Source organism: Electrophorus electricus, chromosome 17 (genome assembly GCF_041902795.1).
Source record: "Electrophorus electricus isolate QZ-2024a chromosome 17, ASM4190279v1, whole genome shotgun sequence".
Lineage (NCBI taxonomy): Eukaryota > Metazoa > Chordata > Actinopteri > Gymnotiformes > Gymnotidae > Electrophorus > Electrophorus electricus.
Genome location: NC_137513.1, coordinates 17,030,001 through 17,097,500, shown reverse-complemented (window position 1 = coordinate 17,097,500; position 67,500 = coordinate 17,030,001). Strand labels below are relative to the sequence as shown.

At 42.5% G+C, this 67,500-nt stretch overlaps 4 protein-coding genes across 12 annotated transcripts in view; 2 read left to right on the top strand and 2 right to left on the bottom strand.

Annotated features, from left to right (window-relative positions):
• The window catches only part of clstn2b (calsyntenin 2b), a 72,869-nt gene extending 71,126 nt beyond the window's left edge, over window positions 1-1,743 (top strand). For all 3 annotated transcript variants that reach the window (XM_081699870.1, XM_081699871.1, XM_027028180.3), the window contains one exon: window positions 1-1,743. This exon is cut by the window's left edge and continues 969 nt beyond it. The gene's annotated coding sequence lies outside the window, so the exon portion shown is untranslated.
• Window positions 1,744-6,974: 5,231 nt separating this feature from the next.
• spsb4b (splA/ryanodine receptor domain and SOCS box containing 4b) lies at window positions 6,975-19,416 on the bottom strand. Of its 2 annotated transcripts, none has more exons than XM_027026660.3 (5): window positions 19,094-19,416; window positions 12,480-12,551; window positions 12,108-12,128; window positions 10,025-10,880; window positions 6,975-8,182 (listed from the first exon to the last, which is right to left on the bottom strand). In XM_027026660.3, exons 4-5 carry the CDS (start codon window positions 10,740-10,742, stop codon window positions 8,055-8,057), a joined length of 846 nt encoding a protein of 281 aa, XP_026882461.2. In that variant the 5' UTR covers window positions 10,743-10,880; window positions 12,108-12,128; window positions 12,480-12,551; window positions 19,094-19,416; the 3' UTR covers window positions 6,975-8,054. The 2 variants fall into 2 exon arrangements, with proteins under 2 accessions (XP_026882461.2, XP_026882465.2); XM_027026664.3 differs by lacking the exon at window positions 19,094-19,416 and adding an exon at window positions 12,747-19,072.
• Window positions 19,417-23,943: 4,527 nt separating this feature from the next.
• Window positions 23,944-34,901, bottom strand: LOC113587783 (solute carrier family 25 member 36-A). Its single transcript, XM_027026650.3, has 7 exons — window positions 34,476-34,901; window positions 32,311-32,475; window positions 29,399-29,476; window positions 28,021-28,121; window positions 26,968-27,034; window positions 26,370-26,659; window positions 23,944-25,964 (listed from the first exon to the last, which is right to left on the bottom strand). The coding sequence occupies exons 1-7, from the start codon at window positions 34,514-34,516 to the stop codon at window positions 25,771-25,773; spliced, it is 936 nt and encodes a 311-aa protein (XP_026882451.1). The 5' UTR covers window positions 34,517-34,901; the 3' UTR covers window positions 23,944-25,770.
• Window positions 34,902-41,081: 6,180 nt separating this feature from the next.
• pxylp1 (2-phosphoxylose phosphatase 1) lies at window positions 41,082-51,849 on the top strand. 6 transcript variants are annotated; one of them, XM_035533917.2, is made up of 6 exons: window positions 41,082-41,191; window positions 42,276-42,417; window positions 46,690-46,851; window positions 46,947-47,073; window positions 49,777-49,880; window positions 50,112-51,849. In XM_035533917.2, exons 2-6 carry the CDS (start codon window positions 42,339-42,341, stop codon window positions 51,143-51,145), a joined length of 1,506 nt encoding a protein of 501 aa, XP_035389810.2. In that variant the 5' UTR covers window positions 41,082-41,191; window positions 42,276-42,338; the 3' UTR covers window positions 51,146-51,849. The 6 variants fall into 6 exon arrangements, with proteins under 6 accessions (XP_035389810.2, XP_026882212.3, XP_035389808.2 ...); XM_027026411.3 differs by having other exon boundaries at window positions 49,741-49,880; XM_035533915.2 differs by having other exon boundaries at window positions 41,082-41,196; window positions 49,741-49,880.
• The last annotated feature ends 15,651 nt before the right edge of the window (window positions 51,850-67,500 follow it).

Sequence of the window (67,500 nt, the reverse complement as noted above, 5' to 3'; positions counted from 1 at the left end):
GAGAGCAGGTTCTGAAAGCAGCTGCCCCTGTATAGGGATCATAAAATACCAAGTGCCCAACCTTAAGCCCAAATGCAGTTAAACTGGGTTAGATACCTGTTCATCCATAAAAGTGAAATTCTTAGTGGGACAAAGGAAATTTAGTTCACTCACACACACACACATACACATACACATACACACACACACTCTCTCTCTCTCTCTCTCTCTCTCTCTCTCTCTCTCTCTCTCTCACACACACACACACACACACACACACACACACACACACACACACGTCTGACTTTATTTTCACTGCTTTTGATGTTCACTGGAAAAGCAAAACCACCCTGCAATCTTTCTGAAGACAGTGATGTCAGAGGGACAGCTGTGGACCAAAAATAATGGTCCTAATTACATAAATAATTTCCTGCGATGGATCAAAGTATGACGACTGGCTTTTTAAAGCAACCAACGGTCCCCATTAAGTTTATTAATGATTTTGTCCAGCAGATGGGGCTGTAGCGGTGCTCCTGCGAGCCAGTGAGCCGTGTGCGTTATCCAAAAGCACAACTAAATGTGGGACACGAATGTTTAATGGTAATTAAACATAAATAGTAATAATACATGTTGCGAATACACATTTTTGGGGATCCTTTTTGGATCAGTACAACCTCTTAGTACTCCACATACACTGCTACAGGTTAACACCACAATCCTGGATTTGTGGCAGCACACATTAACTTATGGCCTAATTTAAGGTAGCAATAGCAGTGAAATCTGAATAATGTGATGCTGGGTTTAGCTGAACGCAACCAGAAATGGAATATGTTCTCTAGTCTTTGCCCTCCGAAGTTGATAAAACGGTCACTGGATTATTAGCATGTTTTTGTTGTTTGTTTGTTTGTTTTTATCCCTTTTTCATGTTTGTAATTTCAAGCTGCCTTTTCGAACTTGCTATAAGTGAGAAGCTCCTGCTCTATACGGCACTCGGTGTGAAAACTCAGATATCAGACATTACTCTTTTCGTGAAATTCTGTAGTAAACTCTCTCCCAACTTACACGTAGCAAGTCAACCCACAAAAAAAACCCTAAACGATCATTGTGATGTTCAAATATGTGCTCATTTATGTTGTATTTGTAATGGCATTCGATCAAGATTTAACTGGTTGTCTTCTACGGCTGATGATTTAAAGAATGTGCATAAGGAGATTGTCATTTTTCCTGCGCTGCTGTTTTCTTTGTCTACATTTTTCAGGATCACCTTTTCTGAGATGAGGATAAATCAGCAGCAAAGTAGCTCATTGTTTCTGTGTCCACATTTTTTATGTGCATCTCACGATCTTCTGTGCCAGTGTCTACCACGTTCTCTTGCAAACCGTTACATCCTTTCGCTCGCTCTCTCTTTCTCTCTCTCTCGTTGTATTTTGTGTGTGGCGGGGGGGGGGAGAGAGAGAGAGAGAGAGAGAGAGAGAGAGAGAGAGAGAGAGAGAGAGAGAGAGAGAGAGAGAGAGAGAGAGAGAAAGAGAGAGAGATGCATAATGCATAGAATATACGAAAATGTGGAGGTTCTTCACTGTCCTTGTGAACAAGATGACTGTTACAGACAATCCATGTTATATGTGAAATCCATGAAAGAAAGAGTAAAAAAATATTTTCTTCTTTATGTACTGTATACTCTGTCGAGATTTGTTTCCGTTTGGTGGTCCCTACTGCCGTTTTGTCCATAGGTCAATAAAATTGTTTTAAGGGAAAACAACTTTATTTCCTGCTTCTGTTCCTTTTTTCCATATCTAGGCCTATAAGTAGTACACGCTTGGAAGTATGAAATATAATCTTAACTGTTTATTATGAGAAGCGTCAGAGAAAGCTCGCTGTTGCTTCATTTGGTAAGATGGCGCCATCTAGCGGCATGGTTTCTTTGCGACACTAGTCGATTAGGAATACCGTGATTTGGATGATTTAGATCATAGAAAAAAAAGGTTTAACGTCAGCAAATTACAAAAACATTTTTAAATGCACTAAACATTTTCATTCAGTAAAAAATGTTTTGCAAAAAGTAGCGTAGACTGCACAGAAACCTTAAGCAGTCTATATGTTTTTGCTGTCAAATAATGGACTAATATTTTATTCAGTGTAACCTTTAAGAAAACAAAACTTACCGATAAGGCTTCTGTCATGTGAATCATTCGAGCTCCCAGTCTTTTTAGTGGAAAGATAAACATATTCATTGCTCCTTGTCTAGATTCCAACAAACTACACGGGGCTTTCCAACAGGGCCCGAGAACCGTTCCCCTTATGTTCAAAATTGCCTTTACTTCTCTTATGTGGGTCCTGTAGTTTTATATGTGCAAAAATAATGTTCAAATTTAACCTATTTTTGCCTCTTACGTTTTCCTTTCTTTTGACCTAATTAACAATGAATCACAAAGGACAGAAGCCTTTTTTCCTCCAAGAAAAAAAGTCCTTGGACATGAGAGACAAGTAGAAGGGATGCACAACAATGAAGCCAAAGCATGAAGTACCAAGCGGATCAAACGATGTATTTTAGGGCAATTAAAGATGGTCTAGGATATCCAGATCCCCATTGGTTAGCAGAAACTCTAGACGTTACCATTCTTCCAATCCTAAGTAAGCATGTAAATTCAGTTTAAATATATTTGTCTAGCAACGCGTTTCGTCACAAAGCAGCTTTACAAGAAGGTGAACCCACCCTCCTCTGGTCAGCACCAGATGGCATAATAATAGCACACAGTGAATAAAGTGGCTTGCCTTAAAAATGACTGACAAATATTTGTCAAAGGTACTCAGATTATTCAGTGAGAAGAGCGTCCAGAGTCTGCACAGGAAAGAGCTAAGCACAGCCTATCAGGACAGCTGATGGCAATGGTGAGGGGCTCTTCAGTAAACTCTCCATGGCACACAGGAAGAGTTTTTGATCTCGATCTCTTAAGGAGAGCAGGTGGAACGGGCATGTTAACCAGACCGCGGTGCCTGTTGCATGGCCCCTTGGTTCCCCTAGGCTTCCCAGCTGTGACGGTTCCCCTTGGGGGAATCCCACTGGACCGGCCACGGAGCTAAGTCAAAGAGCCGGCCAGGCTCCCGTAGGCTAGACAGGATCGACCTTACATTCAGCACCTGCTGCCTGCATAAACAAACATCTCCACCGATGAGGTGGCTAAAGTAAAAACACTAGGCTGTGTAAGAAGGAACTATTAGTGATGTGAAGTTCGATTCAGTTGTTTTTTTTAACTCATTCTTTTGAACCGCCTGTTGCAAAGAATCGATCGTTCAGTTCGATCGCCGTTTTCACTCCGTTTGAATTATTCCATATATAATACCTGTTGTGTACGTGCGTAAGCATATATAACAGTATGTTAGATATAGACTACTTTGATTTACAGTTTGTAGGGATGTGTTTAATCATATTCTAAAGCCAAGTTTTTGGTATTCTACAGCCCAAAAGTAAACACCAGATGCTAAAAGTAGCTACACAAATAATTGATTTGTGCAGAGATTCAAAAATTATACAATACGCAAAAGACATTCAGAGCCACAAAGCAAAACAAAAGACCTGAAAAAAACGTGTTTCACCAAACACATACTTAAAAACATGCACAGTTTCAAATAAAATAAAATAATATGAATTATCAAAATAGAACAAATATACTGCAAAAGCAAATGAGAATCAGATCAAACTTAATTTTTCAGAAAGATTACAATCCAGAATTTCATTTGTTTCTATTTGCTGATTTTGCTAATACAAAATTTTGATTCTGCAATCTTTCTTTTGCTTCTGACTTAGGCCACATGTTTTACAGAGTGGGGGTTTGATCTTAGAAGAAGATTTTAAATCTCTAGTGGTCAACTGATTTTGGAGAACAAGTTTCTCTACAACTTAGACACGACCACCCACTACGAAGGCTGGGGGACATAGAAAGCCTTCATGTTAAATATCTATAGAACACTAAGGTCGGGTCATCTAGGCCTCATGCTAATATTAGGAACTTATGATCACGAGGGTTCTTCTCGATGGGGAAAAATGGTGCTTTCAAAAATCCTCCCAAATGTCACTGGATCCTTTGAGTTGCAAAATGGTTAAAAGGTCAAAATAAAATTTTGCATAATAGCTTTTACTACATACCAAAAGCTCTAGCTAACTCAATTAATTAATTAATATATTTTTTTTTTAAGTGAAAAAAATCTAAAATGATATCACAGCTTGCTAGCCTTGTTACTTCAGTACACAGAAGTGTTAGCTTATTTGTAGGAAAATAAATGTGTTAACAACCTAATAGTTCAAATAACTGTGATATTAGGAAGAAAATGTTGATGGGATAAAACACATTTGATTTGGAACATTTTTGCTCACCACAGGGTGCAACAAAGCTGATTTTTGAAAACATATTTTTCACACTGACAAAAAACATTTATGCCCCATGTACCTTATATGAAAAAAAAAACAGTGTAGCCTTAAAAGTAATAAATGATATAATTGAATCTTTAGACAAGAAGCTACACTGTACAGCACTTTTTTATTGACTTATCTAAAGTCTTTGATACTGTTGATCAGGAAATACCGAGGCAAACACTCATCAGTGTAGGATTGGCAAAACAAACTACTTGTTGGTTCAAAAATGACTTATCAAGAAGATCTCAGATTGTGCAGGTAGAAAGTATGACATCCAGATAAATACCTCAGCACAAGTATTTAAGGCTGATATTTGATGATTCCCTCTTTTTTAAGCCCCAGCAAATGGGGAAAAAAAGTACATTTAAATTGGGTTTTTACTTTAGAAACAAGTCTTGTATTTCATTTGAGGCTAGAAAGAGACTTGTTGCTACTGTCTTTATATCTGTGCTACTGTGGTGATGTCATATTTATGAATGCTTCTTTGCTATGCCTACATTCATTAGACACCATGGAGCACTGAGGTTTATTACAAACTGTAAACCCTTACTCACCATTACTCTTTGTATGCTCAGGTTGGGTGGTCAGCATTGTCCACTCAAGAGCTAAAACACTAAAACATACGAAAACTAAAACTAGCTAAGACATATTTTTTATTATCTATAAGGCTATTCTTGGGCTGCTTCCATGTTATTTACACATCTACATCCTTCAGAATATAAGAAAAGGTCGCTGTCTTCGCTCTCATAAGTTTCTCCTGCTCTCTGGCCCAAAAGTCTGTACTGACCTGGGGAAAGGGGCAGTTAAGTACCTACCTCCTGGAATCAGTTATAAAATTGCCTGAAACTCTGGGAGCTGGTCTCCATGAAAGAGTTTAAGACAATTCTTAACGATTTGGAGGCAGGTACATCAGGCTATATGTAATTTCATTGATTTTTAATGCTTCTGTTTGTCTTGAATGTTGATAATGGTGTTGACTTATTGACAATATTTCATGCATCTCTTATGAATATTTAACTTATTTTATTTTTTATTGTTTGTCTTCAATCCACCTGTCTTGGCCAGGATGTTCTTGTAAAAGAGATTTTGTCTCTTTTACAAGAGAGCATGGTGCTGACATCAGGATGAGGACATGACTATCACTGACCTATAATCCTGTTCACCATTATAGTTCAGTTGACTTTAGTGGTCCATGGGTCAACTGATATTGACATGTGATGTGCTCTATAACTAGAAAACAACATTCGATTTGGAAAAACAGTTTTGCAAATACGGCTGAGAGAATATGGGTGAATATGTAATTGTTAACCTTCAAACTGCATATAGTGGTCATTTGTGATAAAATGGCCAATAAGTAACTATGGATCTAATAAAATAGACACACTATATGTTCATATGTTTCTTAGACAGTAGGTGCTTCTGAAAAAATGGCCAGTGATTTTAATTGTGCTTTAAGGTAATGTTAAGACACGCAACATTTAGAGTAGAAAATAGAATTTCAAGCTTCTCAAATGCCTAACTGAATCTATATTTATAGTTTATCCAGGCACACAAACATGCTAGATAAGCACCTATACTGAACTAGCTACAGGGTATCTAAATACAGTTAATGCTACATAACCAGAATTCATTTAAAAGAAACTAAAGCAACTATAAGCAAATATGAAAACGGAAGACTGACAAAGAGTATAGTCTTTTTGAAATTTGAGTCAATTTTAATTATTTTTAATATACTTCTAACTTGCTATTATTTACATTTTTGCTTTTGAATTACAAACATTTTTGCTCAACATTAATTCCACACTCAGAACAATCAAAGCACAGAAGAAACTGAGATGCAGGATATGGACCAAACATAAGCGAATCTAAATTAGATTTTATGATGTTGGGCCGAGTAGTAGTTTGTTTTACAGTCTTATGCTAAATTGACAGGCTGTTAGAAATACAGTAGAATCCTTAAATGCCTTTAGCTAGGTGCTACAGAATATTCGATTACAGAGGGACTTCAGAACCAGTCTACCGTATGATTAAAATAGGGATAGTATGGGGGGGGGGGGGCGATTCGATTACGAGTGCGACATGACTAGATACTAAAGAAATATCCTGATCTGCTGCGCAAAATCGCTGAAAGCTATTAAAATAGTAAACCAAAAAATTATACAGGATGTTTATATGTACAAATTAACTTTGTGAACTTGACCAAAGGGCCACCATCTTTTGATCAACTCATCTAAAGCACTCGGTCAGTTTTTACTCGCCACGCCATCGGTTGAGGTAAGCCATTTCAGCCGACGGGCCTGTGCGCCGTTACACACGGAGGGGATGCGTAGTTGCAGGACACCAGAGCTGCCTTGAGTCAGTCTAACCTCAGAACATGGACAAAGTAGGTACGGTCTCCTTTTTTTAATACTTACGTTTTGAGGGAGAACTGTAACAAATACGTGTATTTGAAAAATTCAACAGAAACGCTGTTCGTTAAACGCGTTCACAGCGTGGCGGTCAAATCTCAAGCGTCGTTACGCCTGTTACTTCTACACTGTAAGGTACTATTGTTTACACGAAATGTATTAAAAAAAAGAAGAAGTCCAGCAACAGGTTTTAATTCTGACTGTAAATTCAATAACAGGCATGTACGTTTCACTGAGGCTGAACTGCAATTGCTCTTACTCAACTCAAAAGGTACTCAAAGTGCAGCACTTGTTTTTAAAAATAAAATGGCCATGTTACAGGAACAAAAGTACTTGTAATGTTACTTTACACCCCTGGTGACAAACTACTTCAAGGAAAATGCCGCATTTTTATGAATAAAACTGAGCAAAAGGAAAAAAGAGATGTTATAACTGCTTCCATTAAGAAGATGGCCAAAATCATAAATTCCACATTACCTAACCGTACCATCTTTTTTCCTCCCCATTTCATGTGCCAAAACCCTCAATTCAACTTTTTTTTCCCCCCAAAACTGGATAAAGAGTAAAATGCATAATGTACAATTACAGCACAACCAACACTAGGAAATATTCTAGTCTACTGCATGAAAGCAAAAGAAACATATTGCAGCACGTACGAGCTGGATGATGGGAGAAAATAGTAGACATTTTTGGTTTGTGTGCGTTTTATTCACATTGAAAAGCTCAGGACAGAACACAGTTGTGTCTGCCTTCCCTGGACTCCCGGGTGGAACAGTGCTTCCTGTGCCAAGCATTGAAGACAGGTACAGGTTAAGTCTTTAAAATACATTATCTGCAAAAACAAGCAAACGTCATCCAGGGTTTTAAAAAAAGGTTTTCAAAAATTAAAGGACACTTTACTGGTGCATTTTACATAGGACTGAATCATAATTAAATACATTTAGTGTTGTGTAAAAAATGACCAGGCTACAGAAAACTATTATTTTTGTGGAAGACGCATTCCTTTCTCTGCATCACACACTCTCACAGGCTGAGTGTCCATATCACCCACGTCAGAATCGTAAGCTACCATCTGCTGTGCTCTTTGGGGGAGACTAAATACCACCACGCGAGCATGCAGAGCGGCTCTCTCCGGTCAGACAGTCCGGTTTCCTGGCGATCCGCTCCCTGCGGAGGGGGTCTGGACGCGGTGGAGCGCTGATGTGTTTCTGAGGTCGCTGGTGCTGTAGGTAGTTTTTGGGTGGGGTGCGAGCCCATCACTGGTACTGCAGGTAGTTTTTGAGGGTCGGTGGGAGGGGCAGAGACTGGATGTGGTGGATGCGATGGCGGCCCAGAGCCTGCCGGGCTGCCCTCCGGCACAGCTCCATCAGCGGGAGGGGCTCGGCTGCAGGGAACAGCACACGCCTGTTACATGACAGCCACAGAGATAGCACAAATATACAGCACCAATAGCATTACAGTACAGGCAAACATATTACACAAACATGGGAAAAAAAAGTAAATGGTTCCACGAACTACGGTCATTTTTACCACCAATCTATTTCATTTATTGCTACATACCATATATTTCTCAACCATCCTCTCAGACTACAGACCATCAATGATAAAGACAGTATCATACCAAAATGTCTCAATTCAGCAGAAAAAAGAATTTAGTGTTCAGGTTTTGAGATATTGGAGCTTCTGAAATATTTTTCCATAAGAAGATCTGAACTTTTGTCCCTTACCCAAATTATATTTTTTTTGGCAAAACTGGGTTTTTGAAACTTGCTGAGATAAGATTGTTGGCTCTTAACAGAACTGAACAGGCCTAGATCCCAAGTTAGAGCCTAGGGACTCACCAGTCATTCTTGCTACCTGATTTCAGTGGCTTCAGAAATTACCAGGATGCATGAATGTCCTGCTCTAACAAAGTAGTAATAGCACAAACTGCAGTCTAAGGGCATTTTCACATTTGTGCTATATACTTGATATATACTTGATTCTGGGCTCATTTGAGGGAATTATGCTCCTTATTGCTGCTTTGCTTTCACACAAGAACTCCATCCGAGCCGTGGATCAATTGCACAATTCCATACGTCACTTTACTTCACGCAGGCTTGCAAAGTGATAGGAAGAAGCTTCATCCGTTTGGTTTTTATTATTTTGCTTGGATACAAACACTCAGGCAGCAAGGAACAGCACTTTTGGGATACATGGAATTTCACAGTGCAAGAGTACCTTCAAACAAGGAGCCCTCTTGTATGAGACGATTTTTGTTGCATTGTACGTACACCGATTTTTTTTCCATGTAAAATATACTCTACAGTGCTCTGCAAACATTTAATTACCTGAGAAAAATGGACTTAAAAAGATTATCTGGATAGTAAGTGTTTATTTAGTCAGAAAACACACAAAACTTAAAAAAAAAAAAAAAAAAAAAAAAAAAAAAAGGATAAGCCCAAGCAGTCACATTACAAAATGAACCAATCACACACACGGAGTCGGGAGTGGACTGCTTTCACACTTGCTGTGGACTGCACTCAAGCCCCAGACCACGAATTTCAGAAGGACTAGAGATCAATGCCCTGAAGAGCTCCTGGGCTGGAAAACTGCTTTCACACTTGACAAGATGTTTCGAAGATGTGAAGCAAGCGGACCTGGTTCTGGGAAACATTTGTAGTGTGAAAACACCCTTACACATCCAAGTTTGCAGGATCAGAAACCTATGTAGTCATTTCTCCACTGCAGTGCTGGCTGGAAACAGCTACTGCCGTGTTGTGTGGCCATGGCATTGCCTTGCCTCATCCAGGTTCTCTGATGAGAGTGGGGGTATGCCATATCTCATCAGCTCAAAACCTTCAACAGCTTTGACGGGAATTATTTCACAGTACCTGACCCTGGACATTTCTGGCTGCAGTATGTCACCACGAGCCAATCAGATATCAAGTACTGACGAGAGGATGGCTGTAGTGACATTTTTAGCACTGATCCAGGGATTTGATGGTCCTAGTAAGTTATCTGTAAGCTATGATCACTTATGGTCACAATAAATGTGCTTTATAATGTACACGGTTGGGTAGTATATTATTCACTTGGTGCCTCTAGGAAACCAAGCACCAGAAACCAATTTCTTCCTGAAAGTTACTTTACCAGAAGTCAGTGGAAGTGAGGTTAAATACAAGAGGTAGTCTAAAACATGAAGGATACATAAACCTCTTTGTGCTGGTGTCCGCAGAATACTCACGATCGAGCCCATTGACATAGGTCATGGTGACTTCACAGTGACCCCAGACGGCGCTGACGATCGGATACAGCTTCAAGCCCTTGAGTCCGCGGAAGGCCACACCCAGGAATTGCCCATCGGCGCAGAAGCCCAGCGTGCCTTCATCCATGTCCAGCACCACCAGCACCTCCTCAGGCACGGCGAACGTGCCGTCATCCTCGTCGTCTTCACGACATGGGTACGATGGTACTGGACCACTCAGGCTCTTCCGGTCATGGTAGAGCTTCCCGCGGCCCAAGTCCCAGCCCCACGAGTGGGTGTCGCTGCCAACAAGGGCAGTGTAGCCGACGGCATGCAACGGAGCCGACGCAGTGGCCACGCCCACCACTGCGTGTGTGCCCCGCTGGCGCACGGGCCATCGTACAGTCCAGGCGTGCAGGCCGCGGGTGAAGCCCATGTGCCCGCGCACGCAGTCTGTGCTCTGTGCCACCGGGTGCCGGTGGAAGGTGAGCCGGTCTTCGTCCTTGATGAAGAGGTTGAGCGAGCGGTCGTCCGGGTTCCAGGCATGCCGTAGCTGTGCGGCAGCGTCCGCTGGTGGCATGTCCAGCAGCAGCTCAAGGCGGAGCGACAGTGGGTGGCCACGCCCACCGAGAGCCACGCAGGCTGGCCGCGGTGCCAGCTCCGCCCCCCCAGCCCGCTCCTCCGCCGACTTCGCCGCAGCCGAGACCCTCTGGCCCATCACTGCCCTGACACGGGCATCGCCAGCCAACCGCTGCTGAAGGTTACCTCATGGGCGGGGCCAGAGGGAAAGGGAAGGCCAATCACAAATGATAGCTGTGGGACATGGAGTGGTGAAGGAAGACAGCAGTAAGGTGCCCTGCATGGAGAAGAGGACTTGTGTTAAGGATTTACGCAATAAAAAGTCTCACACTCACTTGCTCAATAACCTTTTTTTTTTTTTTATTGATAATAAAATTGCATTCCCGTCAAATATCAAGATCACTTAGAACAGAGTGCACTGTTTCTTATTCCTGACAAGCTCCAGCGTGCATTCATATACACGCACATGTGCACACCCTAAACAGGCAATCATTAATATCTCATACTTGAGTAGTTTAAAAAAACACAAAATAAAGGAACAGGAATAATAAAGGAACTAAAACAAAATAATAAAGAAACAGCCACCATCCAGTCCTACGCCTGAAAAATGTGTTCCTCAAAGACTGAAATCCATGTATTTAATCGGCCTCCTATGACAACCTTTGTCCAAGAAAACAAAAACTCAGATTGCCCACAAATCTATTCAGCTGACCAAATTTTCCATAAAACTCTTTTGAAACTAATCTGACTCATCAGCCCAGCTGCTCCTGTTGCAAAACACAGTCTAGCACAGCACATAAATTTCAGGAGCTAAAATATCCAGGATTATGCAACTCCGAAACAAACATTATTCTTCTGCCTAGAGTACTAGAGTGTAAACATCAACATTAGTATTACTTTGCCAAACACATCTTAATGCAGGTAAGGGGGGGGGGGAGGATGAGGCCACATCCTGAAGGTGTCAGCACCTAATACACAGAGACCTGCTGTGGTACAAGTGGAAAATGTAGCCTAGGTGCAAAACTGGGAGAGATGTGGGGAATGGAAGGGCAGGAAAAGGACACACACACACACAAAGAGACATAGGGGAATATCCAATTCTGCTTTAAAATTCTCACTCATTTAAAACACGTATTAAAATAAATTAAACTTTCAGTTGCATACTTGGGTAACAGACAGTAATTTTGGTTTTAGTACCAGATCAAGACAGCAAACCTCAGACATGAGTACACACTGAAACATTTGGATTGGAACCTTTGTCTAGGACGAATCAAAGCAAGAAAGGATGCGAGGCCAGACCAAACACACACAAAATCGGCATCTTCATGGGTGAGTGGTGACCTTGCATTAGCCACAATGATACTATACACCAGATACTCTTAAGTAAGCAAGAAAAGAAGCCCCCCCCACCCCCCCCCCCCACCACACACACACACACACACACACACACACACACACACACACACACACACACACACACACAAGGTACAGACGGTTCTCTTACCCTCCATGTGTTGCCTCTACCCTGAAAGCAAAAAGGAGAAAAAAAACCACAAATAAATCAAATGGAGAGAGCGAAGTGAAAGCTGTTTAGAAGATGAAAAGCCTGGTGTACTCTTCCTCCCTCATTTTCCTCCTCCCTACAGGAGCGCCGAGGAAGCATGAAGGAGGGGGGAAGAGAAATATATACACAGGCCACATGCACACACCTCCCTTTTGCTCCAGTCCTCACTCACCAACTCCTTTTCACACTCCCTCATACACTCCCACCACCCTACTTTGTGAATGCCCATGCCTTCATATTTCCTAGGTTTTCTTTTCTCAGCCCGTCTGTGTGCCGAACATTTGAAGTGGAAGAAGGGAGGAAGAACCTCACCTAACAGATCATAGGACAGCAAGGTCAACACTCCAGTAGAGGGTGGGAAAGTTCCAGGAAGGCCTCAGTTTCCTGTGGAGGAGAACAAACGTGGGAAAGACTGAGTGAATTGAGGAGTGCGCCTATAACTTGAAAATTTGGACACAGCAAATATAAAATATAGATAAATAAATCAATCAATAAAATGCACAATAAAGAAAAAAGAGGACTACAAACAAACTTTTATTTTTTATTGTTTCTCCACACACTACCTGAGCTATACTCAACTGATGCAGTGCTTACAACCATCGTCCTGCCTTGCCTCAACACCACTCCCCACCTCCTGTTCTGCTCACACCTCCCATCTGTTTAACATACACACACGCGCTCGTGCACTCACGCAGAAACAAAAACTACATACAGCCTGTTGTTACAGCCTGACAACACGCACTCCATCTGGTACACTGGCGTGTGCATCTGCATTATTCATATGAGCGTGTATGCATGTCTCTACACCACAGTCTTGTGTCTTACATAAAGCTGGACACTTCCAATAGCCCAGGGCCTCATAAAGCAATTTAAAAGCATGATTTAATCATAATGCTATATTTTGCTTTCGGCAAAGGCCAACCAAAAGGCCAACTCCTACACTAACAATGAACTAAACATTGAGCCCATCAACCCCGATAAGACAATGGAAATAAGCATGCCAAACCTACCAGATATATTTACACAGGGTCAAAGACATAAGTTTTTCAAAATATCAAAAAAATAAAACTATTACAATTCTCTGAGAATGTTGGTGTGTGTGTGTGTGTGTGTGTGTGTGTGTGTGTGTGTGTGTGTGTGCAGGGGTGGGGGTGCAATGCACAACTGACGCCAAACTCAATTCACAAACTCAAATCACCCCTCGTTGTGCAAAAAACAAATGTCTCACCATGAGTACAGCAGAAGATAAAGGTACTAGCTGGATATGTGCATACGACCAATGGACCACTAAACATGTGCATAAATCAGATGAACAATGAAGCCAATTCCAAGTTGATCAGGTTAGTTACAACAGCATTATAACAGGGTTAAAAGAAAGATTTGTTATGAAACCTTTACTTATTTACAACAAAAATAAGTGAATGAATGTTGAGATTGTACACTTATTTTTATGAATAATAACCTTAACTAAATGCTAGCTTATTTGTGCTTATTTATATGTGAATAACACTTTAAAAATACAAAGATTTGTTAAGGAAAGTAGAAATTTGCCCATCCAGGCAAGTTCTGAATAAAGTCATCTTTGAACCCCGATAAGCTTTTTGCATTTTTTCGGATAACTTAATTTTATGCCCATTTTTCATAATCAGAATGAAATATATATCTATGCTTAGACTGGCAGAAATGTAACTACCTAGAAATTATTTATTTTGAATACCATATATTTGAGTCACAGGTACAACTCAAAACATTTTACCTACTTACTCTGAGTGGGCAGTGGTAGCTCAGTGGTTAAAGTACTTGACTTGCAATCAGAGGTTGCCACTGCTGAGCCCCTGAGCAAGACCCTTAACCCTCAATTGCTCAAGTTGTTCTCAGTCATAATTTTAAGTCGCTTTGGATAAAGGCGTCAGCTAAATGCCATAAATGTAATGTATAAAAAAGAAAATATTTTTGCTTCATCCTTTGAGGTTGTTTTCATCTCCGACTCAACAAACCCGGTTTTTAAAAATACTAGTGTTAGTGTATAGCAATACTTTGTTTCCTTGAATGATAACACTATGACCCTAAAATATTGATTAAATATTATTTGTTCAATAACAATAATGAATTATTGTTAGCAGTAGTGAGAGCAGAAATAGCATTTTCTTTTAGCCATTTGTTAAGTTGTAAAACTATGGGGAAAAACAGGATAAGATGCTTAAAATGTTTAGCAGGCTATACAATAACAACAACATTAAAAGTTAAACCCACTCCTTGTCACCCACTCCTTCAGTGCAACTACATAATGCAAGATCATGGTACACACGAAACGGCTACAAAAAATGTCCATCCAACTTCCAATTCAAACTTTTACAGTCTGGATTTTTCATAAAGTAGCCCAAATGTGACACAGCTATGAACTAACAATTCATAACCCATTTTTTATTCACAATTGTGCATATCTGTAATATCATATTAACCAATATAATCCATCAGTTACACCTTAACTGTAGTACAATAAAACGTTAACTACAGTGCAGTACATTGTACTAGAACTTAAGCGTTATCCATGCAGCTTTTGTATCTTGTTGTATCCTATTCTGCTGCTGATGGTAGTATGAAACCATGAAGATGCTTGCTCCTCTTCTGGCTAGTCTTTCCTCCCTAGCAACTGGATCCATGTGAGCCTTTTGTCTGTGCTATGCAACACTCCTTATTAGACAGTGACATCTACAGCATAATGAGCCTTGAAATACCTTCAAATTCCATAAAATAGTTTAAAAATAATAAGATTCGGGATTCCTACAAGAGAATGTGATTTACATGATTACATGTTGTAAACCAATGAAAACATGGAATAAAGCTGTCATTCAGTGGGCGAAACTGTGCTATAACAAGAAACTTCTCATGTTTTAGAACAAACGTGTGATGCTGAAGGATGGATTTCAGACAAACACATTTAACAGGCAGTTTCTTGGCCACCTATATAAAGTAATAACCTCAACCTATAAAACATATCCTTTTCATATTTAATATACTTTAAAAAATATATATCACTAAAAAAAGTTTACCGGTGTTGTACTGAAGGACATGCATTATTGTTACAAAGGTTACTAAGCGGGAGAAAAGTGAAATCAAATATTTCAGAGAGATTTACTTGACTCATCACTTAGATACAGGGTCTTCAGTGGGTCTTCTTTGTTACATGATTACCATCATGCAACATGCTTTTAAATGGCTTCTGAGTGTTGTTATACTGAATGACACTAATGAAGTGCAACAGTATGGAGAAGTTATACCAAGTTTTTAAATGATTTTAGACAGTATTTTGCCAATTATTCTATATACTATTGCACAATAACACTAACACTATTGTGCCATGGGTGCTCATTTATATTTTCAGGATGCATTTCTACATTTTAAAAACTCAACAACTACCTTATTTAATAGTTTAACAAAACTTTTGGGTAAGAATTGAGTGATTTAATATTGTATTTATACATATTTATGTTTTTATGATAAATGACCTTTGGTCATCAAAATTACACGTTGCATCTTTCACCCATAGATTCTCACTATTACCATTAGATTAATTATGCAAAACAGACAGAAATGGGTGAAGCAAGCCAGCTGTTATAAAACCACCATAAGTCAAGCTATCAGAGCCCAGCTGGAAGAGGGGAAAAGAAGCAGCAAAGCTACATTACCAGCATGAAGCATGACTTCCCAGAATCACTGCCCATACCCTGCAGCATCCAGAACACAAATAACGCCTCAGCTGAAGGTCGGCCGAGGCTTAGAAACGGCACCTTCTCAGGTGAGCAGCATTGCGCCTGCTCCGCGGACCCACGCTGATGGGGTAAAGGTGGAGGCTGAAGGAGAACCTGTGTGCCTGGCACCGGGCACCTCAATTATTCATAGCTGGGCGGCAGGGCTAATGGGAGCCGGCGAAACTGATACTGGGGTCCTGCAGGCTACTGGGCGTCCGCACTCTTGAGACCATGGGAGGTGTTCGCTCCCATACAGGTCCGTAGTGGGGCGAACAAAAAACTACGACTCCACCACACTCATTAACTCTGTGGCAGCTCAGCCTGACATACTGCGGAAGGGTAACAATGAGGCTATTTGCTCCTCAAATGACAAGAGGGCAAAAAGCTGTGGGTAACTGCTGAAGGTACTTGACTAGTAATCAGAAGATTGCCAGTTCAAGCACCACCTGCTGGGACCCTGACCAAGGCCCTTAACCCTCAATTGCTCAAATTGTGTTCAGTCAGAATTGTAAGTCACTTCGGATAAAAGCATCATAAGTGAATAAGTAAATAAGACTGTTACAAATGGTTCTCTCTAAAGACCAAACCCATATACCCATGCAGCCTAATCAATGTATTTCTTGTCAACATGAAAATTAAAAATGAGTCACATCAATTGAATGAGCACTGCAGTGAAGCACTGGATTACTCAAAATTGATAAGTCGATCTGAAAGAGTTAAGATGTCAACTATGAAGGTGACTACCTGTCTATTATGAAGAAAGGTTTGGCATTAAATTACCAGTAAGAGTTCAGTATTAAGTCAGAGGCAGCTAAAGGGGCGGCTGAGCACAAGCTTGCGTGACCCCAGCCCAGGGTGCAGCTCTTTGCAAGCAAGAGACACACCATAAAAGCAAGCATGAGAGAAGAAAGGGAAGGGGTGAAGGAAGAGAAGTAGTACAGTATAGGGTCCAAAAGACCCACTTCCTGATTCCCTCCCTCAGACTGGGTCTCCTCCACTGCCTGACATGCCCTTTGAAGAATATACTTGTGGTGCAGAAACTGTTCCAGATCTCGGGGTTGCACCCAGTCAGTGCTCATTTCTGACCTGCTCCGGCACTCACACCTGAGGCAGGTGATCAGGAGCTGTAAAATGCTAATGACCTGGTTCAGAAATAGTCCAGACTAGAGCACCTGCGGGACAGACACACAACGAGACATTAAGGAGGTCTATGTAGCAGTGGACAATTTGATTGTATGTTATTATTCTTTCAATATGCTTTTTTTCCTTGTTTATTGTAAACACTTTTAGAACAGCTGCAAGATTCTTAAAAAAGATTTTGAACAGTTATATAAAGTCTAATCAAGCACCACCACCAGTGTTCCACTGGCATATTAAAACTGTGCAGAGACAGACACACTACCAACCACCACCAATCACTTGCCTGTGACCAAATACAATCTCAGATCCACATTGCAAGACCAAACACGACACAAACACTTCCACTAATTCCATCTGGCAAGCTGGGAACAGCAGATAGCAAATGAGTCCAAGGCAGCAAACGAAATGTGAAAACAGAACTCATGTCACACTCAGCAGTGACATGATGCATCATTATCAAAAGGAATTATTCCATGATGCAGATAGTTCCAGTACTTCTAGACCTGCTAAAAAAAGTGTTAGTTTTTCACTGGGTTTATAAAATGTGACACTCCGGTTTTGCCGGTGCATTGAATCATGGTTGTTCCAACTTGCTAGCAAACTGAAGAAATAGCAAATATCAATCACTCTGAATAATCCACTCAGTCGTTACCACACAGAATCACCTAGGCCTAAACAATGACACAGTCACATGAAGGCTGATTTCTTTTTAAGAGGGAAGCAAGTCATGTAATTAGATAAAGCCAGAGATTACACTAAATTCAAACTGGAAACCCTTACCTTGCAACGCATATGGTCAAATCCCATGGCAGTCAAGAATGTGCCCCCTACCTACCAACACAACCTCTCAGGCTTTACTTTCATAGCATTGGGCAGAACAAGATATCCCTGCACCAAATAACTAGCATGTGCAAATTCTTCAGCAGGAGAGTTGGGAATGAGTTTATAGATCACTAGCAGGAGTGACTGGACACAGAGGTATCAGTATATACAAAAGCGAAAAAAAAATAATTTCATGTAAAGATATTTGTGAAAATGTATGTCAATGTATTTATAAAGTAGCATGTGCAGCTGCGAGGGAAATGCAATCGGGACGCACAGCACTAATTCCACTAATTGGAATTAGCCTGAAGCCTCTGAGTAATGGGGAAGCAGATTTGAAAAGCCAGAGTTGTTTAGTTGTTTAATACCTCAAAGTATTCAGACATGAATATATATATGGTATTGTAGCTATATATAACAATATTAGACATATAACACTAACTGCAGTGAGGTGAAGTTAATAAGTTAGTTCACTGATTAGTTTAGCATCCATGGCGAGCTACACAAATTAACATGTTCACATACACATCTTCAGTAACCCAATGCATCTTAAAAACAACTGTAACGTGACCCCACCACACCTCACATGGCGAGCTCGTGCCCTCGATGAACTTTGTACACAGTGTTAGTAATACACCCCCCGGTAAGGAAATTCCGTCTGAAATCTTTCAACCACACAGTGAACTTGATTAATGGGGCTGATAACGGGCCAAAGTAATTGCATTGTGCAGATAACCTCACCTGGAAACGTAAAATGCACCCATTAAAACATTTTAAAAAGAACAACCAATACCGTTAGCTTATGTTAAACCTGACTATTCATCTCTTCATTTCTACATTACAGACTCAAGCTGCAACCGGGGCAGTGCAATACAAAATCGTTTTAACAATGGCAGAATACCTACAAACAGTAATGTTTGCTTTGTGAGTCAAAAACAAACAAAAGACAATATTAGTCCGACTACTTTCGTCGTCAGCGGATGCTAGCTATTTCGACCGTGCTTCCGAGCGTCTCTAAAACCAAAACAAATGAACTGACATATAACGAAAGTTAGCTTGCCAGCGACTTCTAGTACATTTACAACAGCAGAGAACAAAAAGGGCATCGAAAGCCTACACGACAGCGACGGTTATTCCACAAAATAATCTCCTTTATAGCTAGTCAAGCTAGCTGTACGCAAACACAAACAAACCAGCCACGTTGTAGCATACCTACGCCGCGATAAACCGCTTCCGAAGGTAGACGCCTCAGGGATTCCAACTTTTCTTCGGTAAAAAAAACAAAACAAAAAAAAAAGCGTTCGCTGACTTGTCAACTTAATAAATACCCGAATTAAAAGAGCGTGGCTGTTAACTGTCGGTGGAGTCGTTTGAAATTGTTGACGCAAGCGTCCGCGGAGAAGCAGCAAACGGACGGCTTTGTTCCGCGAGGTATTCGGTGGATGTCACGCGTCCACGCGCCACTGACACGCGCTGATTGGCCACGTCGCGCGAAGGCGGACATACGCACCAAAGAGAGCAGAACCGGGGCGCGCAGGCCTCGGCGCTCGCGTTCCCTCTTACCAGTGCGCAAAACAGCACACGTTACTGGTTACGTTACTGCTGACACCTTTAGACCTGGTTAGTCTTATGATTTTTTTAAAATGCAGTATGGACATAACATAGTAATTATGACTTACGGTTTAGAAATCTGTCGGTTTTTAATCTGTTTGTCTATCTATTGTTTGGTGGATATGGGTAGCTAGGAAATAATTGGTAAAGGGGTTCTTGACACAAAAAAGTTTGAAACTTGCGTTGTAAGATAACAAAACGAAATAAAAACCGGTAAATGAAGTCTCTGTCTAAAGCGCCCCGGTAGGCGGCCGTTAGGTGGCAACAACACTCAACACAGGCAGTGATTGATTTCCACTCACCTTTTATTGTTCCCACAAGGGACTACACGACTGCTGCCACCTGGTGGCTATATTGTGACATGTCGTTAAAGGTGTCCGCTTATGTTTATTTTCGGCGTTCATAATTTTATATTTGGGATCTACTTGACTATATTTACATGCTTCAATGTTCTAGAAACATGCTATTTTTATCTTACTGTACTGTGTCTTTTTGCCCTCTTTGAAATGTTCTGTTAGAGCTCCTGCCTCCTGATGAACACAGTGTGCTCTAATTGGTCAACCACCAGAGTGGGTTCCAAGCTGTTCCCAGTCCTGCAGGCAGTCAGAGTTCAGCATGTGTAAAAACGCAAGGTGTATCAGAAATTTAGCTAGATGTCTAACGTAACATTAAAGCTTGTAATCACAAACCCACCTCTGCAATATGGATGATGATACGAGATTGCCTCATCTTATCACAAAGAAAATGGCTGAAATTCCAATGAGGCTTTTCTGACAGCTAGGAAAAGTAGCTTATTTGGGAGAGAATCATTCAACCTAGTGAGTTCATTTGGCTCTGTAATTTTGCAGACTGTGTACATGCACAAAAAGTTATATAGCACACTAAAAGAAAGCTGAAACATCGTAAAAGCATAGGTCTCCTTTGATAAAACAATATGTGCTATATCCAGACAGTGAATTATGGCCAAGGTTACATTGTGTCCCTTTAATGTTGTATAGAATGTCTATACATAAATAGCAGGATTTGGTTTTCAACTTCCAACTTTATTTATATAGCACATAGATAGCAGGTGTCACCCAAATCGTTGCACAATTAGATCAAATAAAATGAAGCATGGATTTGAACAAATAAAAGAGATGAACTAAAAACTACAAAAGACTGCACAATAAGCTAAAATAATTTAACTAGGAAGGTAACATAAGAGAACAAGAAGAACCAAGCGAGAACAACCGACTAAAAGCTTGACATTTAAAAGGACTCAAATGCCTGAGAAAATATATATGTTTATCGTGGGGGATGATTTCATGAAAAATGGGACGGTTCTAAAGCTTTGGCGCAGCCACAGAGAAAGCCTGGCAACCTTTAGACCTCAACAAAGAATGTGGGACATCTAAAACCATCTGATTAGTAGACTATAAGGCTCAAAGAGTGGAATGGAAGCTGATGAGATCGTAGCTATAGCTTAGCGCCATGCCGCAGAAGGCTTTAAAAACAAACCTTAAAGCCTTACATTCCAGGACATGAGTGCAGGAGTAATGCTCTCCCATTTCGTGGTTTCTGTGTAGAACCTCACAGTTGCATTTTGACCAACAGCAGGCATGACAAACTCATTCAAACTTAAGCATGGAATCGATCTTTTGCATGGCTGTGTACATTTGATGGCCCCAGATAACATTGCTATAACTATTAGAGAATCAGGAGTGCCAAATATGTTTGTTTTGTCTTGGTTTATTTGAAGAAAGCATTTAACATCTAACATGTTACTTCTTTTAGATGAGATGCAGAGAGTTGCTTTTACCTTGCTTAAGTGGGAGGTACAACATGTTACATGTGCATCATCTGCATGACAGTGATACAGTATTTTATACCTCTGGAAGATGACCCAAGAAGTATGTCTAAGGCAGTATCATATGACTGAGATATGGCTCAAAGGTTACATAGCCATAAATGATTTTGTATTTATAAACTAGCATACTTTAATGACATGTGAGACAAGCACATGACCTAGATTCCATGCTAAAGTATTAGGTTCTTTTATATATAAACTATTCATATATAAACTAGTTCCTCCTACTAATTCAGAAGCACTTCGCTGGCAAAGCTGATGAAGGACCTCCAAAACGTCCTGTTTCTCTGGAAACTGTGTACTTCACTACATTACAACATGTTTTATCTCTAGAACCTTCTTTGGAGAAAACCCAGGCCTACAGTGGTGGCATCTCCCCTTACTCCCACTGCCTTTGTGTGGAATTTCATGCACCACTCATGCCCATTCCAGCCACTCCTGCCGTCTTTCCAATAACAGCTTAACCCACCATGTACGGAAATGGATCAAATATTTCTGGATGATCAGAACCTGACTGGGTTCCGGAAGAAACGGTCTAACCTTTCTGTCCCCACAATACAGACCTTTCTGAAGACTGTTGCGATGAAGGCAAAAGTCACAAGAAAAGCTGCTAAAGATAACCAGAGAAAAGACAAATTTACTAAGAATTTTAGTTCTCACTACAGAGACCATTAGGAAGCACATTTAAAGGTGTTATTTTGTCAGAGGTCAGTGCTTGACTCTTAAAACAGAAATTGTCTAGTTCCAGGTTTTGAAGTCTTCGCAGCATGGATGCTGAAATGGCACAGAACATACACTCACATTAGTTATCAATGTGGTATTTAAAAATGGCCAATAGCTAATCCATATTAAAAAACCTAAAGTACATATTACATATTAACAATATCTTAATCCCCCCCAGAAAAATGTCTGTAGATATTCTGGCTACTTCTTTTTCACAGACCTGAATGCAGCAGATATGGCTGGTTATAGAAAGCAGGTCTCAATGTGTGCTTGACATGAATACAGTGGCATCGCTGTAGACGTAGATGAGATAAGCGTGGTGTTGACAGTTATAGCTTCACCTAAGATGCGATCAGCTCTGTTACCTCCAAGCTTCTCCTTCTAATATGCTAGATAAGCTCAGGTAATATCTCTCCGCAGACCACTTGAACATGACTGAGTCATAATGGTAAAGACACTATTGACTTACACTAGGCAGAGCACTGCTGACGAAGCCCTGGAAGTCTCGATTGTATATACAGACTAATGGAAGTGCAGCATGTTTTGTTTTTACCCGTTCTTTAACACCTGACTCTGCTCACGGAGAGCCTGATAGGTCCTGTCCGATCACAGCAGACCGAATCAGTGGTTCTTTGGGCGGGCCAGCAACTGGGACCAACTCACCTGCTGCTGCATGTTTGCAGCATTTACACCTTCTCTCAGCAGTCTTTAATGGAAACGTACAGGATTCTTCAGTGGACCCACACTGGGAAGGTAAATTGGTTCTCATTGTAATAATATATATAAAATTCCCCACTCCTCACTTGCCTGGTGGTCTTTTACCTTCAACCTCAGGTCATCTACCAAAGGCCCTGGAGCTTGTGGGTCCTGTATAGCATTTTAGCTGCTGCCAGGACTGCACTTTTCTGGACGGTGATCTGGGATGTTGCTCCTGGAGCCATTCCGCAAGTTTGTGGGTTACAGCAACGGGAAACACTGTTGCCTTCACCTTCCACATATTTTCCAATTCTTCTCTCAGTCCTTGGTATTTCTTGAGCTTATCGTGTTTCTTGTTCCTGATGTTGCTGTGACTTGGGATTGCTACATATATCACTACAGCCCTCTTCTGCTGTTTTCCCATCACTATGTCCAGTTGCTTAGTCACTACCATTTTGTCAGGATGTGTCATTCTCAAGCACCTTCAGGGGTGTATCCCACATTGACCTTGAAACTTCTAACATACACTATGCCAACCACTTGGTTATGGCATACCTTGTATGCTCTGCCTGCTAGCATCTTCACCCTGCTGTTATATGCTAGACTGTCTCCAGGGCATCTTTGCACAGCGTGCATCTGGGGTCCTGCCTTCTGTGGAAGATCCCAGCCTTTATTGGTCTTGTATTCAGAGCTTGTTCCTGTGCAGTCATTAGTGCTTCCATGCCATCTCACTTTTTTCACAAATGTTTAATGTTTAATCAGCTTTCTGCTCCTGTGTGTGCAGCAGTGTGTGCCAGATAATTCCTATTAACCTATTTCCAACTGCTTCTTCCACACAGTATTCTGTGATTGGTCCAGAGCACCAACCAATAAAAATGAAAAGGAGGTACCTCACAAGAATGTTCAAATTAACATTCTTTTATCTTATCGTCATCACCACCACCATGACCACCCTGTTCAGAGAAGAGTATAACACCTCGTTACTTATCTATAGGTGTAAATTTCACTTTCTTTGATTACATTTTTATTGCAGAAGTATGCATTTAAAAGTGTTCAACCAGCATTAGAACCGAGCATAACGTATGATTAAAGCGACATTTGTTTCCCCGCATGCTAGCCTCCCCATTCAAAGCTGCCCTAAAATCTGTAGACATTTACTGCATCATACACAGGAGAAACTCAATCATTGATGCAAATCACTTTTTATTCTTTTTTTTTTTTGGTGAACATCTGTCAGCCACCGAGTAGCCATTTGAAGTAAAGTGTGGTGCTGTCATGGACATCAGCATGAAAGTAAACAATACTGAACAAGGTGAACAACTCATTCTTGGTGAGGTGCTTAGCAAAGACAGAAAAGGTCAGCTGAATAAGCAAAGCTCTGCCATCTTCCTTTTACCCACTAAGAAAGAACTGAGAAAGCTGCAATGAGCCAACAAATATGAAGAGTTTCCTTAATATCATAAGATACTTCCTAATATAGTCTTAATGGTACAGTGTCATCTTCCTCAGCAATACTTACTTAACTGATAATCAGCACAAAAAAAAAAAAAAAAAAATAGCCCACAGGCAACTTTAGTGACATCCAAGTAATGATTGTAAACAGAAAGGCCTGCTAAAATATGGTCCCACCTTAATACCAAACAAGTTCCTTGAACTGTTGGTGAATATACAAAGAACATGATTAACATTTAGTCATTGATTGACCACATTTTGAAAATGGTAAAGACATTTTTGCTGTTATTTGGTACACTTGGGTTGCATCTGCTGCAAGTGCTTGAGTTTCAAGTGTTAAAAGTTCAAGAAAGAGCAACCTGTTATACATCAACCTTCACGCAAACTTGCACAAAAGAAGAATTTCAGCAAACACTTTCAGAAAAAGAAAACATTGTACAAATATATAGATATACAGACACACTATATTCAAACAAAAGCATGTTAAAATACCCACACACCACTGCAGGGTGAAAATGGGGAAGAATTCATACTTTGCAGACACTTGCGTACTGCATATAAATGAGTCCATACAAGTCCATATGTAAGCACACAGTGTTCAAGTATGGGTTCATAGCTGTGTGGAACAGGCTGTTCTGCGTTAACAGCAGAACACGCTGGTTCTTGGGCCCTGGCCTAAGGAGCCCATGCAACATGCAGGCGGTTTGTGCCACGCTTGACACACCCGAGTTAACTCATTCTCTAAACATCCTTTACAACCGCCTGCCTTTTTGAGCTGTGTGTTAATAGCAAAAACATGGGAAAACCCAAGAGGTTTCCAGAACCTTTGGTGTTTGGCCCCCTTAAAAAGGGCATGTGCAGGGAATCAGCGGGACTGAGCATAAAACAGTGCAGAACCATGCCTACTTTTATACAGCTGTGATCAAAGTGCTTCCTCATTGGCTCTCCTTGAACTGGAAGGACCACCACCAGCCTTTTCTGTGCAGCTCTGAGCCTTAAGGGTTAACCAGTCAGGGTGTGCCATTTAGCACTGCTCCCCTCCACCCCACCCATGCATATATTCTTCAAGAGACTGACCGTCTTTCCCTTGTGCTACAACAGGCGGAACACGTGGCTGGGTTACTGCTCGCCAACCCGCTCAGTACAACTGAAGGGCAGGGTTAGGGGTGAACTTAGTACTGTTACATAAAACCATATATTGCCCATTTTGTCAGTCTTCCTCAGTCTGCGAGATCTCAGACAAGGCCCCTTCAGAAGCAGCTTTACATAAGGCTAAAGAAAAAAAAAAAAAAAAAAGAAAAGCAGAGGACAAGAAGGAGGAACGTACTGCTCCTTCATACCACCTTTGTGGAAGATCTCACTGATTTGGTACACGCTCCCACTTCTATCTTATACATACAAACACAGACCCTTTCGAGCATGTGGGTGCACTCGCATTAATAATGGCACACTGTGCGGGGTGGGAGGGGTTTTGGGGTGAGCTTCTGGAGTGTTGCCCTCCCTCTCCGCCAGTAAGTACAGTCAGCCTGAGGTCGGTGTCCGTGCCCCAGGCGGCTTGAGGTTAGCAGTTAAGCAGGTAGACGACGAGCTCGTAGGTGCACATCATGATGGCAGTGTTGGGGATTTGGCGCACCAGGTGGGTGGTGAGGCCCCGGTACAGCGCTCTTGAGCCCTCTTCCCGGAACACGGTGGCCAGAGTCTGGAAGAACGAGCGATACTTGGTGCCTTCCTCCCTGAGCCGTGTCCGGATCACCTCTGCGGCACCCACAGATGCGAGAGAAAAACACAGCTTTAATGAAGATCGACCTAATCATCCTAGTGGTTCTTTTTGAGCACAATGATCACACAGTGATATTCACACATGAATATAATGACTCAGTTGCAAAACTAACATACATTTTGCATAAGCTGTGGTATTATCTTTCATAGTCTCACACTAATACAGAAGTTCAGTCAACATTCATCAGGCCGTATGTAACTAAGAAATGCCAACGGGAAAGTAGACATCATATGACTGAGCAGTTTTGAACAGGGAATGGACAGCCACCAAATTGCATTAGCTCAGATTATATTTCAATATTAAAACACTACATTGTTTAATTATGATCGCCATGTCACGTGTGCAATGGTGTGTGTGTGTGTGTGAGATTGAGAAATCACCATGCGGGTATGCCACACACGTGGCACATGTTTTTGAAGTGGCGGCCGCCAGCATCATGCCTGCGAAGTCACTAGCGTCTCTCACAGCCTCGTCACCCTCGTCCACGTGCGCGGCAGCCTTGGCTTCCAAGAGGCGTCGCTTGATGCTCTCGTAGATGACAAAGTGCACAACTGTCTCAGAGATGCCGGCATAGGACGCAGACATGCCGCGGTAGAAGCCCCGCACACCGTCCACCCGGTACACACGCCGCATGCACTCCAGCGCGCTCAGCTGGCACTCTCCCCGGTTCCTGGGCCGAGGCAGAGGAGGGAGGATGAGGATGTTTGCTGTTCAAAATTTTATAAACTGCATTTGTATGGTACATTGTAAATTGAATATCATTAGGTATTTTTCAAGAATTAATATTGTATAGTAGTGTAACAAACACCAGTTTAAATCTTAAGTGGGTCGCTAACTGCTTAGACTTTAAACAGACACAACCCCCTTGAAAAAGCGACTACAGATCATATATGTGAAGAAAAATTGCACAAATATAATGTTTAGTATTAAGGTTTGGGCAATGCCAAGTGGCCAGTCCAAAGTCACGATGGCCTTTACCTGGCGTCCAGTTGGAGGCGGGTCTTGATTACCCAAATAGGATTGGTTGCAGTGATAGCTGTGAACCCTGATTGGTAGAGTGCAGGAGATCAGGTTTTGGTAGTACAGCAGGGAGGAGACAAACGTTCAGTGAAACCACAGGTAAAACACACACACTTCATCTATTCAAAAAATTGGACCAGAAAGCCACCTAAGGGACCAATTCCAGACGCCTACATGTGAAAGACTTCACTTCCCAGAGACTACAGACAGCCCGAGGAATGAAAAGAGAAAATTTCAAACAAAACTAAACCCCTACACACTTTCTGTACTCAGCAAAACTATATACCAAAAAGCAATGCAAATTATTCAAATGAGAAAGAAAAAAAACAAAAAACAAAAGTGGGAAAATTTATAAACGTATAAATATAAACTTCTAAACATTTATTTCATTCTCAAACAATTTAATGAACTGTGGTGACCTTCAAATTTTAAGGGCTTGATTTCCTGATTTGGAAACTGGCCAGAGAGGGAATGGAGCATACTTAGAACCATGAAACCGAAGCAAGTGCCTTGGCTGGCCTTGGGGCTTGATACCTGTGCACAGCTAAATTTTCACACAGACACATATCCTCAAACAGCCTCAATAAATTCTCTCTCTCAAAGGTTATTAGAGGTAGCCCAAAAGACTCCCAGGCGGAGTTGCTCTTATTGAGGCTGTGCCCTCTGAAAGAAAACATGGGTTAGCAAAACAGCAGGTACAGATGAGGAGGTTAGGAAGGGCTCAGCAGACCACGGAGCCTGCGTGTGAGGCAGGGAAGGGCCAATTCACCCTAGGCTACCGGATTAGCTTTAAAAATGAAAGAAAAAGAAAGAAAGAAAAAGAAAGAAAGAAAAAAAAATAAATAAAAAAGTCCCTTTGACAGATTGAGCTGAAATAACACTTCCCCATTCCTCTGGATCCATTTAATTATTCAGTATCCATCAATGTCACACTCAATACACATGCCCAGGCCAATACATGCACGAGGACCAGATGAAGGAAGACAAAAGCTGATAGGGATAGAGCGTTACCTGCCATGCCAGCAGACAGCATGTGCACTTGGGTAGAGTCTGGCTCTAGAAGGCCGTTCAGGCGCTCCTTAGTGGTGGAGTACGCCGCAAAGTAGATCGCCCTGTGACACAGACACTGGCACGTGAGTGCACTCGTACAAGCACAAGCACACCCAAAACATGATGCATCGGCCAATTCAGGAAAGAGGGTGGGGAGACAAAAACCAAAAACACCCAACACCTCTTAATCTCAGATCATATAAGCAGATGACTCAGCAGACAAAGAGCTTTACACACAGCAACAAGATAAACACACAGACACAGACACAGACTACATGGACTGCACTTAGGCCAAGTGTCGCTTCATGGAACAAACACACTAATGTCCCACTTAACACATCAGGCATCATTAAACCATCACCCCATTAGAGCTCTGGGTAAGACGCAAAACTCTCGCTCTGTACACCCTGACCAAAGAGAGGCGGAGGCAGAGAGATCAACATGACCAAAAAAAAACCCCCACTGCAGCGAGACAGCAGCAAGGACCGACTGCCCTAGCGGAAGGGGTGCAGGCATACACGGCCATGCGTCTCCAGGTCAGAGTGGATCACAGCTCTCTTCTAGGTTTGGGTGCAGTCTCCATGCTCTAAGGCTCTGTAGAGCTCAATTCTCCCACGTGGAGTCAACCTGAGCCACACAGCGCCAGCCTCCCTCCATCACTCAGTCCCAGTCACCGTGAAAGTCAGATTTTCCCTGCTCCAGCATAACCCTCCAATACCGTTCATTAGCCATCGAGTCTTTTAGCAGCCAGGTCAACAGCAGGGACGCAAAGATATGGAGCATGTGGGTTCCATGGGTCTGGGATTCAACCCCCCCCCCCCCTCCTCCTCAAATTCTTCGATCCCTTTCATGTTTTCAGATGATTTGGAGAGCGCACAAGCGCATTACAGCCACTATACAAAACAATGTAATATCTATAGCAGCCAGCAACTTAATCATCCAAATTCACAATAATCAAGACAAAGTTGATGCCTTGATTCAGTTATCTTACCACCAAAGAACGCTGTAACATGCATATTATGAGCCATTCTCCAGGACTCTTGGACCTTGTTGCAGTAGCAAGTAAAAATCATAATTGGAAACTCTAGGTCTAGGGTTATTGACGGTCTAGAAATGCTGAAGACCTAAATAATGGCTTGCAAACTGCAATTATTCTTCACTGGGACACTGAAACACAGGTCAGTGGGCTGGGTGGTCATAGAAACCCTACTTATTCTTGCAAAACCTGATTCTGCAACCTACTTTGACTAATCCCTAAATCAGTGAGGTGTTGTGCGTAACGCGACAGGGCATGACATTAATGGTGAATGACAGTAATGGTGAGAAGTGGGGCACTTACCTTGAGGGGGCCACGCCCACCAGATTGGGGCCCAGGCCTCTAAACAAAGAGCGAGGGCCCTCCTTCTCAAGAATCAACCTGAGAGACAGGGAGAGATTAACAGGGAGCAAGAGTGTGAGCGCAGGACTATGAAGTCAAATTAAGGTAACATCTACAGAGGTACGAACATGAAACAACAGACCACACACTGCAGCCTTCCACCTGAACAGGCTGCAGGGTAATCAGCAATTCTGCGATTCAGGCCAGACATCTCCAACTCATCACAGGCTTGTCTGAAAACAGGTAACCCAGCTGTTCTAATCAAAAGCCCTCAAGAAGGACTGAAGCACTAAGCAAGTCCAACTGTTTCGCAACAGGTGTGGCCCATTTGGGAAGATCAACAAGTCAGTCAACAATGCAGTACTGTACTCAAACACACTTATGAGAGCACCACCCATAAGAAAAACCTGTGGCATGTAAAGGATGTTCTTTACATTACCCAAATGAATATAAACTCAATCAAAGTTTCATCACTTAACCACTACCATAACCAGCATGTCTTCATGATTATGCAGGAACTCAGCATAGCTCAAAAGCAGACACAGCAAGACCGATGCCCTAGTATGAGCAAAAGAAAGAGGCATTTATAGCTGTTCTTCAGTGGAGAATAAGAAACATATCTAGAACACAAAAGTCAACATGGAGTTTGCTCCTTTTCCATTACAGCCATGTTTCAAATCATTAGGTAAATTATTCATCATGTGAATGCAATTAACAATTCATGAAGGTCAGTATTGGATAGACTTTATGTACCTTTATGTAGAGTCCAATAAAACCTGCCCAAGAATTTATCCAAATCAGATATGGAGCTATTGACATTCTGCCTCCAGTGTGCCCACATTCATTCAAATTGTTAAATTACATTAATCATTACATGCAATCAACACTTGTGATAAGTTATTAATAAAAATCCCCCCCCCAAAAAAATAAAGTGTGGAAACTCGCCAAACGTCCTGTACTACCCGAAGTGCTCAGAAACGCATGCTCTGGGTGAACCAGAAGGCAGGTTTCTGCTCCTCTACACTTAGCTTGACTCCTGCTTCCTTACAGATTACCTGTCTGCCAATAACCACAATAAGCCACACTACCACAATAACCTTCAGGGATGCCTCGACTTTTAGAACTTTTTAATAGCTTTCCTATGGAATTCAGCAGTGCGTCGGCCCAAATGGAACAAATGCGATGAAACTGAACGAGACTGATAGCAGGCAAACGGTTATGGAACTGCCAAGCCCTGGTTGGCAGTGGATAAAGCGTTAAGATCATTTGATTTGCTTGCATAATGGATCTCAGGGAGTGGCTTTTAGCTACAATACAAGCTCTCATTTTCAGTACTGCTTATTGTTATTGAGGATGCCCGTTCACAGCCATGCGGTGTTACCGCAGGACTTGGAATGCAAGGAGAGGGCAACAGTGGCATGCTGAGGTTCAGTGAGGCACACAGCTTGGCACGCATCAGGCTAAGACATGGTATTGGTGTGGATGCAGCGATTGGTTGAGAGAGGGGGAGTGGAGCAGGGTTACTGAGAGGAGAACAGACTCTTTCATGGGGGGGGGGGGGGAGTGGGAGAATGAGAGGGAGTAGAATATGTAATGTAAACAATAAACAATAATCTGAGTAAAAAACAACCCCCCCCCCCCCAGCTGGGAAAAAAGGAAGATGCCCTACCTATAAGACAAAAAACAAAACCAAAACAAAAAACAAAAAACAAACAAACAAAAAAAAAGCACCATTGTCTAAATCCCAGTGATCATCACTGTCTTAATTTCCAGAGTGGTCTTTCACCTGTCCCTTATAGCCATGGAGCCAGGAGGCAGGCATAGCACAGTGGTTTAAAGGCAGGAGCTTAGCTGGCAACACTTTCAGGCTTCTCCTGCTCCATGCCTTCATAATTCAAAACTAACAGTCAGCATGCCACCACATAACAGAACGCATCAGTCACGGCGCAGCACTGGGCCTACTGAGACCCATCTCACAGACTGCTTTAGGGGTGTGAGGTCAGAACAGTTATGGACCTGAGGCAAGCTAGACTGCTCTTTGTAGGTCAGCCATTACACAAATTGCTAAGTACTTGTGAACAATCTCAAAAGGTTTTCTGCACATTCAAAATGACCTGTTCAAAATGTTAAAACAAAACAAAAGCAGAATCAGTTGACACGCATACAGCTGATGGTTTTTTTTTTTTTGAGTTGTCGGCATCAGTCAAGTAAATCATGAAAGATGACCTTTCCCTCTGTGATACAGTTTGATATTAGTCTTCATTTCCAGGGTGTCACTCATGCTTAACAAGCCCCTCAAACTTTTGGAATTCAGCATTTCACTTGCAACACCGTACAGCCTGTCAAACTGAGAAAGGAGGCATAGCATTACTTACATGAGCTCCATTCACTGTAATCTCGCACCCAAAAACTCACTTTTTAGGCACATTTAATTAGATAGGTGACAGAAACGTTGTTAACTCATTCAGGAATGCAAAGTACAACGCAGCATAGCCACAAACGTTTTTAAAATGTGTTGAATAATTTGGCTACTGTCAGATGCATACTGGTAACGTGTTTAGTAGTAACTTTTCCAGAAAGCTATTTAAAAATACCAGTATCTGTACCAGTTTATTGCGTACAGTTAATTAATTGCCATTTCTTAATTTTACTTCCTAAAATGGCTTTGGTTGAAGTACAATCCAATAACAGTCTTTTATAGGTCATCTCCCAAACAAGTCTCTAAAAATCACTACCAGCTTCTTCCCTTGAAAAGACCACATTGGTCGATCAGTAATACTGATTACACTAACAAAAACAATTATCATAGGGAGGTGAAGTCAACAACTGAAGGACTGTAGTATGCATGAAGAAGGTAGTAATAGAGTACACACTTGAGACAGTGCAGGGGCCCGGGTGGGGCCATGCGGGCCACGCTAGCTCCGTTGACTGTACTGATCTGGACGCTTGAGAGGTAGACCTGTACTGCAGAAGACTGCAGCCTCGTCTTCACCACTTCCAGCGGACATGTTAGAATAGCACCCACTGTACCACCACACCTAGAGAGAGAGAGAGAGAGAGAGAGAGAGAGAGAGAGAGAGAGAGAGAGAGAGAGAGAGAGAGAGAGAGAGAGAGAGAGAGAGAGAGAGAGAGAGAGAGAGAGAGAGAGAGAGAGAGTGTGCAAGGGGAGGTGTTACAAAAGAAATATTCTGTTCTGCACTTTCTAACCTAAGCATTCAGGGAGAGAAAAAAGGAGAAGCATAGAATGAGAAAGATGAAAAACAACTTGATTGGCACCTAATTAATGTTGTGCACAAGTCTCTACTTGAAGCCGATTACAAATGCCTGACTCTGCTAAGTGTACTGACCGAGGACAAAAGCAACCCCTTCACTTTCACCGCTCCTGTCTGCGTCTCTCTCTCTCTCTCATGCTCCTTGCCAATCTGAAACCTTGACAATATCCATTACTCCACCTTTCCCTCCCTGCCTACACATATACATTTAAGTCAACCACCTCCATCCTGTGGTGGTCTGACTGTGCTGATGACAATGGCACTGTTACTTAGAGCATCAGTGCCAGCCAACACCACAATATTGGTGAGTACCAATACTCTAATGATAAGAATTAATGCGGATCATTTTCTTAAATGGAACAAAATCACATGATCAAAGCAAAAGCTAATGCAACAACCTGGCACAGGTTATCTGTCTAAATCTCAACAAAGTTTTCATAAACCAACAGAAAATGAGAAGAGTATCCAAGTTTCACATGTAAAAAGAAAATATGAGCTCCTTCAAGCTTTGGCATGTAGACATGGGTCAACCTTTCAGTCAAAAACCTTTCAACTTTTAAGAATAAAATAAATTAACTAACGCTAACTAGCGAGACACTTTACCGGAGCAAGGTGACCTTAACGTTAATCGCTTCTGAAGCAACACCACACTAAACCAAAAACTCACGTTTTTCGTGGGCAAACGTGCAGCAGATGTGAATACGTGATTTCTGTCAGGCTGACCCTCTTGCCACACACGTGAACGGGAGCCAAGGCTAGCTTAGACGAGGACACAACCAGACTCTTACCGCACTAACGACAGGTAGAGTTGTACGCTAATGGAAATTTGGATGCATCTCATGTCACAAACATAAGCATGATTGTACTTGGTATGGATCTGCCTTTGTGTCACTTGCTGGCTGCAAGGCAGTAGAATAGTATATCAGCCACTAAGCAATCTCAATATCACCGGTGAACTGCAGATTTGGACGCACACAGACCAACGTCGTTGTTTCTGACAGCCCACTTAGATATAACAGACGTTGACATTAATTGCTGCATAAGTTCAACATTGGGGTGTATATATCTATATCGGCCAAATTAAAAGGAGATGATCATTGTCAAATTAAAAGTGTAAACAGCCAACTTATATATATATATATATATATATATATATATATATATAAATAAAAAACATTTCAGAGTAATTAGAATTTTCATGCACTGATGTTTTTCTAACATATTAGCTTGGGAAAACTCAGCACTTCCAGATAAAGCAGCGCACCAGTCATAACACAGACGACTTACTGCTGGCACCAAAGAGAGGACACTAACAGACAGGCGTGTATTTCTGCAACGAGCATACTTTACATTAAAAAGTATTGACCTAGTGATTAAGATCGACAGCTAGCCAAACTACATACGTTCATGTGACACAGTAGTAGGAACCTAGTCTCATTAATTAGGCCACGTGTTTAAGTGAACATTATCCCCTGTAAGAATAAAATAAATTAACTAACGCTAACTAGCCAGACACTTTACCGGAGCAAGGTGACCTTAACGTTAATCGCTTCTGAAGCAACACCACACTAAACCAAGAACTCACGTTTTTCGTGGGCAAACGTGCAGCAGATGAGAATACATGATTTCTGTCACGCTGACCCTCTTGCCACACTTGCCAGAAACGTGAACGGGAGCTAAGGCTAGCTTAGACGAGGACACAACCAGACTCTTACCGCACTAACGACAGCTAGAGTTAGCCAGTTAACTACAAAAACCTTACTTACCCTCCAGCAAAGAGATGAACCAATGTGTCTGTCTGGCTCATCCTCGCACATATTCCCCCCGCCTTCGCAAAAATGGACCTCCCAGAAGAAGTAGTGACCGATGTTAGCTAGGTTAGCTAGGCAGTGAGTTATCCCTAGCGGTCTATTTTGTGATCATGCGGCTGGAGCATGTAACCATCGATTGCTAACGCTAGCTGCCTAACCGCTAGCTAACTTTGCCAACCGACGCGAATCTCACACGTTCATTGTCAACGCGTGGAAAAATTTTGTTGCTCACTTTTCGACATTCTCTCCATCCCATTTAAAGAGTTAATCTGTTGTCACTGAGCAATAACGCATCGTTCGGGTGACAGCGATAACTTAAACATAAAACTCCCACAACCCCCTTTCCGAAATTCTAAGTCCTTTCTAACCCGTTTGCTGCAGCAGTTGTTGCTGTGACGGGTCACTACACTTTGATTGTCCAATCAGAAGACGCAAAACAGAGTCTCCAATTGGTGCCCGCTGAGGCTCGTCACTAAAGCCCGCCCCATCACTCTGTCTTCACGTGATTATCTCTCTGAATGAAATTGGCTGATGTAAGCATGAGTGCAGCAATAATGGGGGTTACTCGAAGTCTCCAAGTTTGTAAACATAAACTTGACCTAAGTTTACATGTATCGACCATTGCATACAGCGACATTTGCGATCAAATCAACAGCATAGTTGCTGACCTATTAATTAAGTCTGGGTCGCGTTTTTCCACATTCATTTTTTATTGCCTTTTGGATAAAACAGACTCAGCCTATTGAAGTTGAAGGTCAAAATAATGTCACGTACCGTTGGTGTCCGGCGCCCAGGTGCTCCAGGGCATAGGGCGGTCAAAGAGTATTCGTAGCACTAGTCGGAAATTGTTGACAGATTATTTGTTCATAAAATTGGCAATTTATGTGGCGTTGATATGGTTTAAACTCTTAATAGCTCAACGTCGTTTTTGGTTATGTTCCATTACCGACGTCCTGGGTGTAGCGGTACCGATCTTGAGTTATAAACTATATTTAATCCATTAAGTAATTTACTTTTATTATTATTTATGTTTATTTCATTAAGTTACTGAGTGAAAATAGGTTTGATAAGATCTGAACAGCCAAACGGTTTTGCAAGGCTTAATCTCATAGTATGTCTAGTATTTGGAAACGACTAAAATTCTTTTTTTTTTTTCAAAGAAACACAAACCTGATTTTCAGACAGATTTATATGTATATAAATTGCAACTGATAGTGTGTGTGTGTGTGTGTGTGAGAGAGAGAGAGAGAGAGAGAGAGATACAGGGCCTTGAAAAAGTATTCATACCCTGTGACTTTTTCCACATTTTTTCATATTACACCTCCAAACTTAAATGCATTTTATGTGATAAATGAACACAAAGTTTGTTAGAAAACATTAGTTATCAAACAGCATCATGAAACCCAAGGAACACACCAGACAGGTAAAGTAGGGTTAAGTTCTAAAAAAAATCTCAAGCTATGAACATCTCATGGAGCACTGTTCAATCCATCATCTGAAAATGGAATGAGTATGGTACAACTGCAAACCTACCAAGACATGGCAGTCCACCTAATCTGACAGCCCAGGCAAGGAGAGCACTATTTAGAGAAGCAGCCAAGAGGCCCATGGTCACTCTGGAGGAACTGCAGAGATCCACAGCTCATGTGGGACAATCTGTCCACTGGAGAACTATTAGCCATGTACTTCACAAATCTGGCCTTTATGAAAGCGTGGCAAGAAGAAAGCCATTTGTAAAAGCAAGCCGTAAGAAGTCTCGTTTGCAGTTTGCCACAAGCCATGTAGGGGACACAGCAAATGTGGAAGAAGGTGCTCTGGTCACATGAGACCAAAGTTGAACTTTTTGGCCTAAATACAAAACGCTATGTGTGACAAAAAACTAACACTGAACATCACCTTGAACACAACATCCACACCTATAAACGTGGTGGTGGCAGCATTGTGCTGTGGGGATGCTTTTCTTCAGCAGGGACAGAGAAGCTGATCAGAGTTGATGGGAATATGGATGGATGGAGCTAAATACAGGATCCTGGAGGAAAACCTGTTAGAGAGTGCAAAAGACTTGAGACTGGGGTGGAGATTCATCTTCCAGCAGGACAATGACCCTAAACATACAGCCAGAGCTACAATGGAATGGTTTAGATCAAAGCACATTCATGTTAGAATGGCCCAGTCAAAGTCCAGACCTAAATCCCATTGAGAATCACATGGCAAAACTTGAAAATTGCTGTTACTGGATGCTCTCCATCCAATCTGACTGATCTTGAGCCATTTTGCAAAGAAGAATAGGCAAAAATCTCAGCCTGTAGATGTGCAAAGCTGGTAGAGACATACCTCAAAAGATTTGCAGCTGTAATTGAAAGTGAAAGGTGAACCTACAAAGTATTGAGTCAAGGGGGCTGAATACAAATGCATGCTACATTTTCCAGATTTTTTTATTAAAACATTTGAAAACCGTGTATCATTTTCTTTTCACTTCACAATTACTTGCTACTTTGTATTGGTTTATCACATAAAATCCCAATAAAATACATTTAGGTTTGTAGGTGTAACATAAAAAAAGGTGGAAAGGTTCATGGGGTATGAATAGTTTTTCAAGGAGAGAGAGAGAGATTGATTAAGACAAAGATCCTTCAGCAGCTGTGCAAGACAAGTGCTTCTGGATTAGTAGCAACAACTGGCAATGCAAACAGCGGTCCATTAGCAGTAAAATGCCATGCCACTGGAAATGACAAATCCTTAATTCTGATGGTCCAAAAGTGCTCAGCAAGCCTTCTCTTGGTTTCTCCAATGTAAAGCTCTTACATTTCTTACAAGTAATAAAGTAGAGAAATCCCGCAATGATGCATGAGGAGGAATGGATGATGACAATTGATCCTTTTTGTGCCAGTTATTTTAGTGGGAGTGTTAATATATTCACATGTAGCACATCTAGAGCGGTTGCAGGCTACACTACCACAGCTATTATCTGGATGGTCTTTTATCTCACTCTTGACAAGTATGTCTTCGATGTTTTTGTCTTGTCTGTAGGAGATTAGCGGAGGATCCTTAAAAAACAATGAGGTCTCTGCGTCCTGGAGGATTCTGAAGTGTTTAAATATAATATCAGCCACTGTTATATATATATATATATATATATATATATATATATATATATATATATATATATATATATATATATATATATAGTGCGTGACTGCAGTGTAAAAGTACACAGTTTCCAGAGAAACAGAATTTTTTGGACAGCGGTCCTTCATCAGTTGTGCAAAGTGCTTTTTTAAGGTCCTTCATCAGTTGTGCAAAGTGTTTATATTTTATATATGAAAAAGTGGATGTTTTAATCATAACATTCATTCCATGGGGATCTAAATTTCCAAGAGTACCCATTCTAAAGTACCTGTTCAGAGAGTTGATGCACTGACCTATAAACAATCCACTGTTAAGACTACAAGACTATTCTCTAGGTGCTGACTTATCATCCTATATATACATATAAATCTCCAACTTTATATTTAGCTTAAGACTGTACATTTAAAGATTTTCAAGTCATTTATTTGTGCTATTTAAGTTACTTAAAATGACATTCGCTTATTCAATAACTTCTATACTAGCCAATATTAAATAGAATGCTATGCTATGCTATCACAAGTCACGACTAGCTAGCAAGCCGGAACGGGATGGCTGCTAACTTTAACTGGTACTAACCATAGACAAATATATTGCAGACTATACCTATATTTCTCAAATGCGATTAAGTGTGTTTAAGTAATTACATTTCATTTTCACACATTTGGAAAATTGATGGGTGCTCCACTAACCACTTCAGCAACCTCTGAGCGCATGTGGTGCAAAACAGATGCAAACAGAAAAAGGCAACAAAAAAGGGGGAATCAACGCTAAAAAAATATTAAGTTACAGTTGTTTTATCCTTATTCCACACTCCATATCTGTTTTCACTCACATGCAAAGAGACACAACAGAATTCTGTTGTGTATTCCAAAATATATTTGCAAACAATCAAACAAACTATCAGAAGGAGATAGGATGACCTATGTAGAATTGATGAAATGTATCAGCTTAGTGGGTAATTTAAATCTGTGTATGTTTTTTTTTTAAATCGACCCTGCAATCCGAAAAACCCATATTCAACTTTTGCCCAGAAACCTATAAGATTTTAGAAGTGAATTTTCTCTGTGGAAGACGCATGCTTTGGTTGAACACGCATTTCAGAATCCCCCTGGTATGTGACTTCTCTCAGCAGACACTTGGTTCCAGAATGCTCCCGCCATAACTCGGATGTTGGCCCATAATGAAGTTCCTCCTTGCACCGACAAAGGAGACTGAGGAACTGAGCCAGCAGAGGAACTGCGGAAGGTAAATTTGACACAGATGTAGTGAACCCTAGAGAGTAAACAACAGGTGGACCTCACAGGGCCCTGACCCCCAAACAAACGAAGCCAAGGTTCATGTTTTATTTGACCGTTGTTTTAAAACATGGACTAAAATGATGGTTGACTGTAGATAATGTATTTGTCTGTTTTGGTCTGTAGATAATGTATCGGTCAATCTTTGTCAGTCTGTTCTTTCAAAATGTGTGGCATGTGAAGTTTTTGTTTTTAAGTTATTGGATATTTAGGTTTAATTTACTGTAATTCTCATACATTTGAACCAACATAGGGAAAACAATCTTGAATTCTAATTTTGAAAAATATTCCTAGTGTTCTCATATTTCTATATACATATGATCTCATACACAGATACACAAATCTCATTAAATCTGATGTGTAAAATGTTGTATCTGTCATTTGTTGTGACACAATAAATACAAAAAAAGATAAGCTTGAGAACAAATAAATTAGACGAATTAGCATCTTACAAACACAGACTCAGACTCTAGTTTCTGGCACGCCTTCAGCTGTTTGAACTACTGTTTCTCTCTCACTTTCTCACACACTTAAGCCATATTCAGCAATGCCCAGCAATAGAAAAAAATGAAAGGGAATTAAGGAAAAATGGTTGTAATGGCAAACTATTGACATTTACTATAAGTTAATATGTTTTGTTACTTACATTCATTACATGGGTTACAGATCAAAATGCCAGAACCTTGCACAAACGTTTTATTCAAATTACATTTCATAAGATTGAATATTAGATTGAATGATAAAACAGAATATTGTTTCTAAGACTGAATATAGCCATCACTGACTGCTTATAAATACAATAGAAATTACATTAAATGTAAAAAAAAAAAAAGGCCAAGTGAGCTGTGACTGACAGGGAAAATAATGAGGCAGACCAGTGGCAAGAAGCTAGACTGAGTTGCTTCAAAACAATGTTCTTCTTTGTACACAGATTTCTTGGATTATGTGCATGCATTTGTGACATAGCACCCTTAAATATCAAATTTGTAATATTTGTGCATAATCCACTCATTTAAAAGTGTGAAAAAATCATGAGAAAATTAATTCAATAGATGCAGTGTTATTTCACTTTAAAAGTAGTGGCATGACAAATAGAATTATTGTGAAAAATATATTCAGTTTCAGTAATGAGAATACTAGACATGTGACAAGGATAAAAGACACGACTATTCTGTCGACCAACAGTCTTTACCTGATGCAATTTTCACCCTTTGTTAGTGATGGGCAGATCAATACTGAAGTTCTGAAACTTTCAATGACGGTGTTTGTTTTTATAAATCGATTTTGCCATGCATTTTTTTTTTTTAATATCGTGTTTATTTATCAGATGGAATACCTGATCTGCTAATGCAGTTTTGGAAAAAAGAGAAGGAAATGATGCCAGATTAGAATGACTAGTGCCCCTCCTCCCCCCAGGCACAGTGAACAACGAGCGTGTGCGGCAACATCCTCAGCAGACTAAAATACCTGGGAAGGATTGCTTCATCCACACCTTCAGAAATCATTATTTCAAATGCAGGAGAGTTAGTGACCTAATGAAGGAACAGACTGAATGGGCAAAAAATAAAAAATCAACATAACAAAATCAACATTCAAATGCAGTAATACATGTATGTAGTGTTGACTTTAGGAGGATCGCCTCTTAATGAGAGTAGTTGAAGCTGTTATAGTTATTGGATTTTTAGCTCAAATGTTAATATTATTTCTGAATATTTATTGAGCTGGATTGTTTTATAATTGCAAATATTAAATGAAAAGCAAAGAGCATTCTGATCTATGGAATCTTATTTAATATAACTTAAAATAGTTTATAATCAATATAATTCTATTTTTCTTTTTACTACATTCACTATTTATCACTATAGAAAAATCACAAAATTTCACCCTTTTGTGCACAAAGACTTTTAAAAGCATCATTGCTGATATAGGGACATTAACCTTGGTAATTACTTGGTCATTCGAAATGAAATTTCGCTGCATCACCCTTGACAGTCCCTTGTACCAAAACTTCGGTTTCAGTGTAACAATCAACTTACACCTAGATACACACTGTTGCATTCACCGTCACAGGTCGGCAGGGGGCGCAATAAAACCACAGTTGCACGGCAGCCACGCACGCTTCAATCCTGGAGGCGGGCGAAAAACACACCGCCGACGGGGACGCTGGAGCCGGTTTTGGAATGTCGGCGTTCTTTCTACGACCCTCGATGGACATACACATCTGTCAAGAGAGTTTCTGCGATTACAGTTGGGTAAAGCGTGTATTTGTTTTCCCTTAGGTGTTTAGTTAGTGTATCCTTATTCATTTGTTGCTAGATTGTGTGGCACATATCCCACGCGGGGAGCCGTTGGTGCGTTACCCTGGTTACGGTTTTTCCCGTGGGCATTCTTGAGGCGAAGCTTATGTGTAGCTCCCTAAGCTAACCTATATCACTATTTTGTGTTGTATAGCAGATCGATAAACTACCGTTTAGGTTGTCTCTTAATTACGGTCACAAAGGAGAGGTGCTTTAACGTTTATACCGGTAGTGGCAGCAGCATTTATCTAGAGCTAATGACACATTTTCATGTGGCGGTATGTAAGTAACTAGTTAGTTAACTAGCTAACCGTAGTATATCTGGTAGCTGGGTTCACCTGTTCAAGTATTTAGCTTATACCTACCATGAAGACAGGTTATTGAAGTTTGGGCAGTTTTAACATAATAGGTTGCAAATCGAGAACATAATTGCCGGTCAAACGAGCCGTTAAAAGAGTGCCTGCTGTGATATTAAAAGTTTCCCATGAAATGTAACTAACGCACACTTCCCATTTTTCAGGAGTTTAAAGTTAATTAAGACACTGAAACGTTAACGAGAGGCTTTTTAATCTGACGCTCCTTGCAAAGGAAAAAACAACAAGTGACCAGCTTGGACTGAAAGTGTGCACCGAACGATCATGCCGTCTATATTTAACTATAATAACACCCTAGCTACTAGGCTGGTATGGCAGCTTCGCTTCTACAGTCTGTGTATGTGTGCTAGAGAGAATTGTCCTGACGGGTCCGGTCTACCTTCCTGCTAAAATTATGAACCACTGCAGAGGTTTTATTAGTTTGGGGTGGGTGGTAGGTCTGTGTGCGAACGTGTTCCACACATTCGCTGTAATTGCATTTTTTTCTTTCCAGATGGCCTCTAGCACTTGAGATCTCTTCTTGAGTATATTTGACTTTGTTGGTAGTGTGTGTTTGCTGTCTGCACAGAGTCATATGGTTTAACTCCGCTTCCGTCTCACCTGAATTTAATCATTAATTTAATGATAACCCGGACGACTCATTATTTAATTTGCATTCAGGTGCCTGAAAGTGGAACGTGCTTGGATGGCTGATGGACAGGTCTCTGGACCAATCAGGGGAAAATGCTGGCTCGGAACCGCTTCATCCTTGTGTTGGTGGTGGGAGCGGTACTGGCTGCTCTCAGCTTCAGCCTCCAGTACTGTAAGTGTGTGTGTGAGGTGCCTGTTTTAACTCTTGCTTAGGCTTCCTATGATCACGTCCTGTCCAATTCTTGCTTTTCCTCCAAACCCTGGGAGTACAGGACCCTTGGAGCTTCGTGTATGATTGTTTGCAGCGCATGTCCCTCCTACTATGGTCGCATTCACTTCTTAAAACAAAGCAACTTCCCTTGGAGACTTGTGACCTAAACATCTATCTATCTATCTATCTATCTATCTATCTATCTATCTATCTATCTATCTATCTATCTATCTATCTATCTATCTATCTATCTAACACGCACACAGCTGCGACGTGATATGTGGGGATGGACAACGCCACACCGCTTTAGACACCACTGCTAGCAGAGATCATAATGGGGTCTCTAGTACCAGTATGCTAGAAGCCTGAAGCTGTGCTGAAGCAGGAATGAAGTCGGCAGCCATGTCAGCGGTAACGAAGGCACTGGGTGCCGTTGGCAGGTTTGGCAAGTTTTAGAGAGAAATGAGCTCCTTCACACAGCCCCTACCCTAGAGCAGCGAAACAGTGAACAATGGCCTGGCTCTTTCTTTATATATTAGTCCCACCTATCGTCAGCCAGAGTTTGGGTGTAGCCAGTTATTCACAGTCAAGTTCTGACTATGTGGCCTTTGGTAACCAGTGGGCAGTGGAACATTGTTAACAGTGACATGCAGGCATGCTGGCATGGTGGTGGGTATTGAGCTAGTACTAGTGTACAGGGCACAGCAGTGTTGCTGGAGCATTTACATGAGTCATTGTCACCGCTGGTTTGAGAGTTTTCTGCAACCAAAAGATGCCCAACCAACAGTAGTCTTATGGTCAGAAACCACCGATAAACAGTAAGAAGATTGGTAATGCCAATTTGCATGCACATCTATAAAGAGGTAGGGTATATAGTTTAACTATATGGCTTTTTTAGGTTATTTTGTTTATGCATTGGGATGGCATCATTGGGGGGAAAAGTGAGATGATCATGTGGAGCCACTCTGGAGTTTGTTAGAGAATGGTCAGGGTTACTGTAGCATTGCAAGCCTGCATGTATGCGAATTCAGGTTGTAAATATTGAAGGTGTTAGTACAGCAGTGTAACAGGCAATTGCATGTAGGTGTGGAACTGTCTTGATGACTGAAGAATTTTTCCCTGGTTGTAGTTTTCTGGGTGCTCTCTCTGTCTCTGTCCCTGGTCTGATAGCCTCCACATGTGGCCTCATCTCCACTGCTGGTAAAGTTTGCAGGCAATGAGCGATTAATAAAAGATTAGAAGAAATTAAAGCTTAACACCATTTAACTACTCGGGCTGTGTGTGCATGAGCACGTGTCAAAAATATTCAGGCATGTGCACTCTGCTGCATGCTTGAGCAGCACCCCTTCTGAGGGTTTGACTCGTTCAGTGACAGAGCCTTATCCTTGAGCAGACCAGGAAAGTTGACATTCACAAGTTTATTTTTAGGAAACTCCTTGGTTCATCAACGTCTCCATCACTTTCTCTTGTCTCTTCCCTCCTCTCTGCCTTGTCTCTCTCATTCTCACCCTCTCTCTCTCTCTCTCTCTCTCTCTCTCTTTCTTGCTTTCTCACTCTGCTCTCACCCGCTTTGAGGTCATTACTAATTCATCCTTTACGAACCGACGCTGAAAGCAGCCTCCCTGTACCTGAATGTAGGGCAACCTCCATCTTAAACTCTCTTTCCTCTCTCTTTTTCTGTCTCTTTCTCTTCCCCTCTTTCACTGCTCTCTTTCTCTCACTCTCTCTGAGTTCACTGAAGCGTGGTGTTACAATGAAACCCTAGACTGTAGAGGGTGCGAGAAAGGTGAACGAAAGAGCAACAGAAGCGATGAGGTCAGCTCTAACCTCAGATGCTGAGATGAGTCTGGTGGGGTCTCGTCCGGTGCCCAGGACGCTTACGCTCATGTTGTTCCCGCACTCTCACAGCCCGTGGTAGCTAGGGGAAGTTGTTCGTTTCAGTCTCTGCGATGGTAGATACCCGGGGATGATAACTGAGGTGCAGTTTAACTGGGCAGGACGACTGCAAGGTTTATCATCCATGTTTTTGGAGCTGTGCTCAAAATGCAGTAAGTGAGGCCCAAATCCGTACATTGATGGGCTGTGATTAAAACAACTGGCCCAGTCCAAACACAGGCCTGTTCTTAGAACAGTCATATAATGATGTGTCCCCACCCTGTTGCCTCTCCGTCTGTGGAACTCTGTGAACGTTTTTGATGTTTGGGCGTGCTTTTGGTTGTCATTCACAGACGTGTGCTCAAATTTCCCACAAAATCTGGAACGGTTACTCAAACGTTATTGCAGGCTCTATTGAATAAACGAAGCTTGCTTGTTTTAATAACTAAATCACAATAAGGTTTGAATGAAAGAAACGCTGTGCAGTGAGTTATTGCTCTGGAAGTGTCAATTAAGTATTGGTATTTAATAATTCTATGCCTTAGGGTCTAATGTGACTGTATTGTTCACCTTATATAAAGTATAGCCTAGCAACAGCGTATTAGGTGAGGGGTTGTGGCTTTTCACAGGAGACCTCAGGAGAAGAGTTTAAAGCTCACAAATGTGCAAGGTTACCAAATCTGAGTGGGAGTCTCCAAAAAAAACAAACAGCAAATCTCTACTTGGTTTGGGCTTAGGACATCCTGCTGACTTCTTTGACTCTTACCCTACCTTCTCTCCCTCTTTTTCTTTATTCCCCCCGCCCCCCGTGTGTGTGGTATCCCCTGTACACTATAGCAAGGCTACAAAGAGCTCTTTGTCTGATCAGTCCCTGCACCGAGGTGACCTGCCATTGGCTCACCTCTCACATCGCTGAGATGGGATTGGTTGGTCTGTGTATCCAGGTGGGAACAACCAAAAATGGAGGGGGTGTGTGATTCCGAATAGACCTTACACATGCCTACACACACACACACATAGTCCAGAATGCCGGCTTATTTCCGAATGCATCTGTCACTTATTCTCGTCGTGGGTGAGTTCAAACTGATCTGATAAATTAATGTGTTTGGTTTAACAACCATATGAGACTCAAATTACATGCGATGTTTACCTGTGTGGTTTATTTTATTTTATTTTTTTTAACTCATCAGTGAGACATTTTATTTTGTATTATGAGGTCTAATTTAACATTGAATTGCATTGATTTTAAGTATTAGCTTAATTGTGAGTGGTGCATTTAGAGTCTGTTGTGACTGAAGCTCGATGAAGATACTAAGAGACAACAGGATACTTTTCTCTGACCATTCAGACGTCTGCTGACTGTCCTAGCAAAAGCCCCAACTACGAACTTGATCTGAGTCAGATCATCATCCACTGCAGTTTCAAATCCGAAATGAAACAGAATCTTAAAAAATCAATAAATATAAAAGGATGGTCAAGGACAATCAATATAGTACAGAAGTCAGCAGCAGCGATCCAAGGCTCTTGGCAGGCTCAACATCGTTAAGGCATCTGATCGAACGGTGAGAGATCTGTGTGAGCCCATGACTATCATTCTGTTTTGAGCGTGCTTAGAGGCAGTGTGAGGGGGACGGTGCTGTGGACCACACTGACTCCGACGAGCACCATCATGGCATAGCGTTTAAACTTTGGGAACCTTTGGGAAGGAGGAATGAACCCAGCATTCTGTCGCTTCTGTCGGCATACAGCCGTGTCTTGCTTCTCTCACGTTTACTACAGGTAGTTTAGCACAGGGCAAGACTCAGAGCTTGTACGAAGCTGCTTTTGACTTCAGCTTATTCATTGGTTTGTTAGCGAACCCCCCCCCCCCCCCCCGTCACCATGGAGACCCACCATTCCCAACCAGCTCCCCTCTCAGCCCTCCCACCATGTCAACCCACATCGCCATGGCAGTTCCAAACCCACTGCAGCAGCGAGCTGCCACAAAGTGTTTACTTTATGAGCTCATGAGAGACTGGAAAAAGTGAGTGAGTGAGAGAGCGAGAGAGAGAGTGATATAACGGGTCTGAGCCACTGTGTTGTTGTATGTGGAATAAGCATGATGTGTTTTATTCATTCAGGGCAGAAGATTCTTGGGGGGGGAAACACACAAAAGCAGTTGGCTGTTGAATATCTGTGAGAAAGTGAGTGTGCAAGTGTAAAGCGTATCGCGATGTCCCGAGAAAACAGAGGGCTTAGTGCAATCTTCTTCACACCAAGCTGCAAGGTTTCCTGAGTGTTTGGTGTGTGGATGGGTATGTGTGTGTGCACGCATGTGTGGTTCTGTAAGAAAAATTAAACAACCCTCCCCACTCCCAGTGCAACTCGTGCCCACCAATCCTGTGTCTGAAGAGGTGTCGCGTGGTAAAAGCAGGAAGAGGCTCAACCCAGTGATCCACACTGAGGCCCCTGAGCCAGACCCCATTCGTGAAGCCTACCTTTACTGCAACTTCCCTAACCAAACAGAGCACACCTGGGAAGGTGAGGCACACTGTCACACTCTCTCACACACGCGCGCACACACACGCGCGCACACACACACACGCACACCTTTTAAACACGTGTTTGTGTTGTAGGACACAGCCTGGCCGACTACAAGCTGCTGTCGGTGCAAGTGATGATTCGCCATGGTGACCGTTACCCTCTTTACTCCATCCCCCAGACCAAGAGGCCAGCTATAGACTGCACCCTGTCACCAAACAGGTGTGTACCAGCCTAAACCAGTGTTGGTGGTGTTCTCCTGACCATGACCTACACCAAAAAGTTTTTTGAGTACATTAGGGACCTTGGCTTGTGTAATTTTGTATAATTAATTGATATGCTGGTGTGCACTGATACTCTGAATTTGCACAATGGAACAATTTTAGTCAAACACATTTTTCCGTTGTGCAATAGATGATTGATGCATTGTTACAGAGTATAATATAATGAAGTATGAACAAAAGACTCAGGCTGCTTGAGGTTTTCCTTCATTCTTTTTAATGTTGATATCTGCTTTCATCCTGACATCTATAACATCTGTAACAAGTTCTTTAGTTTTGGAGATTGAAGTGCTTAAGATAGAACACTATGGAACAAGCCACAATTCATTGATGTTCTGGGTCCCCCTGAGAAATGCAGATTTCATGTAAAACGAGCAGCATGTCAGGAACAGAGCAGAGACGGTGAACAGAGTGTAGCAGATCAGCATCAGCAAAACCTCTCTGCTAGTTATAGAACATCCAGTGCTCTGTCTCTCTTCCTGACTGAACCCTCCCTCTCTCTCTCTCTCTCTCCCTCTCTCTCTCTCTCTCTCTGATAGCTCCGTTACGATTTTATTGCTCTGTTGCACGCTGTTGCTGATGAGCAAATGATCTCAGGGACACAGTTTTGTGCATGGAACAGATGGTATGCCTTCATTTTACATGTCTCTTTAGGCTTTTTAACTGACATAACTGAGTCTCTAAGCTTTATTACCGTCACCCAAACAGTAGTCAAGTTTACATGGTCTAAGTACATCTAATATGATGAAAATACAGTGATTTGAAGTTTGATGAAGGTGTATATGAATTTATACTCTACATTCAAACCTTGAGGTATTAGACTGTAAGGACCCTAGGAAGTGCAGCCGAGAGTCGTGAAAGCTCAGCAGACACAAGACAGAGGCTGAAGAGGCTCAAGCAGAAATGGATGCAGAACGTATTTGCGCATGTGTCTGTGTCTCAATAAGATAGCCTTTCATACTGAGGTTTGGAATGGCCACCGTGTGTTTTATTTTGCGTGTGTGTGTGTGTGTTGGAGAGATTTGTGAGGGCATAAATCATTCTCTATGAGGGCTGAGTAATCTTTTGTTTTTATTGCGATCTGTTTGTGGAATTACATAGTACGGGTGTGCGCGTGCGTGTGTGTGTGCGCGTGCGTGCATGTGGGTACCAGGAAATCCTGAATCTCATGAGTGCTCCGTCTCTTGAAGTAGCGAGGGCTTTCAGGCTTCTCTTATGCTAATTTGGGCTCACCACACACACACACACACACACACACACTCATGCATGCATACTGGGCCTCTCTGCTTGAGAGCAGGTTCTGAGGAAGCTGAGCTCACGTTGCTGGCATCTTTTTGGAGTACGTCACTCAAAGGCGAGCATGTGAACGCAAGTCTCCTTCAGTCTGCGGACAGCTCAGAGTTCGGTGGCCTGGAATCATGTTCTTAAGAGCTGCAAATAGGAGCCCGCAGGGAGAACTGAATGCTACTGAAAGCCAGTTCTGGTTGGAAAAGTTCTTTTGGCATGGGAAAACACTGAGTTGGAATGATTAAAATTCTAACCCTTCATATTCACCCCTCTCTCTCTCTCCTGCCTCCATCCTTCATGCCCCCCCCCCGTTCTCTTGCTTAATTTTCTTTCACTTCAGTACAAAAACCTTAACCTTAGTGTTTAAGCAAAACTGTAAGATGATCAGCTATTAATCCATCGATGTGAATCGATCTGCCTCACTCTAAGTACAATGCCTTTCTCTCTCTCTCTCTCTCTCGCACACACTGATATTTACTCACCCATGCGCCCACCCTAATAAAGCCTGTAAACACAGGTTTCATCTGATAATACTGGTAGTGAGCAGGTTTAGACGTAAAACCCCACTGAGTGAGTGTGTGAGTGCACATGTACTGGTTTGCCATAGTACTGCAGAAGTCTGCTGTAGCTGTGTGTGAGTTTGCATGGGGCCATCGGCATAATTCATGACATAATCCCTATGAAACCATTTTTCAAAAGGTTTTCATGAATTTAAAACATGAGTGGCAGAATGGCTGGTGTGTGCTTCTGTGTGTGTGTGTATGAAAGAAAGAGTTTGTAACTGTAATCTGATTAGCATGCTCTCTCGTGGGCTGATGGCTTGTCAATTCTCCCTTTCACACTGCTTTGGTGCAGTCACTTCCTCTCAGACCTGAATATAATTGTTTGTTTCCATGGTTGCAGCAGGGTCCTGGCTAATTGAGGCAGGGCCCTCACTCTAGTTAAAGCAGCCAGCCACACAGAGATTTATTAATCCATGGGCATTTTATAACGTTCCCCTGCTGCTCCAGATTTAAAGTATTATTTTATAATCCTCACCTGCTTCCTCATTTTAAAGAACCCCAAATCGCTCTCTCTCGCTGTCTTTCCCCAGCTGACATCCTAGCTTTAAACAAATACACGCCCACACACACTGGATTATATTTAGTAGACTTTGGATCAAGGTCCTCTGGTGACCATATCATTTATGTCATGTTGTAGCCCCCTGGTGGTGACAAAGATGTATTGCACAGTGCTTCAGGTCTATGAGTGGGATATGTCTCTCAACCCCCCCCCCCCCACCCTCTCTCTCTCTCTCTCTCTCTCTCTCTTTCTCTTTCAGGGTTCCCTCTCACCCTCTCCTCGCCTCCTTCATCAGTCACATGGCCCTGGGAGCACAAGGTCACTGGGACACGTCGCTGGCCTCTCTGCCCCGCATACCTAACAACAGGGTCTGCGAGATGGGGGAGCTCACCCAGACAGGTAACGTAGCTGCAAGCGTCTCGCACACGTCATGCCCTGCAGATCTTGGGATGCTGAGGCCACGTGCCACGCCCAATGGGTGGGTGGGAATAAATCCAAATTCTGTGCGAGTGTTTGAACAAAGCAAAGAAAAGTCCAGCTTTTCAAAATTCCTTTGCACTTCTGCCATTAGAGGGCAGTTGAAAGTAATGTTAAGTCTCCCTCTCCCTCTCTCTGTGTCTCTCTCTATAGGTGTGGTCCAGCACTTGAAAAATGGAGCTATCCTCCACCAGGCCTACATCAGGCAGCATAAGCTGCTGCCGGCTGACTGGTCGTCGCGCCACGTGTGGGTGGAGACGACAGGCAAGAGCCGCACTCTGCAGAGTGGCCTGGCCCTCCTTTACGGCTTCCTGCCGGGCTTTGCCTGGCCACGACTTGCCTTGCGGCAGCAGTGGAGCACACTCTTCTGCGGCGCGGCATGCGACTGCCCTGCCCGCAACCGCTACCTGGACCAGGAGCAGAAGAGGCAGTACCGGCAGCGGGTGGCTGACACAGAGCTGGAGCGCACCTACGTGGCTATGGCGACGGCACTAGGCGTGGCCACGCGTACACTGCGGGCGGCCAACCCCGTGGATGCACTGCTGTGCCACGTGTGCCATGGCCTGCCCTTCCCCTGTGCCCGGGCCCCGGCTCCGGTCCCGGCCCAGGCCCTGCCCCCCGAACGGGCGTGCCTCACGCGACACCACTTCGCCGCCCTCCGCCGGCAGCAGCGCGACGACGAGCGTCTGCGGCTGCAGGCGGGGCTGTATCGGCGCTACGCTACGCTGGCCGCCCACCCATACCTGAACCGCACGGCACAGCGAATGGAGCGAGCCGCCCGAGGGAGGCAGGGCGGGGCCGAACCCGCCTTCGTGTTGGCCTCTGCCCACGATGTCACCCTCCAACCCGTGCTGAGTGCACTGGGACTGGAGGGGGCCGGCTTTCCGCGCTTCGCTGCCCGCCTGGTGTTTGAGCTGTGGAAAAGTCCGCAAGCGGGCGAGACGGGGAGGGGTGTGCGAGTGCGGCAGGTAAAGGGGGCAAGGGGGTCTGTCGAAGACGCGTTTGTACGTGTGCTCTACAACGGGGAAGATCTGACCTTCCACACTGCCTTCTGCCGCCATCACGACCGCCACTCTGCCCGGCCGCTCTGCCCTCTGGGTAACTTCCTGTCCTTTGTGAGAAGGGGCATGTTTAGCATTGTCAATGCCACCAGTTACCAGCAGGCCTGCCATCAGAGCATTCTGTAGAGAGACAGGAAACAATGGCACATGTAAAATTGACAGTAACTGCCAAAGTCTAACCTGCCAGCTTTAGGTGAAAAGGATTTCTACAAGACTTTTAGTACAGTCTGTGTCCTCTCTCTCTCTTTCTCAATCACACACACTTGCACACCTCTTGCCTTTTTTATGAAGCAAATCAAAACTTGATTGCTTAGCGCAGTCCTGAGGACAATCAGACTGATTTTTCTTGTTGTTTGCAGACGTTTTGTGCCGTTATTAAAAGTTTGTAACGTAGGAGACTTAAGGCACTCGGCCACTTTACTCTCATGTTCCTGCAGTGGAAATGTGGGTTGTTTTTTTTTATGGATCTCCATATTTGTTCCCCACCGTGTATTAGGACATAATGTCCAGGCTTATGGAATCCATGCTGGACCAGTTAGAATTTTTCATTTGAATTAAAAAAAAAACCAAACAAACTCTAAGGCATTTTGAACTGATTTTTGATTCTATAAAGCTGTATAGTGTAATGTTGTCTTCTGTTGGAATGTCTTTTTTTTTTTTTCTCCTTAATTTACGAGAAATAGACATTATTATTATTATTATTTTGGTTAGAAGCTGCTATAAAGTTCATGTAGTAAGTGTTTATTTTGTGATGATCATAATATCATTAATATTCAACCACATTCCTAACATCAAAGCACATTTTGCAATAAATTCAAGTCCGAACCCAAGTCTACATGTTTCACTCTTGTTTGATTGTTAGAATTGCAATGCACATGACCTCTACAAGCCAATCGTTGTGATTCACAAAATGGCCACCAGATGGCAGAAGAGCCCTTTTGGTGTGGATTCTTCGGGCGTCAAGGAGAGTCTGTAACAGATTACCTCAAATCTCCCGTGCTGTAAAATTGTTACTGTCTCTCCCATGAATTATATTCATAATCAGTAAAAATAGAAGAATGTAGAGCGCATGACCCACATTTCCAGTGCTACTTTAACACACATTGTAATCTTTTGACAGTGAAATTTGTGTCAGTAGACCGTGTCCAACACTTTTGTGTCGTGGCTTTGGGAAAAAAGGTTCCCGGAGAGGGAGGATGAAGGCGAGAGAAGGAGAAGAGAAGGAGAACGAGACTGTGCTGGAGGGACGGCACTCAACATAAGACGATTTTAATGAAGCTCGCTTAAGAGCCAAAGAAAAGATCATTCATTTACTTAGGCAGACAGAGAAATCGATCTTAATTAAAGAGCATGCGTGTGTGTGGGGTGGGGAGTGCGCTGTAGTGGGTGATTAAAACGCTTGTGTTGTGTGTGTGTGTGTTCATGAGATTCAACAAATTAAGTGCTCACCGATCATTTTTCAGTCTTTCCAAATACGAAAATGGAGGATATGGAATTTAGTTTTAATCATCAACATGTGTTTTGAATCTCCCTCTCTGTTTCTCTTTCTCCTCTCTGAAACAGGTCAGCCGTCCGTCTCTGGGGAAAAGCCCTTCATGTGCAACACGAAGTGGACGAGGGAGAAGAGGAATGAAATAGAGACACTCAGGATGTAGAGTCAGCAACCACAGGATAAATGTTTCTTTACTGACTGGTGTACAGCAGTAATAACAACAGATAGAGCAATCTGGGAGGGCGGGGGTAGTTGGTTAAATAGATGTGCAATGCCAAAATCATTTCCCCAAAGATTTGAAGACTTCTAGCAGGTGGTAGGTTGGTGGTTTTGTTAGGATACTGTAGCTATGTGTGTGAACACAAATACTGCACACACACACACCACGCACGCGCGCGTACAAAAACGAGGCCGATGTGCACAAATATTGTGCAGCACAGCCTGCGTGTCAGACCTCAGTCAGTCCCTGTCATGATTCACCTCCAGCATTCCAGAGCGAGGGAAAAGCAGAGATGGAAAGGAGGAAGTAGAGACTGTTGCCGGGGAAATGTCTGAGGCAGAGAGGCTTGGATGACACGAATAAACAGACAGGCCCACTGAGTGGTCTGCTTTTACAGTGCTTCCTGTGCCTGAATGGAACCTGCGCTAGGACTCCTTAGAATGGAGTGTATCTGGGTGTATTAGATACGGAGGTCTGCGTACAGGACACTGTGTGTCTGTGTCTGTGTGTTAAGGTTGAAGCGTTTTATAGATAGCTGCAGCCGTGCTTCATCCATATTTCAAAAATAATGATGTCATCTGCTGCAATTTCTGTCTGGTCACTGCTGGGAAATTGGTGAGTGCGTCTTGGCATGAGGGTATGTGTGGGTGTTTGTCTTTGCACGTATGGTCTGAGGTGTGCAGAGTAACCAAAAACTGTACTCAGCTAAAAGCACTGATACTTGAAAATAATAATTACCCATGCAGAAGTAGACATTGAAATGATTGTTTATGTAAAAGTAAGAAATTATCTAGTAAAAAGACTGCTCAAGTAGTGAGATCTTTACTGGATCTCATTTCATAACACTAAGCAACAATATTTATTTATTCATTTACTGTCCCACAAACTAAAAAAGGTGGACCATATTTTTTTACTTATTTCGACTCTATTTTTTAGACTTTTTCAATCAGGCAGGATTTTTAAGTGACAACTTTTAAAAATAAATATATATTACTTATTCACACATAAGGCTGTTTTTGCACTTAAAAATATGTATATTTTTCTCCTATATTTGGCCTCAGGAACATCCCTCTTGAGTGTCCAACATTAGTCTGCCAAAACAGAGGGCTTCTCTTTTCTTGGTACTACTTTTCCACACTATACATAATGACATATGAGTATACTGAAAACCCACCAACCACAGCTAAGGGGGATGGGGAAAATCTGAAACATATTTTTTTTTAACGTATATTAGAAACGTATATTTTTGAATGGGACAATATCTTTGTTAACCACTGTAATTAAAACACAGATTCAAACTCATAGGCTGGTTTAGGCAGTGGGTAGAAGCACCTAATCAATGTAAAAATATGATTTATCTTCAACTGAATCGATCGTTGCCAACTTCAAATGACGTACTATTTAATTTATTTAACACCTCATAAATAACGTTTATGCTGGTTATGTGGATTATGGCAGATTTGTTCATTGCTCTGAATTTGTGTCCAAAGTCAAAGTCGGCTGTTCGGCTAATAGTAAGCCTTTGGGCTCCAGCCAGCTAGCTATAATGATGAATGATGAATATATTTGAATTTTTTGATATCAGCTGTATATTGCGCATATAACTAACACGCATCACAGTGGATTTAGTAATTTTAGCATCATTTGTGGGAATATTCTGGTGATCTTGTGCAAGGTAACTATACATCTTAGTTTTACATTGCAGTTTTGGCTGGTTTGGCAGCTAACATAACTTAGTTGCTTAGCTAAACAACTGCAGCATTTGAAACGTTTCGCTTGAAGGTTATACATAGCTTGTTTTTGTTGTTGTTGTTGTTTTAAAATCAGAACATCCTCAATGTCATCGAGGCTTTCTTTTCCTATTATTAATGCACATTAGGAGAGGACATTGATTTCAGGAGCAAATATATGAGGCTTAAAGAAAATGAAACACCCAAGCTAGCTATTTCCTAAATTGTAACGTACATCATAGCATAGTTCATCTTGCCTGTTATCCACTGCCTGTTGGCTAACTTAATGAAGCAAAGCGGTTCCACTCAGTGGTCATCTTTAGGGATCCCAGTAACCCTCCCACATTTGACAGTTCAGGTCATGGCGACGCACACAAAACACTGATCTGTCAGACAGTTCATGTCACTGAAATGTTTGCAGCCACAGCCAGTACAGATCCATACACTTAATGCTGCCTTACTCTCTAAATACAATGCCCCCTCCCCTCACACACACACTTCTCAGCAGTAACCACTGGCCCTGACTGCATTAACATGCCATGATTGTCAGCACCTCAGAAGTGCAAAAGGGGGGGGGGGGGGGGGAAGAGAAAAAGACAAGGAGATGGAAAGATAGAAAGGGGAAGAAAGAAGAAAAGAAGAGAGAAGAAGTGAAAGAGTGAGAGATAGATGGATAGAGAAAAAAGAAAGGTAGAGAGGAGACGCACACATGCCACAAACAGTTCATCATCTCAACTATGCGCGTGTGCGTGTGTGTGCGTGTGTGTGTGTGTGCGTGTGTGTGTGTGTGCGTGTGTGTGCGTGCGCATGCGCGTGCGTGCGTGCGTGTGCATCTGTGCGTGTTCACATTCGTGCCTTCACTGTCCTACAGATGTATGGAGGTTCTGGTATTCATGGTGGTCATTGTTGACACAATCAGTTCCCCAAACCCTGCATCAGTGCGTCGCATGGCTGACAGCACGTACCTGCCTATCACAGCCCATTCAAAAACATTTCCCAAATGCATATTTCAGCTCCCACCAGTCTGAAAAATCCATTGTTAACTTCCTACATTCCAAGGACCTACTGGTCATGTCTAAAATTACCTGCCTTTGATATTAGTTACTGTGTAATTATGGAACAATTCAGTGTTGCTACTGGAAAACATACCTTAAAACTAATGACTGAATAATAATTCTGGAATTTGAGAGGCTAATCTGACTCACCATCATCTAGATTGACTGAAATGCATTTAACTGGTGGAATTAATTAGGGATACGATATGATACAAAACAACATTTTTTTTTTACTCAAAAATTCCACATGCAACATCATATCTTATAATCCCTGTGCTCAACATGCCTACCACAGATTACATTGGATAATAAACGCCACCCATCCCCTCCCACTAAGTCACAGGGACATTTATCCTTCCAAATCCACTGCTGATTGAGAAATGTAAGCAACTCAGGAATGAAGGTATGCTCAAAGTATTATGCCTAAAACAATGTATTCTATATGCATTCTTGACAGCAATGACAGATATTCATCAGATAACATGCATGTTGAATCTGACCTTTGGCCTGGGGTCACAGCCCTTGCTCGTGAGCTCAACTCACTTGGTGCCTGTTTTTACGGGGAGAAGCAGGTGCCCTTAGACGATGATGGAGGAATGTTTCACCTTTCTTGTTCTGTTGTGGTCTTAGCATTCAGCATAAATACCTTCTGCTTGACTCAATTATTTATACAGAATTTGACAGAAGTGTACATTGCATTACAGAGGGGAGTTTGCACTCTGCACACACACTATGACAAAACACTCAAGCACTGATGTTTATTTTATGTGTTAGAATTCAAATTGTCTCCTCGGAAATCCTGTTTTTTTTTTGTTTTTTTTGTTTTTTGTAGTACAAGCATGCACAGGATATACTTCAAGAAACTGAACACACAAGCAAAGTGTATTTTAATAATCGAGTATCAGATTTTAGTGTTGATACACAAAATGGTTCAGTCCACTCTGGACAGGTCAACTCCCCCTCCCCTGTAATCACAGTGGTATATACCCCTTCCACCTGTTTCATGAACACATGCTGATTTTCAGGTTGTACCAACAGTTTAGCCACGCACACACAAAAACAGCTCTTTTTTTCAGGAACAGAATCTTACCCTTGAAACAGAGTAACATCTCCTGCTCCATTTTCTCCCTCTTTATCCACGACAGATAAGTTAGTTAATTACCTCAGCCTTGTTTCTGTACGTGGTGATCTAGTTTATGACCATCTTTATTAAAGGAACAGAATAAATCTCTTTCTGTCCCTCTCTTTCTGTCTCTGAGACATATCCACACACACGCTGCTTGATCAATACGAGAGTGTGTGTACATTGATTAGTTCATTAGTTCCTGAGCTGCTCCCACTCTAATTATTGAAGAGAGAGAGAGAGAGAGAGAGAGAGAGAGAGAGAGAGAGAGAAAAAAGATAAGAGTTGTATGCAAATTGAAAACGGTTAGGTAATGGTTAGGGACCTGGTGCATAGGGGACCAAGAGAGAAAGGGAGAGAGAGAAAGAGAGTATGAGAGTTGTAGTTGATCATTTTGTGCATATGTTTGTGTGCTGGTTATTGTGTGTGTGTGTGTGTGTGTGTGTAAGTGCCATATTTCTGGCCTGGGCTGAACCTCTCTGTTCAGCCCTACAGAAGCAGATGGAGAGAGAGGCGTAGAGGTGGTGTGTCCAGGACCCCTAAGGCTTAACCAGTCCTCCCTCCCAGGCCTCTCCAATAACACCAGCAGCATCAGAGCACACGAGCCAAGGAAAACACACATGCTGTGTGTGTGTGTGTGTGTGTGTGTGCTTGCGCTTGTGCATGTGTTTCACACAAATGTTTGTAATGGCAAGAGATTTTGAGGTTTTGGCTGATTGTTGTCATTGTTCTTCATGCTGTGTGTGTGTGTGTGCTGATTTGTAGCTAAATTGCAGAATAGTGCATAAGACAGCCATGATGAAGAAGTCCCTTATGTCCTGTTGGTTAGACAATTTAAGACTATAAGCCTACTTGCATGCCTGACTGTGGTCTAGGTCTGTTACACATTTCTCTCTCTCTCTCTCTCTCTCTCTCTCTCTCTCTCTCTCTCTCTCTCTCCCTCTCTCTCTGTCTGTGTGTGTGTGAGGGTGAGGGTGAGAGTGAGTGTGAGGGTGGAAAGACCAGCTCCAGTTCTGTACAGGGTAAAAAAGGGGAGCGACAGAGTTGAGATATCGCATAATTATCATCATAAACCACATTTTGCCTTGGAACAGTGCAAGCACAATGCAAATGTGTGTTCACCCTCCTTTGTGCGTGTGTGCACTGATGTGCACGTGTTAGTGGGGGAAGGATGGAACATTTACCAAACTTTACTAATTTTGTCACGGCGAGAGAGACAGAGAGGGAGAGGCATAAATTAGGGAGGAGATGATGATGAGATTTCAGGTTGGTGAAAGGGTGGCACGGTGAGAGAAGGACGAGAAAGAGAGGGATGCAGGGAGAGATATGAAATGTTTAGCACTCCCCAGAGTCTGCTGCTGTGTGCTTTTCTCACCCTTTCTCTTCTCTGCTCACTCTCTTCTAATGACACCTACTGCCATAGTCTTTCTTCATGATCGCTGTATGGCCTTGTGAGAAAGTGTTTCCAAACCTTCCGGCAGGAACCGCCCGAACAGGCTGCTACTGGGAATGTCACCGGCCGGCAAGAGCGGAGGAGTGTAAACGGCCTCGGAAGGCTGATAGATTCGAAACAACGCCACGTTGTTCTCCGCCGTGAACGCAACGTGCTTCGCACTACCTTCTGTCCGAAATCGTCTCTTCTTTCAGTCCCCCAGCTTTTTTCTTCTCTCGCATTTAGTTCCTGCCTCGTATCCTGGCATTTGGTGGAAATTCATTGCCACGCTGCTGAGTTAATGGACAAGTAGGATTGGTTGAAAGCAAAGATATATGAAATGGGCATTTTATAGGTATGTATGCTGTATGTTAATGTGCGTGTTTTTGTGTGTGTATGAGAAAGCGAGGGGAGGGATATTAGATGGCCAATCAGTGGAGTGCGAGGTAAAGTATCCCCCTCCCCCAATAACCCAACTTTTTACTTTTGTCATATATCTGCAAGCCAAGAAATAAAGAACCCATTATTGATGCATGACATGTGTGAGCAAGTGTGTGTGTGTGTGTGTGTGTGTGTGTGTGCGAGAGAGTCTGTGCATCTTCTCAAGTGCCTCCATATCTCACCATTAGTGCGATGTAAGTTGGAAGAATGTGACAAGTCCACGTACTCAGAGGAGTGCTTGTGTGTCTGTGAGTGTGTGTGTGTGTGTGTGTGTGTGTGTGTGTGTGTGTGTATGTGTCCTTATAAGCCTACACAAGTGTCCATTGCTGTGGCTATAAATAAGACAAATGCACAGCGTCTGAGGGGCGCGTGCGCACTAAGGCATGAACGTGCAGGCCGGGGACGCTCAATCAGAGTGACAGAGGGAAATGGAGTGGCAGTGCCTTGCGGCCCGGAGTCTGAACGCTGCAGTTGCCACGGCGGCAGTGCCGGGCTGAAGCCATCTCGATGAGGACGTCCCGCACTCTGGGAACAGTGTTCGTTATCGGAACTTCAGCAGCACTGCAGAGAATAGGTGCCACGGTGGGAGACAGCAGGAAGTGCTGAAATTCTGCACTCTGACAAAATAAACGCATTTCGACTCGACTACTGGGGATATGGAGGTGCTTATTTTGAAACTGCTGGGTTGCGATTTTTTATTTTATTTTTTTTGCCTGTGTGTGCGTGTGGCCCTGCATGTTGGAGGAGGAATTACTGCTTAACAGCGATGAGGTATAGTTTGAGGTATAACTGCTTTCAGCCCCAACAGTAGACTGAGTATACACATGACTGACTGTATGTACAACCAATGAGATGCCTCAGGCTTTGGTCACAGGTTGACGTCCCTTTGATCCTACCCCCCTTCTACCCCAATTGCTCATTATTTGTTTAACTATGAACACCTGTGCTTCTTCATTGGAAGAAAAGGTGAATTGTTTTTTGGAAGAACATTCATGGTTCTGCCTCAAGACCTCTGGCACAAGTCTGCCAGCACACATGCACACACACACACACACACACACAATATTTTGTCTATGAAAAATGTGTGGTAATCAAAAGTGTGTCAGTGAGCAGTTGAGCATAGTATGGTAGCCATTACAAAGGCTCTCAACATTCATCGCACACAGGTAAAAACAACACCCCCTCATGACTGAGGTCTATATTAGTTAGGTGGCTTCCAAGTTACAAACTCATAGTTACTAACAGTTCGCTGACAGCTACAGTAAAGCAAAAAGATGGCTGCCGTTTAAACCTTGCTTCTCGTTTGTTAGAACAAAACATCTATAGCAACTGTCTGCCATGTCAGACAAATATTTAGGACCTCTTAAAATAATAATAATAATAATAATAATAATAATAATAATAATATGGTAAAAGATTGTGTCTAAAGCTTTCTTTTCTTTTGTTTGTAATGAACAAAAGTATTAGAATGATGCATGCCTGTCATTATTTGCATGAGCCCTGGTGCTCTTTAGTTGTTTTGCATTTTTTAAAATTCAGTTTTGCAGTATCTTTATCGACTACTTTTTGCCTTGCATATAGTTTATTATTAAATTATGATGATGTCTAAGGAGAAAAATAAACAGCAACAAAAAAAGATATTCCCAAAACAAAATTGGCCCAATACCTCGCCGCAAAGTGGCATCGATTCACTGTGGCAACCGAACCAGAACAATTTAAGATGCCTCCCCATGAGCACACGGTCACACACTCACACCCCCCACACATGCCATTTGGTTCGCCAAGAAGCAGCGTGTCAGGGGAGACACCATTAGATGACTGCGCTGATTAGAATTCAATAAGTCAGCGCCATGTGATCCTAAATGACCTCCCTTTGGAGAGGAAGCCTTCGGAGATGCTAGCCAGCGCAAGTGTGTGGGAGGGGGGTTATCAATCCCCCTGACCCCACACAGAGTCCCAAAGAGCCTTTGACTCTACAGGAGCTGGACATGAAACACAATCTAACAACCATATGCCCTCCTGAAACAGATATCCCAGAGAGATGATGAGAAGTCGGAGAGAGGAATGAATGCAGAATAAGAGAAATCTTCCTCTTCACCATTTCTCCAGGACACGCGAGAGGCTTGGAGGATGGAATGTGATGTCGGAAAAGCCCGTCCGTCTTTCCGAATGGTTCGTCATTTCAGAACTTTAATATACAACATGGGTCAGATATTGGATAGGCAGTCATTTAATCATTTAATCATGTGCTTGGATCGTGCTCTCACACTTTCAGTTCCTGTAGAAGTGTCCTTTCATATGTGGACCCACACTTTCACACACACACACACACACACACACACACACACACACACACACACAGGTCTTGTATCTCTCGTTTTCTTTCCCCAGTAGCCCAATTGCTTCATCATGTGTTCTAGTACCGCAGCCTACTCATCCACCCCTCCTTTTTCTCTTTGTACACCACACACCTTCTTCTTGCACCAGCAGCAGCTGTGTGAAATGAACACCCGGAGCCGCATGATGGGACGCGGGCGGCCCCGCGGTGGCTACATGTCCCCCTGGTAACCGAGCCGGCCGAGGACCAGGCATCTGCTGGGCTTCGGATTGGCTAAGGGGACAGGAAAGGATGAGGCTGGACACAGATGTGTGGAAGGCCAGATGAAAGGATGAGGAAAGAGAGAGTGAGTGAGACAGAAAGAGAGAGAGAGAGAGAGAGAGAGAGAGAGCGAGATCGAGAGATGGGCTATGCTGGTTTTGCCAGAGACTTACATAAATTGGGTTGGTCTGTCTGCCACAAATAGTTCTAAGAGCTCTACCATATCTGTGCATCTGCATCTAGGAACCTGAAAGTTTATCTGAAGAAATACAAGGTTTTCGTTCGACACATAATAAAAGATAAAAGCCTCAATTGCCTCTGACTGCACAAAGAGGCTTTGGTACCCAGAACTGCAATGTCTGTTATTTACTGTAGCCCATAATGACTTTGCACATGTTGGCCTGTGGGTGTGCATATGTGTCTGCACACATTTTGAACTCCACCCAAGCATAACATCAGTGCAATAATTCCAAGTGTGCACATACATGTGTGGAGCTCAGTGTCCATAATAGCTGGAAATAAACTACTAAACCTGCATTAATACCTAATAGGGGCATGGAGGAGCTAAAATGACGATGAAGTGGGCTCCATATGGTGAAGTGGCTTCATTTTCACAGTTTTAGAGCCGAGTGCGTCTGTCCATGCACATGTTTCTATTCCCGTCAAATGTGTGTGACACTCACCCGGCCCAGTGAGGAAGCGTGACTGAACTTGAATGTGCTCCTCTGCCGTCTTTTCCCATAATGCAGTGGTGATTGTCTGGGCGACTGTGACTGCAGCTGTTGACTCCAGCCAGTTTGAGTTAACTGTGTGTGGAGCTTGAGGGAGCTGGGGAAGATTAAGTTTTGACTTCATTGAAGGTAATGTGTGAGGGTTAGGGACTCTTCAACACATTGACCTACAAACAGGAATTCATCTGCAACCAATGACCACAGCTCAAAATCAAATAGGTTTTTAAAATATTTATCTTGCCAGTTAAATCAAACGCCCTGCCACCATCTGTCCACACCAGTGACGGACGGTTGCTGTGTGTAAACACATCCACGTCCCCAGGTCTCTGTGCTTGCTCCCTGCTCCAGACTCTATAGGTCTGCTTATGCACTTGTCTCTCTGTCTACTTTTCATAGTGGTCGTTAATTATGAGACGTAGGGGAGGTGAAGATCGACCCCTGAGTCTGCTGACCTGTGGAAGATCTGACAGAGAGGCCGAGATAGAGAGTGAGTCAGGCACAGAAAAGGAGACATAGAGAAAGGGGGAAGGAAAGAGGGAGAAGAAGAAGAAAAGAAAAAGAATACATTCATTGAGGTCATTGAAGCAGCCATATTTTAACCACCTGGAGTTCATCAGGCCGTTCCCGGGGGGACATCTCTGTAACGCAGATATACCCACACGTCCCTTCCGACTCTTTCAATGATTGTGAAAGACGTTTTAAAAACAAACCGCAACACTGCAGTTAGCATAGGCTCTCGTCCATAATTGAGGGCGACTCTTGCAAAAAAGCCAAATGTGCTTCAAGCAGAGGAACGAATGGAAAAGCAATCTTAGCCGGGGGGGGTTGGGGGGCACGCCACTGCGAAAACTGTGAAATGAATCCCAGAGAAAAAAAAATCCAACACGTGTGCCGGTGCCACATACACCCGCCACAGTGGACAGTGGACAGTGGACAGTGGAAACATGGCATCACCAGCTGTTTCACTGTTTTAAGGTAAAGGTCTCCCATTACTGTCACTCCTTGGCCGGTGAGTATCCTGTAGATGACTGTCGATGTCTTGGGACAGGACATATAAACTTTTTTTTTTTGATGGGCATTAAGTCACTTAGCACGCTTGGTACTGCTCCAGTATATGATTAGTGCATAGATTCCCTACTTTTCAGAGACTATAAAATGACCCTTCTCCGAGCCCTTAGCACCCTCTGAGTTTAAACAGCTTCCCATAAAGCTGTTTTTAGCTTTACACTAAGCAAACTTCTCACCGCTCCCACTCACCGCTGGAATAACTTTGTCTGTTATTAATCTTTTCCACATATATAAAGCGTTAGATTGTGGTAAGGTCTTAATAGATTCCAGAGTGTTTTGAGTCGGTGTGGCAGAGGTCGTTAACAGATTCTGCAGTGCGCTGACATCATGTGGCCGATGTGGTCACGTCACGGCCCAGGCTGATTGGACGAGCACAGGGCTGTGCCGGGTGCCATTGGAAGAACACGGTGGATTGAGCAAATGGTTGAACCGCATCGGACCGCATTAGATGATCCGTGTAGAATGACCTGGAGCTGATCCGGAGGAAGAGAGACTGAGGAGAGAGAGAGAAAGAGTGAAATAGAGAGGGAGAGAGAAAGAGAGAGTTACTTTTTAAAGTGGAATAACATGGGCCTACTCCAAAGTATTTCTTTCTCTACCTTCTTGTGCTGCTCTCTTTTAAGGCCTAATACTGTCCATATTGGCAGATGGGAAAAGGGTGTAGGAGGAATGGACTTATCTCCTCCCTTCCTCCATCCCTCCATCCCTCTCTCTCTCTTTCTTCTGATCTTCCACTATTCCCCATTGGTTTCACTCAGCACATCATCTCCATGTCCGATGCGATCCAGACCGTGTGTGTGTGAGTGTGCGCCTGTGTCTGTGCGCTGCACGGCTGAACTTGGCCAAACGGAGACGAACTGCCCTCCAGTTGTTCCCTGCCCCCACGCATCCCCACGTTTCGTCCCCACCACCTCTTCCACAAATCCGACCGAACGCACAATACGGCTACTCTGCGGTGGGAGCCAGGAGCCACCCAACTCTGCCAGTGTCTGACTCCGTCTTAGTTTTTCCCTTCTCCTTTTTGGTCTCTCCCATCTTGTGTGGACCTGGCTGGCTGCCAGGAGTGGCAAAGATAAACAAGTAAATCAATAAAAATTCCCAGAAACCTAAATGAGCTGAAAGCTCTCAGGGGGGGGGGAGTCAAGAGGTAGTCCTGGGTAGACGGGATGGAAGATCTGAGCAAGAGCAATACCGGCGCGAAGAAGAGTTATTTACAGTCGGTTACAGCTGAGATGTTAGGCTGAATACAAGCCCTGACTGTATCCTTCCAGACCTTGATTCTCAGTATAGATATGAGGAATACTGCTAAAGGCATTATCACACAGGTAATCTGGTCCATATGAAAACAGAGATGCTTTGAAAGAAAAAATGAAACCCAGTGCTCATACGAATGAAAACAGTGGAGCAATTTAACATTGGCAACAGCTATAGTGATTTTTCTTTGCATCTGGATTACAGACAGAAGCTGCGATAGCTGCTGACAATACAGTCAGGAGTGGTGGCATAGAAACATGCATTATTGCAGTGAATTGCATTACTCATTACTCCTTGCAATTGAACCTTCACATTAAATTTGTGCATTCAGTTCAACATATATAGTACACACACACACACACACACACACACACACACACACACACACACACACACACACAACTGCAATCAGTTTCCTGCAAACTTCAGTTCAAAAGAAGCATTTTTATTTATGTAGTAAGGAAATGGCTCAGGTCTTAAGGTCTGCACATGACCTTTAACCTTTAGCTGTGATCTGCTAGTGACAGGAAACAGCAGAGGTTTTGACCCTGAGGTATGTCTGTCTGCACTCTGTGTGTATATGGTGTATGGTTGTGTGTGTGTGTGTTGAATTGCATTGTTGCATGTGTGTGTGGTCCGGGGCCCTGCATTTTACCAGAAGCATCATTTTGAAAAGAGTTTGTTATGTATAATTAACCCTGGCTCTTGGTACTGACTACCTGCAGATATATTCATGATGCTGTGATCTGGATCTTCTGGAGGTATTTACTATCCCCATTTAAATGTCCCCGCTGAAGTCATTTCCTCGCTTTTCTCAAATCTGTGGAAGGAGATAGTGTTCGTCATTTACACTTATGAATCTCATGCTACTATAAGAAATGACCAGAAGGATCCCTTTTTAAATACTGAACACAGAGTCAAACACTCTGTGTGTGTTTGTGTGTGTGTGTGTGTGTGTGTGTGTGTGTGCCTGTGTGTATGTGTGTGTGTGTGTGTGTGCGTGCCCGCACGCTTTTGCACATGCACATACGTGTTGTGTTGAACCTACCCCAAACTGGGGGTTGTTTTAATTAGCCATGCAGAGTATTGCATGTTTAATTAATGAGAAGTGTTTGGTCTCAGCTGTGGGAGGAAGGGCCGATTAAGCTCGAAAGAGAAAAAGGAGGAAGATGGGGAATAGGAAGAGTGAAGGGACAGAAGTTCATGTCTTCAAGCAAACTCAAGTATATTATATGAGCACAGTGCAACACGCCAGTGAAGCTGACATGTTTTACAGCACAGAGCAGTGGCTCTATTTGATAAACATCACCAGACATTTCAGTACCTCTGTATAGATATGCCAGTATCTTATACATTATATCTGTTTTTTAATATTAGTACATATAAATATTTACACACTAGCATTCGAGTATGAACGGTTTGGTTTTCAGATGTCGGTGTTTGGGGCGGATTCGGGGCCAGTTCCTTAGCGTCTGTACCGCTGTACCACTGGAATCTTCTTGTGTCCTTTCCCAAATCCCTCTCTCGGAATCGAGCTGGAATTTTGTCATGTAAAGTGCACACTTTTCCAGTTAGATTTCAATGTTCTGTGAACCTACACAGGGAAATGACGCATTAACGCTGCTCCTTCTCCATTGCACACCAACCTCAACGTGTTTCCCTCCTTTCCTGCCGTTCGCCTGCTCACCACACTGTCTCTAGTTGTCTTTCCTTTTAAAATATCCGTTCCCCCTTCTTTGTGACCTTTGCAAGAATGCATGCTTCTGTCTATTGGTTTTCTTTGGATTTATTCATTTATCTTGTTCTAACTGTAGGGCATGAAATATCAGAGTACTTCCATGGGCTATTAAAAACACCCCCTCGCCCACCCCCCTGCACCTCATCTTAAGTATGTTTTTAATAAAGTTCAAAGAGGACTTGTTATTGAGCATGACACACTTCATACTGTGTGTGTGTTTGTGTGTGTGTGTGTGTGTGTGTGTGTGTGTGTGTGCTGGCCATTAAACAGACGCTTTCACTCAAACGAGTGCGCTTTTTTAAACATGTAAGACTTCACCTGATTCATCAAATTCCACAGCACACTCAGGAAACACACATCATCACATTTACTTCACAACACATCAAAACAAAGCCGCGAGCTCAACTGTGTCTATGTGAGTGAGTGTATGTTGAACAGAGAAACAGATATATATATAGCAGCAAATTTGTATTTTTTCTTGGTAAATATGCGCTGGAAATGTATTACATGCATTCATTTATGTTGCATGCTGGTTGTGTTTGATTTTGTAAAGGACTTTATACAATGGAATTTGTTACACCAGACACGTAAAGTCTAATCTAGTAAGTCCACTTACTAAAAAAAATATGGACAAAACCCAAAATTAAATTTAATGGTCTAACAACAAATCATTGGTCTGAAAATTAAAAAAGAACTCAGAAACAACAACAAAAAAAGGCACTTCTGAGATCTATGCCACCATTTGCTCGCCACTGCTCATTGCTGCAGTGAACTGTTTGTGGGAATAGCTGGACACGGAAATTCACTTGCACAGTCTTCTGGCACGCAAAGATAAAATCAGGAAAACCAAATGCTTTGATACAAAAACATGCCTGGGTGTTCAAACATTTCTAATGATTTACTGCTTAGACCATTAAAAGCTCAATGTTATGCAGTTTTGGGTTTGGAACATTTATTTATTCATTTAGCTCAGAAGTGAAACCTAAAAGTGTACATGTGTGAGTGTTTTTGTTAATTATTGTGATAAAAACTTCTTTTTCTCTTCATGAATAGACCTACCTGTGACCACCTGGACAGACTCCTACCACCCTATGACCCTTAAGGTCATGAGGGAAGAGGTCCTTTAAAAAGGTCATCTATATTTTCAAAGGATATATTCTGAAAGAGATTGCCTGAAGGCTTGACAAAAAGTGCTCCGCCAATTCCTGCACGCATGCACGCACACACGCCTGCACGCACACACACACAGAGAGAGAGAGAGCTGATGTTTTTTTCAGTTCAGGAAACTTCTAGAGATGTATTGGGTTTTCGCCCAAGGTTAAAGGTCAGAAGGCTATATGATGATTTGCATTTCTGTCATCAGTTTTAGATATGAGAGAAAGTGAGAGAGAGAGAGTGAACAGTCTAAGAGATAGCCTCCTGAAATAAGATAGGACAAAGACACTGTGTGTGTGTGTGTGTGTGTGTGTGTGTGTGTGTGTGTGTGTGTGTGTGGGTGGGTGTGTGTGTATGTGTGGGTGGGTGTGTGTGTGTGGGTGTGTGTGTGTGTGGGTGTGTGTGTGTGTGGGTGTGTATGTGTGTGTGTGGGGTGTGTGTGT

Bases quoted from the DNA above. Each gene is read 5' to 3' on its own strand.
- spsb4b (XM_027026660.3), bottom strand. From the start codon at position 10,742: ATGGGCCAGAGGGTCTCGGCTGCGGCGAAGTCGGCGGAGGAGCGGGCT. The intron at 8,183-10,024 runs GTGAGTATTCTG...TGTTCCCTGCAG, and splicing joins CTATGTCAATGGGCTCGATC to CCGAGCCCCTCCCGCTGATG.
- LOC113587783 (XM_027026650.3), bottom strand. From the start codon at position 34,516: ATGAGCCAGACAGACACATTGGTTCATCTCTTTGCTGGAGG. The intron at 32,476-34,475 runs GTAAGTAAGGTT...CTCTCTCTCTAG, and splicing joins GTTCATCTCTTTGCTGGAGG to GTGTGGTGGTACAGTGGGTG. The intron at 25,965-26,369 runs GTGATTTCTCAA...TGGGTGCCGCAG, and splicing joins GTGTGTGGCATACCCGCATG to AGGTGATCCGGACACGGCTC.
- pxylp1 (XM_027026411.3), top strand. From the start codon at position 42,339: ATGCTGGCTCGGAACCGCTTCATCCTTGTGTTGGTGGTGGGAGCGGTA. The intron at 42,418-46,689 runs GTAAGTGTGTGT...CCCCACTCCCAG, and splicing joins CAGCTTCAGCCTCCAGTACT to TGCAACTCGTGCCCACCAAT. The intron at 47,074-49,740 runs GTGTGTACCAGC...TTTCTCTTTCAG, and splicing joins TGCACCCTGTCACCAAACAG to GGTTCCCTCTCACCCTCTCC.